Genomic DNA, 71,698 nt, shown 5'->3' with positions numbered 1-71,698 from the left:
CTGCGTTCAAACCTTTCCATTTATTGCTCATTTATGTCACATTTTGCACGATGAACATAGAGACATGGTGCTATATAAACACAGTTTCAGAGCCCTAGTTAAAAAAAAAAAAAATTGTTTAAAAAACAATGGCCGATTCTGGAGAAGGTTCTAGCAAAAATAAACTTGTAGTGCGATCATAGAGGTATCAACGGAAGCAAGTGTTGTACTTTGAAGTAAAAAATATGGCTAAGGCATACGCCAAATTTAGGTATGACATTAGGAATTTGGTGCGAAAGGATTGTTCTGCTGAGTTTGAGTCTTGGTAAAAGGTCCCTAAGGAGTTGAAGAAGTCCATGTTGGGAGAGTTATCAGTAAGTTTGTGGTAAATAATGAACATTTATTTTTGTTAAAACGTAATATTTTTTAAATTACTAATTTATTGTTATTGGTATTAATGTAGGTTCATTGGGATGTTGATGAAATCGATGAGAAGCAACGGATTTAGGTCGATGGGCTTTTCAAGCAAAGTTTCCGGCAATGGAAGTTTGATTTGTTGCGGGTGAGGGAGGATTGAAGTTGATGAGGGTTGTTTTTTTTTTTTTTTTAAATAAGATTTTGTGGACTTTATATTTAATTTAATTAATAAATATATGTTATCTGGATGAGTATTAATATTTAATTAATTATAATTTCTATTTGGGATGGTAAATTAGTTTTGTTAATTAATTTAATGTTTAATTAGGTTTGAGTTTTTTATTTATAATAAAGTAAAAATTGACAATACATTCAAATAAAACAAAAAAACATAAAAAAAAAATTTAAAATATGCATAGCTTGACGATACATCTTTTCGTCGCACAATTTGTTGAAAAGAATAAATTGTAAAGTAAAGGTAATAAAATAAGACGAATGTTTATTTTTTTCTTGCGCAAATGCATTTGCGCAACGAAGACCATCTTAGTCGCTCAAAGGGTATTTGCGCGACGAAGACCTTCTTCGTCATCAATATCATTCGTCCAAAAGTGAACTTTTTAATTTGGATTCAGCCATGTGCAGAGGCAAACTGCAAAAAAAATTGTATGTTGTGGCTCTACACTCATCCCTTCGATTTTTCTCAATCCAGCATCCGTCATTTCCATTTTCTCTCAATTTCATCATCTAATACTCCCTCCAACTTCTTCTCTAGGTTGATCGAGCTATCTTAGTGTGTCTGGTAAGTGTTTTTAGTCGTTAAGGTAAAAGTATTAATGTAAATTCATACTAACGCCATTAATTTCATTGTCTATAGGGATATTGTGTGTGATTAGCCATTGGTGGAGAACGATTGAGAAGTCATTTTCTTCATTTTATTTTTTTAAAATATAAAATTAATTAAATTATGTTGAACTTAGTTTGTTAAGTTTATGTTGTGTTGTGAAATCATATTTATATTATGATGTTAAATTTGTACGTGACATACAAATATGTGTTGTGATGTACGGAGTTAATTGAAATTAACTTCGTACTTGTTTTTTATTTTTAGTAAAACTTAGTTTCCCGTTCGAGGATTAGTTGGATTTCGCATGACTGTGGTCCAATTAATTCTTGAATTGTCCCATTATTTGGACAGTTTGGGAATGCACAGTTATGACGCGTTGTTTATGGTTGAAGGTTTAGGTTTCGATTGTGGAGATTTTGGTGTCATCTCTGCAGATTCTTCGGGTGGTAGCTTTATTATGATTCCAAGAATTATGGACAAAACGTGGATACAGAACCCGAATAGATGCACAAACGAATACCTTGGATAGAATCGAGGATTTTATTGACTTTGCACATACACACAACCCGGGTGCAACTAGAATCAGGTGTCCTTGTAGGAGGTGTAACAACACGTTAAGGGAGACAATTGAAAATGTTCAATTTCATTTAGTAAGGAATGGATGATTGAGACATATAATACTTGGAACCATCATAGGGAACAATTAGATAATGCTTTGTCTTCAAACGGCACAAGAGTTGACAATGTTAAACCTATTGTGGATCCTAATGAACAAGTCATGGATATAATAAATGATGCTTTTCCATTTGCATTGACAAACACCAATCAGGAAGGGGAAGATGACATGCCTACACCAATGGACAGTGCAGAGTTCGAAAAATATGAAAAACTATTAAAAAATGCCAACCAAGAATTATACCTGGGGTGCGAGAGCTTTTCCATTCTCATGGCCATTGTGGAACTAATGCACGGAAAATTAAAGTATAGAATGTCAAACCAGTGTTTCAATTATTTTTTGGGGGTTTTCAAGAGAATGCTTCCAAAGGACAATTGTTTGCCGAAAGAACATAGACATGCGCAAAAGGTGTTGAATGGTCTTGGATTGGGTTATGAAAAAAATCACGCATGCAAAAACAATTGCATTTTATTCTATAAAGAGAATAAAGCATTAGATAAATGCCCTATATGCAATGAGTCGAGGTTCAAAATGATATCTCAGAATAGAATGACTAAGATCCCACAAAAAGTCATGCGTTATCTGCCCTTGAAACCTAGGTTGCAGCGATTGTATATGTCAACGCATACTGCCACAGACATAAGATGGTATAAGGAAAAACAGGTAGACGACGATATGATGAGGCATCCTGCAAATGGGGAGGCATGGAAAGAGTTTGATTGAACATTCCCCGAGTTTGCTGCTGATCCCCAGAATGTTAGATTGGGACTTGCCACTGACGGATTCAATTCGTTCGGGGTTCTAAACTAACACAACAGCACTTGGCCGATTTTTTTATTCCCATATAATTTGTTGCCTTGGAAATGCATGAAAAAAGAATATATGATGATGACTCTTTTGATAACTGAGGATCCTGATATGTCAATCGATGTTTACTTAAAGCCGTTGGTTAATGTGCTAAAGGATTTATGGACAAATGGTGTGTGCACGTACGATAAGTCCACTAGGAAGATGTTCACTTTGCGAGCAGCAGTTATGTGGATTGTGAATGATTTTCCTATATATGCAATGGTTTATGGGTGGAGCACTAAGGGTTATATGGCATGCCCTATATGCAAGGATGATGTAACATCTAGTTGGCACGCCAGAAAAGTTTGTTACCTTGGTCATCGAAGATGGTTGTCATGGGACCATGAGTGGCGGGAAAAGGATAAAGGGTTCAACGGGAACACAAAGCATCGCCTTAGACCTAAAGAATGGTCCAATGATCAGATTTTGGAACAGCTTAACCGTTTGGATTTTGCTTCATTCGGGAAAACAGTGAGTCGAACCAGACTTTCTACATATATGAACTGGATGCACAAGCCTATATTTTTTGAGCTCCCGCATTGGTCGAAACTAAAATTGAGACACAACCTCGACTTTATGTATGTTGAGAAAAATGTCTTTAACACATTGGTGGGCACCATTCTAGATATCGAGGGCAAGACAAGGGACACAATCAAAGCACGTTTTGATTTGGAAAGAATGGGCATATGAAAGGGTTTATGGATAGATAAGGACAGTGATAAAGCCAGAAGAGATCTTGCGTTTTTTTTCCATGAAACTGAATGACAAAAAAGAGTTTTTAAAGTTTGTATCGTCTATAAAGATTCCCGATAAGTATGCTTCTAATATCGCCCGTTGCGTGAATGTTGACAGGGGTAAATTTGCTAGACTAAAGAGCCATAACTACCATGTGTTTATGCAACGCCTACTTCCTGTGGGTATTCGACACCTATTGCCGGAAGATGTATTAAAGCCAATCATGTTATTGTCCAGATTTTTTTTTCCCAACTGATGGCAAAAACGTTGCGAAAAACGGACATTAATCAGTTGTGCCTTGACATTGTCCAAGTCCTATACAAGTTTGAGATGATATTCCCCCCTCCCCCCCCCCCAAGCTTTCTTCACAAGTATGATCCACGTGATGGTTCACATGCCCAAATAGGCATTGCTTGCTGATCTTGTCAACTATCATTGGATGTATCCAATAGAAACATATAATCCTCATAATTTATTTATGCATCATTAGCCCATACTTACTAATTTGTATCGTATTGTTTTATTTTGGCAGGCTTCTCGAGGAGCTGAAAAAAAGTGTACGCAATAGGGCGAAGCCCAAATGATCAATTATAAAGGCTTGGGTTCAATATGAGTCACTTACTTTCTGTGGAATGTATTTAAAAGATGTGGAGACGGCTTACAATCGTCCTCATCACAATAATGACAGGGGTGTGAGAAAGGAGAACTTTCTGTTTTTGCCCAAAGCGCACGACCCTTTGGAGATCATGAACGAAGAGAGTCGTTTTCCATAAATGACATAGAGGTAGCGCATTGGTTCGTATTGAACAATTGTGATGAGATAATGGCATACTTAGATGAGCATGAAGAGATGATGAAGCGAGAACATCCATCACATTTGTATGCCAAGAAACACCGAGAATTGTTTCCACAATGGTTTCTCGAATATGTAAGTTATAAGTGTTTTGTCTTTGACATATATATTATAGTATTTAATTTTCTCAAACTAACATATGTATGTTTTTGTATAATATTAGGTGAATAAATTGAAAGCATTGAATTGCCCCACTTACAGTGAAGAGTTATATAACTTGGCGTTCGGCCCGATTCGCGCTAAATTGTTCTCGGGTTGCCATGTTAATGGCGTCAAGTTTTTGGGGACTACACGAAATGACAAGTTGTATACGCAAAACAGCGGTGTCCATGTCCCAGGTGGAGGCGAAAGTACGGACATTGATTTCTATGGTTCCACATAAGAGATCTTGGAGGTAGTCAATCATTGGAATTAAGTCTAGGTCCAAGGGTACAACTTACAAATCCCTCTCTTTGTTCTTCAATATGTTTCTTTGATGCTTCAACTATGAACCTATGCTTCTTAAACGGGATTTCCATAACTATTAATTGTTTTACTTCCGTTGCTTATGTACATAAATTCTGAATTGTATATGCATGCAAGTCATTGGAAATTCCATAGAAATCTCTATAGTTCCCTTCATTATATATATAGGAAGCCCTTAAGGGAAGGGGATCCTCATTTTTATAATTTTTTATAAAAATGAGGATTAGTTATGGGGTCCACACCACATCAAACTTTTACGATCCGAACTGTCTATTTTTTAAGTTGCACCTCATAGATCATTCTTGCAAAATATTAGCCAAATCAGAAATATTTAAGACATCTAATTGGGTTCAGAAAAATTAACGAATACTTTGTTATATAAGAAACAATGAAATTTTATCTTGATAATTAAATAGGCAACTACTTTCTGATTGACTTGAATTTTTGTAAGGATGATCTATGAATCGAGACTTACAAACTAGACAGTTCATACCGTTAAAATTTGATGTGGAGTGGGTGCCACACCTAATCTTCATTTTTTGAAAAAAAAATGGAGATCCCTTTGCATAAAGGGCCATATATATATGAAATCTCCAACATACTGGACTACAGAAAGTGATAATTAGTCATTAACCTCCAACTATCATAAATAATTTATAGAAATTTATTCTGATGTAGAAAATAAAAACTGCTCGTGCTAAGACAAGCCTAAATTCTTTGTATCGTATTCTTAAATTTGGGACCTTCGAGAGCAAAAAGAAAATAATTTACCCCTTCCATAACGAGATTGATGAATATGGAATCTCCTAATTTTGTAAAAAACGTAAATAATTTACCTCATATGGTAATTTTACATACAATGATGCACTAGTTAATGAATTTACTGATTGTATCCACTTACATATTTTATTTTTTATTTGAGGAAAAAAATAAAAAATAAGAAAGAAGAGTGTTAGACTACGTGACCATCAAATGATAAAATGATAGGATGCTTTGACTTAAAGAAATTACATTTTTAGGATGCTCTGACTTAATTTATAAATTTTTGTCAATAAATTGTGTCCTTGAAAAAAGCCTTAGTGGTTAAAAGCTCATTACATTGCTCCTTAGGTAATAAAATAAAATAAAATTCAAGGGCAATTGACCGGACAACCTATTAGTCCCGGTAAAATATCCCCCTTGTCCAATCACAACTCACAGACGCGTGTTATGACCGGCATCTCTAGGTTTCTTGTTTACAACGCCGGTTCGCCACTTGGACTCAACCCCTATTGGCTCTAGCTATAAATTCACTTGACTAGACTCCTACCCTTTCAACGGACACAGATAAAAAAATATAAAACAAGTTACAGAGAGAACAAGAGAGAGAAAGACAGAGGTAGAGAGGTAGAGAGAAGAGAGATAGAGATAGCAAAAGCAGTGACAGAAATGGAACGTATGGGTGGTGGGCTCCCATCAAGGCATGCAAAATCGTGGAACCCTGGTAAAAGTCTCTCTTAGCAAAGGGCATATTGCTTTGCTCTTTTATTTATTGATATATTTTTCATATTACTTGTTTTAATTTCTTCTTGATGATTTTATATATGTGTGCGCGCGCATATATAAAATAAGAGTTAGTTTTCTAATTTTTTTTTTTTTTCGTTTTCTTATTTGTTTATGGAATTTTATTGCATGCATGTCTATTTCTCTTGAAAATTTAGTGACCCAAATTTATTCTCTTCATCTCTCCCATTTTTCCCAAATATAGTTCTTTCCAAGGCCGATCTCAAAGTTTTTGCATTCGATCCTGCATTTGGTGGTCTTTTGCATTTATTTGTGTTTGTCTCAGCTCCTTATGTGCTGAATTGCTGATATCACAGACATATCTTTGATCTTTTTAGGGTTTTCATTGTTTTGTCAAGATTTTAACATAATTTTTTTCGTGGACGATTTACCCTGCTTGATACAGTTTATGTGTGTTCGTATTTTTTTTTTTTATTTGTGTGTTCGATTTTTGGAGGAAATCAAATGTATTTCTTCCCTGTAAGAATAAAATAAAATTTTATGTTATTTTTTTGCTATATTTTTTACATTATTTTCCTCTATTGCTAACAATTTTTTTTACCCAGATCTAAATGCCCCTTTTATTTATTAGTTTTTGACCAAATTTTTGTTACAGCTCGTCTAGCTAGTTCGTTTCAAAGTAACGCTTGCTCAAATATAGGTTGTATTTTTATGTAACCACTCATGGATATCTGGTTCTACACTTGCAGTGGCACTGTCATGATCTGTAATACACACACACACACACACATATATATACACCTACTAGCTTAATTTTTGTCTGATTATAATTGTTTCTTAATATGAAAAACATTATTAGCTCTGCCTTTACTTTGATTATTAGAAATTAGACGGGTTTCAGTCACTCAAAAATTTGTATTTTTCTTTACATATATAGAGGAAAATATTCAAATCTGATATTTTACAGAAGAATTTGAGTAGCTATAAGGCAATATACCATCACGTGAAAAACCTTGAGGAGCTGATAGGGTTTCGAGCTGGGAAACAAGTTTTGAACTGTGGTAGAGGGATTAGGTAGGACCCAGAAGGGGGGTCGCTTCGTGTATGGGACCCAATTTTCCAGGTTCTTAAAAGAGCCGTTTACACAGTCACGGTGATATGTGGACATGCAAGCGCGTGAGGTGTCAATTTATTCTTTAATTTTTGAGCTTAGGTGGCGTAGCGAACAGACAAAAACAGTGTGATAAGGAGTAACCGTTACTATGAAAACATAATCACAGGGGGGTGAGCTCGTGAAGCTTACGCGCATGTTAAGGGTTTATGGTCTGCACATTGTTCTCTGGTCAATCACTATTCACCCCGATTATTTAGATTATCAATAGTCTATATATATGGGAAAAGAAAACAAATGTCAAAGTCTAACGGTCCATGCAATTTTATGGATGGTCAATCATTCGTATTTACGTAAGTGGTTGATATTCGTTGATAGTTGCTAATTTTATAGTAAATTTCAAGTAAGTTAATTATTCATTGAATTCGATATTTCTCACAAACATACGGTGAATGAATTTTTAGATTCAAGGGTGGACACGTCCATAGTTGTGTATTAAGTGTTCCTAGTGGTAAGTTTACAAACCAAATAGGATTAGGAGTTAGACTACGAGATAAGAATTAAAATAGAATAGATTCAACGTTATTGTGGCATCCCATGTTACTAATAGAAGAATATGTGAGGCATTCTCAGCATGACCTGTCATTATATTGGTATACAGTTTATTGTAAGTAGTGGCAAAAACCTCTTTGATTGGCCATGCCATTTACAATATCTGCACATACACACAGACAATTAATGATTCAAACCCCATTAATATACACCCTCACCCTGATTAATATAACCATAAACCATGTCTTCCTTTCCCATTAATTAACAGACCACAAATTGTTACCTTCAACGTTTCTCGTGTAAGTTTTGCATGGCCCTCGTTTCCACAAATAACTTTTTCTTTTTCCTTTTTCTCTTTTCTCTTTTTTTTCGAATTTAAGTTACTCATTTATGAGCGTATCTGTACAGTGAATAATTTGACTTACATTAATTGTTTTCCTCCCACCTTGCACGCAGCCAACGCCAACAGTTCCGACGGCGGCAATGCCATCGCAAACACCAGCAACCCTGCCAACTCCGCCGGCAATAGCGACAACAACACTGAACAGAGGGCCCCGCAGTGCCTCGTTCGCGAGCAGGATCGATACATGCCGATAGCCAACGTGATACGCATAATGCGGAGGATATTACCCCTGCATGCAAAAATATCTGACGACGCCAAGGAGACTATGCAGGAGTGTGTGTCCGAGTACATCGCCTTCATAACCGGTGAGGCCAACGAGCGCTGCCAGCGCGAGCAGCGCAAGACTGTCACTGCTGAGGATGTCCTCTGGGCCATGGGAAAGCTCGGGTTTGACAACTACGTCGAACCCCTCACCATTTACCTCCAACGCTACCGGGAGTCTGAGAGTTCCGACCGTTCTCGGTTTGTGAAGAGGGAGGAGCGCCAGCCAACGGACTATTGCCCTCCTGGGCATGCTGTGCCCCAGGTTGCAATGATGTCTCCCCCGCCACCATCTTATGGGCCGGGATATTATTTCGGGCCCCAGCATGGTCCTCCCATGTGTGACCCCTCGATGATGGGAATGTTTAGGGATGGTTCCTCCTCTGGTGCTGGTGGAGGCGGGTCATCGTCGGCTTCTGGGGCGCAGGGTGAGAACTCGTTGGGGCGATTTGACCCGTTTGGTCACTTCAAGTGATCACCACAGTTTAGAGAAAGGTCTCAGCTGTTTAATTAACAGACATAATGAATAAATAATTGCATTAGTTTGCAATTAATTAGTTATAAGTTATTGTGGTTGTTGTAGTTTATCTCTATGTTTTAGCATGGTTGCAAAGTGGGTTTGCTTCCTTTGAGTTCAAGGACAAGTTGGTTTAGTAATGTAATGAATAACTTCATCCCTGGATGTTCGTTCCTTGTATTACATGTTCAATCGTTAACTTCATCCTCTGGATGTTCATTCCGTGTATGACATGTTCAATCGTTAATGGAGCTTTTCTGTTTTGGATACAAGGAGCAAATAGCTGGCTAAAACAAAATGAAAGCTTAATCTACAAACATAGATAGTAGCTTGGCAACTTTAAGTGTGGCTCGAACTGATACAAATTGAAAATTTTGAGTAAATAAAAACGTTGATGGGTTAAATAGTTAGTTGTTAAGGGAGAGGAGAATCTATGGAGATGAAAATTAAAAATAGCTATTTAAGCATGTATACACTACCAGAAATTTGGCCTTGCCCTACGAACTTTTGCTTGATGAACCATATTTCGTCGGGTAAGGGTGTTTTATCTGACAAATTTGCAGTTTGTCAGGCATCACTAGTCAATATTTAGGGTTTTACCCAAAATCTTTATGCGACGTGAAGTTTTTGTAGAGCAATGTGAAAATTGTTGGATAAATATTTAGCGCCAAAAGGGAAAAAGTGGCGAGTAATTTGAAAGGTTTCTCTGACGAAACAAAGGTTTGTCGACTTGAAGACATGTGCCCGACAACCATGTTCGTCGGGCCAATTTTTCATGTCGTTAGACAAAAGCACACAATGACCTGTGAAAAATCTACTAACAAAAACTTTACATGACATCATCCTTATGCTTGCCCGACGAAATGTTCCATCGGGCAAACTCTTATTCATTTAAAAGGTTGTGCCTTCTTCTTTTTCCCCTCTTCTTCTTTTCTTCTCCCCCTCCCTCCCCATTGGCTGCTGCTTAAATTTGCATCTCTCACTCTCTCTCTCCCTCTCTCTCATTCACACCCTCTCATCCATCTCTCCCTCTCCCAATTGATTTAAGGTTAGTTTTTTTTTTTTTATTTGCTAAATATTTTTTATTTAATTGTGTGACTAATTAATTTTGTTGTTGTAGATTTGTGATTGGATTGAAAAAAATTAAAGGAAAGATATGTATTTGTCGCTTAATTATAAATTAAGGTAAATTACATTTTACCTCCCCTCCCCCGGTTCTTTGTAGGTTAAAAAATCTATTAATTAACCGTTACGTGATGATGCAGTAGATACATGGTCCACATTTTTAATGACGTGGAAGCAACTTTTCAGCTTGTGAATAAAAAAACAAGGGTAAATATCAGTTTACTACCCTCAAGTTTCGTGGTTTTCAACATTTGGTACATGAAGTTTTTTTCGTCCCAGAGTCGTACCTAAATTGTTAATTTTGGGATAGTCTCATACATCCGTTAGTCAAACTGTTAACTTTGCCATTAACTGATGATGTGGCGCCTATGTGGGCAATGACTGGACGCCACGTGTCATTAAGGGGTCCACGTGGAAATTAAAAATTCAAAAAAATAATTATTTAAAGAAAAGTTAAAAATTTAAAAATTAAAAAGCAAAACCTAGATCGTCTTCCCCAAATCCCTCCATGCCCACCCTCCCACCCACACCTAGATCGTCTTCCCCAAATCCCCCCGTGCCCACCCTCCCACCCACACCCAGATCTTCCCGTCAACCTATGTCCCCCCCCCCCCAATCCAAACCTTCCTTCACCACCCCACTCTCGCGGTCGTAGGTGACACAGAGGGTCGGGACTCCCTCTCTCTCTCTCTCCTGTCGATTCTTGATCTCCTCCCTCTCGAATCGGGGAGCGTGACCGCTCGACATCCCCCTCCTCGCCTTGATATCTCCATCAACGGCGGAGAAGTAACGGTCATCAAGGAAGTTAACAGTGAATTTGATAGCGGGGACAGAATCGGTGGCCGAGTTCACCGAGTCGTAGAAGGGTGTGACCAGGACTCGCTCGTGGCGTCGGCTAAGACGGTTGACGGAGTGGATGTCGCAGGTGATGCAGAGGGTCGGGACTCCCCCTCTCTCTCTCCCCCACAGTCTCTCTCTCTCTCTCTTTTTTGGTTTTTTAGTTTTGTTTTGTTTTTTTTAATTTTTTTTAATATTTAGTTTTTTTTTTAATTTTGAATTTTGAATTTCCACGTGGACCCCTTAATGACACATGATGTCTAGTCATTATCCACATAGGCACCACATCATCAGTTAACAGCAGAGTTAACGGTTTGGCTAACGTATGAGACTGTCCCAAAATTATGACTATGAGACGAAAAAAACTTCATGTAAACTGATATTTACCCAAAAAACAAATAAAAAAGTTTAATTACAGACATAGGGATAAATAACACCATATGATTCATGTAATTCGATGTTGAGGAACAGCAACAGGTTTGCGGCAAGCTCAGGCATGTTGAAGGTCGTGCTTGCACGGGGTGGCGAAGTGTTGTGCAGCGCAGTGTTCATTTGATGCGGGAACAGATTTGGGTTGGGTTGCAAGCGGCGGGTCAGGAGTAGTGCAATCGTGGGGTTTAATCATTTCTGGGAATCCAAGAGCCTGGAAAGCCCAAAGTCCCCGACTTTAATCCACATATCTTTCTCGAAAAAGATATTCGATGACCTGAATAAACCTGTTTCTCACCGTACTTCTCGAAGTACGGCTTGTTTACAGCGGAGCTGAAGTGGAGAGTGGCTTTGTAAATAAGAGAGGAGAAGTGCTTAGTCAAATTTAGCACCACGAAATCGAAGTTCAACCCCATTGCACTGAAATCCAATTCGACTTATCATGGAGATTCACCATTACATCGGCAACATATTCCGGGAGTGAGACACTTAGGCATGAACTCTCTTCATATGGCCGTGTTGATGACGACCAAGTGATGGACATATTGAATGATATTTTCCGTAATGCTTCGATCAATATGGATGAAGAGCCATCCACACACTCTGATAAGTACGATAAATTGTTGATGGAAGCTCAGTGAGAATTGTACCCTGGTTGTCAAGATGTAGAGTGTAATATGACCAATCAAAACTACGATATGATGATGGGAATGGTTAAACGTATGTTTCCGAAACCAAATGTCGTTGCTTGTAAATCATTCTAGTTCGAAGAAGATGCTGAAAGATTTCAGGTTGGGATATGACAAGATCCATGCATGCTTATTTATTATTTTGCAGTGAATTCGAGAAGGGATCCCTGTTTTTGGTACCCAAAAATCCCAGACAAGTTCCTCTCTTTCGATCAACCCATCTTAAACTTGAATACAACAATTCGTCCTACCCAATAGTCTAAACGTAAACTCACCAACAAGAAACAAACATATGCCGGCCGGTCGACCCACATACGGGTTTAGTAGAAGGGCTACACAAGCAGAGATAGAGAAACCTGCAATGCCCACATCATTAGAAACATATAGAGACTATACCATCAAACTCTTGACATGAACCGCAAATAATCTCCATAACGCAAATAGCTCTGCAACTGGAAATGCCATGAATTTGATTATGCAGTTTAGAAAGGAGTAAATACACAATTTCCAGTGTTACAAAAAACAACCATAAATTAAGGGACTACCAATCTCTCGCAATCAAAGACTCTCAAAGAGTCGCATGTGGTCTTCAAATGTCTTTGCATGCCGGACCTTGGCCACAGACCCATCTTCTTGAACGTGAAAACATTGTAAAAACTCTTAGAAATAAGTTTCTGGAAACGAGCATTGATATTCATGTTGAGGCGTAAAGATTGTTTTTTGTAGCAATTCCATACCCAATATTCTGGAGGATGCATTTTAAGATTGTAAGTTAAAGCCATACTCATGCAGTAAGCGCCTGCGTCATGAACAACCAGACCAGATCCCTGAAACGGGTAACTCTAGGTCAGCAATCAAGCACCAAAAATCCTTAAGGGAAACCTCCAGAACAGAATAACTGCGAAGATCGTCATTTGATCTCCTAGTCATAGAAGACGTCAAATGATTATAGCTCTGACCGTCCATCAAATGATTATAGTTCAATATTAATTATGAAGCAGCTACCAATGGTATTTTGATTAATTATTGAGCAGCTACCAATAATATCTTGCCTGCAATTCTCGCAGCGGAAACAATGTTTTCCAAGTCGAATTCCCTATCGATATTGATAAGAACACCTTCTTGGGCAGCCAAAACCATGTCCTCTAACAATTTTCCATTCCCATTAAAAATGCACCTGCCCTCACACAAATAGTTGTACAAACATGAATTTAAATATTCACTCACAATTCACACCTTCTTGGGTCGGGTCACGTAAAATTTACCTAGTAGGCAGTTCATAGAACTAAAATTTGACGGTAACTTTCAGCAGATGAAAAACGTTGAGTTTCATTCTAATTTTTTTACAATGCTAACCAAAATCTGACGTAAAAATACTACAATATCCTTTTTAACTAAAATAATTTATAAAACTGTATCTTCTCCAAACCTTTTGAGTAGAAAGGGGAGTGGTTAAACCTAAACAGGTTAATTATATCATAATTGGTATAATGGTAAGAATAACCCTAGTTGAATAATAATTCAAATAAACCCTAACCACATTCACAGCGTGTATCGACGGCAACGATGAAAATTAAACACCGTAATAAGAATAGAACAGATGAAACAAGGAAGAAGAAGGTGGGTAGAGTGGGGGACCTGGTGAAGCTGATGTTTGTAAGGTTGGAGACTGAAGGCCAGCTCTGTATGCTGAGCTCTTCTCCTTCTTCTCCTTCCATTTTTTTATTGTATTTTTTCCAATTTTCAGAGATAAAATATAATGGTTGTTTTTGAGAGATTTTTACAGAAGAGAGTGAAGTGAAGTGAAGAGAAGAGAAAAGAAAAAGGAACCTGGAAACACAAGAAGGCAAGAATCGGAAGAAGATTAGGAATCGCATATCATGTCCAAAACTTGACTGCACAATGGATGGAGAAGATTTAGTTTGTAATTATTTGAGTTAAGAAAGGGTATTGCAGTATTTTCACATCAAATTTTGTATAATGGTTAGTTAAAATTCTACTCATGGTTCAAATTTTGGTTATATTTCCAAATATCCCCTCTTGTTTTGCTATTAAAAATTTTGTTTTGCTTTTGCAAAACAGTTTTTCGTTTTGTAGACACAAAAAATGGGTGAAAATGCATTTAATAGATTTTTTTTTCTTTGTTTTTTTTTTTGAAAATAAACTCAATGACCAAAAACACAGAAAAATATTTAGCTTAAATTCTGTAGAACATCAAATTGATGTTTCCTCTATTTTTCAAGAATAGTTTTGTTAGTGGAACTGGGTCATTTGGATCTGTTTGATACATCCCTTTTCTTATGAGTCAAACAGATCTATTTTCAATCATATATGTTGTAGAACAAGACAACAATATAAAAGAATCTCTTTGAGGGTGTTTGTTTGACCTTCTTAGTGGAACTGGACTAGACTACACTAATTGCTAGTGTAGTCTGATGTTTGGTATGCACAAGGATTAGGTTTAATGGGATTAGAACGTACTCACTAGGATTAAACCCCTTGCTAGGAGTTCTTAGCGAGGCATCCCAAAAACCCCTCGACTCATAAGACCTCATGCGCTCCTGCAAGAGAGAACCTAGCTCATCCTATGAGAGAGTGTCATCGGCACCCTGCTCCCTCATCGTCGTCCTCCTCATCCTTATCTCAGCTGCATCCTGCTCGCCCTCATCTGCTCCTCTTCTCTAGTAAACTTCAAATCCGACATTATTTCTTCGATTTGTTTTGCAGATCGTGATATTATTGGGCTTTATTTGATTTAGGTGTTTTGGGTTTAAGAAATTTTCAATAATAAACCTCTGCACTTGAACAAATTAGGGTTTTGATTTTTAGGGTCAAATTGAAATTAGAATTTGGGGTTTTCACATTTTATGCCATTTTCATATTTCTTTGATTTGTAATTGTTGTTGTAAAGGGATGTTGCAGTAGCATCGCAACTGAATCTAATCGTTGTTTATAGCTTGCTTGTGGATCAAACAGTCATCCTGTTACTGAATCCTGCAGTGTTCTCCCAGAGCATGTATTCCCCAAGTAGTCTTCTTTTGGTCGGGCAGTGTGAACTTAGTTAAAGTCTCGTCACTTGATACTGATGGCTCATGCAATTCCAGCCGTCCATATTTCATGGAACCTAAAAAATGAAGACGAGCATGTACACTCCGAGGACCATGTCCCTCTTCACTCCAAAGTCATCGGTCCCAGCTCTTCAATCTTCAATTCTTCACCCAACCATCACAAACTACTTCTTTTACTCCTCAATAACAATGTGACCCCATCACTAGCTTCAGATTGAACATGAGAAGTGAGTTGCATTTGTATTATTCATCTTTATGCTAAATTACTCAATTGTGATTGTGATGGCATTATGTTTGGTAATGGCTGCAGACAGGAAAATGAAAGTGGCTAAAGCTGCTTTCGATGTCAGTGTTGATGGTGGAATAACCTTCTTTGATACTGCTGAGGTGTACGGCTCCAGGGTGAGAAAAGTGTCTTATAGTTCTTTCCATAAAATTTGTTGCAGTAAAAACAAATTCATCGTTATCTACTCTTGCAGGCTTCTTTTGGTGCTGTAAATTCTGAAACTCTACTAGGAAGGTACATTGTAGGAATTTTTTGTGCTGCATCATTCTTGTTTCAAATCAACAGAGTACAGCTAATTGTCGTCGGTTTCTGTATTTTGAGGACATTAGTAGACTACTCTGAATTTCGCATAGATTTATCAAGGAAAGGAAACAGAAGGATCCAGGCGTAGAGGTTGTTGTCACAACCACATTCGCAGCTTTGCCTTGGAGGCTGGGCAGTCAAAGTGTCATAGCTGCCCTCAAGGACTCCCTCAATCGCCTGGATCTTTCTTCTGTGGAACTGTATCAACTCCATTGGTATGTCCCTTATGAGCCTTTGCTTTTTGTATAAATAATTGTTTCTGCTAAGGTAACTGCAAAATCTTATCAAGTGTCTGTGTTATTTTTCAGGCCTGGAATATGGGGAAATGAAGGTTGTTCATAACTTCATATGTAACACCATTTTTTCATTGAATAAATTTGTCCATCTAATATAATTAGGAGGTCACATTATTTACATTTTGTTTCTGAAGAGGTGTATTTGGGAAGTCAATTTTCAGGGTATCTTGATGGTCTTGGAGATGCTGTTGAGCAGGGCCTTGTGAAGGCTGTTGGTGTTTCCAACTACAGCGGTATAATTCGATCTTTTATCTGTTTGTTGTTGGTTAAAATTAGTAGTTCAAATCATGGAAAAAAAAATTCAATCATAGATGCTCCTAAACAGAACATGACGATAAAGTTTGTTATTTCAGAAAAGCGATTGCGTGAGGCACACGCAAAACTTCAAAAGAGAGGTATCCCACTAGCATCAAATCAAGTGAATTACAGCCTCATATACAGGGCACCAAAGGAGAATGGAGTGAAGTCTACCTGTGATGAACTAGGGATCACTTTGATTGCCTATTCGCCTATTGCTCAAGGTGAAGTTGGAACCTCGTGTTTTCTTACCATATTCTCATCATCACTCGATATGTTAGCTTAAAAGATATAATGTCTTCTTATTTTACAGTATTTAAAACCTCTCCATGCGATCTTAAACATTGCCATTAGGACTTGGGAGAAAGCATGCTTGCTCACTTTTCTCAGTCAGCCTTTTAATGTGAAATTTCGAATTTTCGAGCAATCCTTGTCAAGAAGTTCTTAACTTCAACTTGATGATCTTGTTTATTTTATGTTTCATGATAGTTATGGACTTTAGTTGTGCACATAAAGACTCACCTTTCAGGCTATAACCTTCCAACTAAATGCCTAAATGAAACAGTGAAGAAAATAAAATTCTGTACATCTTGTGCATTCATGTGCTTTATCTTTTCAGCGTCTTGCTTGTATTTTTCTTTTGTTGAATTCAACTACCGCTTGGTAGTTGGCGAATGGTGATCTTGCATGGTAAAGCTTTAATGTGAATTCAAACTGTCGCTGGATAATTGGCGAATGGCTGTAATACCTTACAAAAAATTCCAAACATCTGGTTTTCGGGTAAAATATTTAGTTTTTAACAAAACAAAGGGGATGTAGTTATTCTAAAACATTAAAAAAAAGGATTCTTGATAAAAGATGTATGTTTGGATCTTATGTTATTACTTGAATCTTTGCACAACCCTGCTTAGAACGGTTACGGCCTTTAATTTTACTAGATTGGTTACCAGAGTAGTCAACTTTGCCTGTCTGATCCAGGGTGAAGGAGATTAAGAAGATTGACATTCTACTATTTATGCATATGCAGGTGCTCTTACAGGAAAGTACACACCTGAAAATCCCCCAACTGGCCCTCGAAGACAGATTTATACTGAATTTCTTTCAAAGGTAAATCATAGTCAGTACTTTGAAAGCCTGCTAAACATTAAATTCCAAATTGTTTTGCTAAAATATTGTTGTTATCTGCAGCTCCAATCTCTGCTGAACTGGATCAAGGAAATAGGAGAAACGTACATTAAAACAAACACACAGGTTTGTTGATGCTCTTTTAACCTTAACTAGCTTTTATCTTTTCCATATTAGAAGCCCTAAAGTTTTCATTTATGTGGAAGCATGGCTGAAAATATCCCCAAAAGTACAATATTTTAGTAGTTAATCCATTTTGGACCCTTTACGAGTATGAAACGCTTCATAGATACCGTTGCAACTTCCAGCTCATGCTGAAAGAAACTCTTTGTTTCACCATCTTTTATACATGTAGTCCAACTCTTGGTAGTTTCATGTTTTCCGTTTAAGATCATTAAACTACATATTGATATATCAAGCAAGAATTCTGAAATGCAGAAATAATTGTTGGGGTATTAAAATGTGTAAATATATAGGTTGTTCTCTTTGCTGGGTTTTAATGCGAGTTAGGTTACTGTTAACAGGTAGTCCTAAACTGGTTGATAGCCCAGGACAACGTTGTGCCAATCCCGGGATCCAAAAACGAAGAACAGGCTGCAAAATTTGCAGGTGCACTTGGATGGCGGCTCAACAGTGAAGAAGTAGCCGAATTGCGCGTTTTGGCTACAGAGATAAAACCTGTTACTGGTTTCCCTGTTGAAAAATTTTAATTTCTTACACGAGCATCAAGGCTGTAAATTCTTCTATACAAAAATATGTACACACTTCACATCTAATGCAAATTTGACATATCTAATTTTAGAGAGATTGCAGGCTGACCATTGATGTAGCAAATTTGACATATTTCAAATCTATAGCCACACTATAACTAGCAAGCGCAGTCACACACTGTCACTGCGGTCTTAGAACAAGTTAATAAGCATTTCTTCATATGGAAACGATCCAGTCGGGGAACTAACATCAAACTGGTGACAGTACTATTTTCATTATCCTGCTTTTTAGTCTAACACTACACCAAACGCTTTACTAAGCTAGTCCAGCTTAATCTAGTCTAAGCCAATCCAGCTTAGTCCCTGAAGCTAGTCCAGTCTGAAACAGTCTCGTGCAAAAAACGCACTATATGTTTTCATTATGAAAGAATTACATCTGATCTATCAAAGTCGTCAATGCATAACAATCATGGTTAAACTTTTAAATAAATATGGAATTATGAATCATGGGCTTCGTTGTGGACCACTAATCAAATGACAAGTGCTAAGCCAACCCTTCAACGATACGAGTCAGGTTACCCGCACATAAGAAATATGAACTTGATTTTGAACTTGTTTTTATACAAATCGGTTCCAACTCAGACAATTTTGAAAACTAAAGATAAGAACTTTATTGCTTTACATCCAGCCCAGTAATAGGGTCTAAATTCACGAGTCCAAAAATCTGTATGTTCACCCCTACCTCCTACTTCACTCCCCTACGTTAAGGTCTATTTTGTAATTTTGGAACAGGAGAAAAAGTTAATAATAATTTGTTCGAAAAAATAAGTGTGTCCAGAGATGAATACTGGCTGTAAATAGGGTCACTCATAGACAATAAGCTGCGGTGCAAGGTATTAAAAGTGTCTATGCCGCATGGACTACCACAAACGTCAATTTTCTTAGACGGCTGCGCTCATTCTACCAAGGGTTGAACAGTATCTAAATTTTTGTATTTTAGTGGTATTTTTTTTTTATTTATAAATGAGAGATTTTAAATTTAAATCTTGAAAGTGAAGAGTTTCAAAAAGCAAATTTAAATCTAAGGGTGCGTGGTAGCAAGGTTCTCTGAACTTTACCCAATATTTAGTTTTTGTCCCTAAACTATTTAGTTTCTCTCGTCCTCCACCTTAACTCTATATTGCTTTAATGGTCCTTCCGTCAAATTGCCTTCTTTTCTGTCAAATTTAAGAGTATAGTGGTCTTTTCATACATAAAAAATTTAATTTACTAAAAAATATGAGAAGCGCTTGGCTCCTTCAGGTTAAGTCCCTCCTCAAAACACTTCGTGGCCTATTCACAGAATTTCATGTTTGTGATCGGAAACAATCATAATATAAATCACTATGTAAAGATCATCTTTGTAAATAAATCAATTAAAACTAAGATCATTTAGTCAATTCTTAAGTAATTTTTATCATAAGCACGAAGTTTCGTGAATAAGTCACGATCTATTTTAAGGAATTTTAAGGAGGAGTTCTTCCTCAATCCTTGGATCCAAGTCTTTCGCTTTAAAAAATTTATTTTCTTATTTTTGATGAAATTCCTATTTTATCTTTCAACTTAACGAAAATATTGATAAAGTTAATGAAAAAGACTATTAATGCAACAAATGACATAATTCAAGGATGCGAGAAACTATTAATAGAGTTATGGACAAAAATTAAACTCGTGATGTAAATCAGGAACTCTCTACAATTTAGCCCAAATCTAGTTATCTATATTTTCAAATACCGTTATTCAGTTGCCACTTCACACCCCGACTGAAGTAACGTAATAGGACTGTCTCACAGAGCAAGAAAGTACTATTAGAACGCGTAAAAAGCCAGTGTGGTAGTGGTACTGCTCTGCTGCTCCTCCAAAAACATGCATGGCCTTCATTGATGCAACATTACATTGACGTCGACCTATTGCTATTGCTCTAGGGCTACCATGATGCCTATACCCTCGCCTGCATGTGCAACCAATTAATATTCCAGAATCTTGACAGAGAGAGAGGATGGACAAATATCCCATCCACCATCTCTAAAGAAAATCTGATATCTCTCTCAGATTCCATCACTCATTTATGTGAAAGTCTCGGGTTCGCTATGCTACTTATACCTATTCCATGCTTACGAGAGATTTTTCAATGTGATCATCACACGAGCTAGTACATCACGCGTCTTTATAGAAATAGTAGGTTATATGTGTTAAAAAGTTAATAACTTAAAAATTAAAATTTTCCACCACTTATATAAAAATACATAGTGTACCATCTGTATTCCCGTTACAACTAAAAATTTCTCCATGCTTACACCAAATTTTAAAAAAAAAATATTGGGAAACTAAAACCGGCTGATGGGGTTGGAGGTAAAAAGGAAGAGTAATGATATTCTTACCACAATTTTATATCATATTTTTTTACCATCTTAGGTGGCAGATGAATTGGACAAGCTACATCATTTAATTTCAATTTTTTATTAATTAAAACGCTTAAATAATCTTATATAGAAGAAGGAGACTCCTCGTATACCACAATCATCATTTAATTGACAATCTTTTTATTAATTATTGATTAATATTTTGAAATTAAATGCTAATTAATTTAGATGATGTGTCTGTCCACATCAGATGTGACAGCCCATCCCAGATTTTTCATACCGTAGGGGTGAAATGACGGTTTTGCCCCTAATGGATAATGGTTGTTTGTGTGGTTGCTTTGAGTACTTGGTTGGCTGCATCTCAGCCACACATCCATCATCATTCTCATCACCCTCTCCTGTTAACCCTCTTTATCCCGTATCCCTATCTCTCTCTCTCTCCCTCTCTCTTATTCATCAGTTTGTACGGACAAGAACCAAAGTGTTCGAAAACGTGGTAGATCGAGGAAGAAAACCATACATCCGTGCTCGTGAGGTTCTTAGGAGTTCAACCATACCTATTTTAGGTAAGGGAACCTTCGTTTTCACATCGAACCCGAGATGCTCAATTCGGGGTACTATTCATGCACACGTAAATTCATGTGTTTTTGGGAATTTCAGGCTTGTAGGAAGCTTGGTGAGGTCCTTAGGTGTCTCGGGGTGGTTCGTTTGAAGGTTTTGGACGTCGGGATCGTGAGTTGCAGGTTTGGCCGGAGTTGGTGGAGTTTTTCCGGCGAGATTCCATTGGTTTTAGTGCTTAAAAGTGGTAAGGATTTGTTCATCTAGCTGTAAGCTTCATTTTGGTACCAATTTCGTGGAATTTGAGTTAAAAACGAGTGAGATATTAAGTTTAGAATTTTTCCCGGTTTTCCGGCAATAGCGACGGCGCCAGAGGTTGGCCGGAGAAGATGACGGAATATTCCGTCAGTTTGGATGGACTATTCCTAACGTTAGGTTAACTTTAACGGAATCTGTCAAAGTTAACGGAATATTCCTGACGGCGTTAACTGACGCCGTCAATGTGCCAGGCATGTGCCTGCGCGTGGGCGGCGCGTGTGGCCGTGCCTTGGCCGGCGCGTGGGGGCGCATGAGGCATCGGAAAATTATTTTAAAAATATGGAGATGTTCGTGAGGTTGAGTAGATCACGTTGGTGTATTTATACACCTCATTTGAGCATTGTATGAGAAGTTATTACCTAGTTTGTGTTATGTGCTTTAAATTAACGTTTTTATAGTTGTTTCGCATATAGGTGAGACCTATCCTGAGGACGAGCGCAGTCACTCGAGGCAAGGGGGTTACAACCCTTCTGCATATCAGTGAGTGGACTTTTGGTTTTCTGTATATACCTATATACTTGTGTTTTTGCCAGAAAGTGAAATGAAGCGTTTATATGCTTTATATTCCATGCTTTGCGTTTGCCTAATTAATTATGCATTAGTAGTTGCGTGTGTGTGTGTATATATATATATATATATATATATATATATATATATATATATATGTTTGGTGCTACGAACGCACAGGTAAGTGCCAGGTAAGTTGTGGTTTATGTTTATGTTTAGTAGTGAATTGAGATGCATAGAGAGCTCATAACCTGCACCCCCGGTGTTAGTGCTCCCGCCCAAAGTAGGGCACAGTCCTTCACATGATGTTCACCTCCCGCACCACACGCTCATCTTGGATCCAAGTTAGGTGCACAGTCCTGTCATACAGACCACTTTAGGTGGTTCCGACTCGTAGGTGACCCGCGATTATTCGCCCAATCTTCACGTGATCGTAGCACTTGAGCGTATTTATTTACACCCAGTCCTGTCGTACAGACCACTTTAGGTGGTTCCGACTCGTGTGCAAGTAGAGTTAGTGAGTTGGTGATTTGAGCTCTAGATTCAGCCGTACAAGTTACGTTAGGTGACTCCAGCTGACAGATTATATGGCACTGATTTGGTATTACCTGAGTACTTGCATTTTATTTAGAGGCACTCGACATGGCATATTTCTGAGCATGAGTTATATACATGTGCATATTCTATTTTCTAGGAAACTATACAAGTTTTTACGGTGAGGGGTTAGTACTTTTGATATTGAAATGATTTTGAAAAGCTTTGTTTTTGCTCACTCACACTTTCTGTTTTGCACCCTTCCAGGTTCTAGTTTGGATAGCTCTGTTGGTGGCTCTCGAGGGATTCACGACATATCTGACAGATTATCACCAATGTAGGACCACCTCTGGGTGTGTTTATTTTAGCGTTTGTTCCACGGACTGTACTAGGTCTTCCATGCTTTGAATATTGTTTTTCACACTTACGCTTGCACTTGTATGTTATCTACTTAGTGTATAGCTTGGTTTTTATTTATTCGTACTTTTATTATTCTTAGCTTCCGCACTATGCACATGGTTACGTCACTCTCACGTGATGGCCAGCATGCCCTGACTTCAGTCGAGGTGTGTCAGTTTGGTATCAGAGCATAGGTTTGGCAGTCCTGTACTTTTGTGTGTATTCTAATTGTTTTGGTGTCTTCTGTCAGAACTATGCCGCCTCGTAAAGAACCACGTCACTCTGCTGAGCCAAGTTTCCCCGATTTAGCTCAACTGGGGGAAGCTATCGCCACCACTATTCAGTCGGCGCTCCACCCTCCCCAGAGGACTCTTCTGAAGACTATGTACAATCTGAAGCTGGATAAGTTCAAGGGCCATGAGGGTTTTGAGGGAGCGGAGCGGTGGCTAGAACATATTGAGAAGACCTTTCGTGTTCTGCATAATCAGGGGAATCTCCCTGTTGAGAAGTAGGTTGAGATGACATCTTGGTTTTTGGGTAAGGATTCGGCATCCTGCTGGGAGCAGGAGGTCTGTCGTTTGTCCCCAAAGGAGAAGACTGATTGGGAGGTATTCAGAGAGCTGTTCAGGAGAAGGTTTGTGCCTCCTGAGTATATAGACCGCAAAAAGCAGGAATTCACGGAGTTGAGGCAGGGGAAGTTGAAGGCAAACGAGTATTACCGGAGGTTTACTGATTTGTCCCGTTATCATCCGGATGTTGCTGGCAATCCGGCAGAGATACTTTGTCGTTTCAGTTTGGGTACTAAGAAGAAGTGGCGTTCTATGGCGACCACTACCCCTTGTGACACATACTAGGAGTTCTATGAGATTATGTTGAGGATTGAGGAATTCGAGAACATGCCCAGCGAGAGTGAGGAGGAATAAAAAGATGGTAACCAGAGGAAAGATGACAAGGGCAAGGGTCAGGCATTGCTCGGACCTCGTAAGACCCAGAGCTTCAAGCGGGGTAGAACCAGTTCTAGTTCTTCTAGCGATGGTTTTAGTGTCACTGGTCAACGTTGTGGTGGTAGATTTGCTGGGGGTGCTAGAGGCCAAAGGCAGGGTGATACTGGTAAAGGAAGAGCTCCGATTTGCCGCAGATGTAATAATCGACATTTTGGAGAGTGCAGGAGAGGCAGCGATGGTTGCTTCACTTGTGGGCAGATGGGACATCGGGCTGCAAATTATCCCCAGAGTCAGCAGAGGCCCCAGCAGACTTTCTTGCCACCACCTGCACCGATCCAGCAGGTTCCTAGTCCTGGTAGTTACGGGCAGACGAGTCGTTGTGGTGTCTATTACTATCAAGGCGATGTTGTTCCTTATGCCCTAGGACAGTATCCATATCCCTAGGATCCATATTCTCAGAGTGGTTATCCTCAGTATTCTGGTGGTTATATGTCGTATCCTCCAGTTCCAGCAGGTAGGTCTTAGTGGTACCAGGGAGGACATCCTCAACAGGGGGAGGTTGCTGCGAGTAGTGCGGGATCTTCGAGGCAGTCTGGTCAGCCTAGTCAGGGGCGTAGTGCACAGAGTCGTGGTGGCCAAACGAGTAGAGGTCGTGGTGGACGGCAGCAAACCCAGTGGCGTATTCATAATATCTCTCTGCAGGATGCTCAAAATAATCCAGACTTGATCATGGGTATGTTAAATATCCTTGGTTATTTTGCTAGAGTATTAATTGACTGTGGTGTTACACATTCTGTGATTTCTCATACCTTTGCTCAAGTGACGCAACCTCACCTTACACCTCTAGGGTATGATTTAGAGTTTGCTATGCCTAGAGGGGAGAGATGTATTATTGATCATGTATACCCAAGATGTCCAGTGATGGTGGAGAATGTTATTATGCCAACTGATCTTATCCCGTTGGATATTGTTAACTTTGATGTGATTTTGGGCACAGATTGGTTGCATTTCAATCGTGCCAATATTGATTATTACGGGAAAATAGTTACCTTCCATCGTCCTGGATTACATGTGGTTACTTTTGGAGGTGAGCAGAGTGGGGTGAGACATGGGGTTATTTCTGCTATGCGAGCGAAAAGGTTATTATCGAAAGGTTGCCAGGGATACTTAGCTCATGTGGTGTTGAACGATGCTGCTCCTAGTAGTGTGGAGGATGTAAGGGTAATCAGGCATTTTCCTGATGTTTTCCCTGAGGAATTACCTGGTTTGCCACCAGACAGAGACGTGGAGTTCACCATTATTTTGGTTCCAGGTACTAATCCTATATCTTTGACTATTTACCGTATGGCTCCTGCTGAGTTGAGGGAATTGAAAGTTCAGTTGTAGGAATTAGTGGATAAGGGTTTTATTCAACCTAGTACTTCACCTTGGGGAGCTCCAGTGTTGTTTGTGAGGAAGAAAGACGGAACTTTGAGGCTATGTATTGATTACCGGCAATTGAATCGGGTAACGATTAAAAACCGTTATCCATTGTCACGTATTGATGATTTGTTTGATCAGCTTTGAGGTGCTTGTGTATTCTCTAAGATTGACTTGAGGTCTGGATATTATCAGCTGAAGATTAGTAGGGAGGATGTCCCTAAGACAGCTTTCAGGACTCGTTATGGTCATTACGAGTTTCTGGTTATGCCATTTGGATTGACGAATGCTCCAGCTGCTTTTATGGATTTGATGAACCGAGTATTCCAGCCATATTTGGATAGATTTGTTATTGTCTTCATTGATGATATTCTAGTGTACTCTAAGTCTAAATCAGAGCATGTTCGACATCTTACTTTGGTGTTGAAAAGGTTGAGGGAACACCAATTGTATGCTAAGTTTAGCAAGTGTTAGTTCTGGTTAGATCAAGTAGCATTTTTGGGGCACGTTATTTCAGCTCAAGGTATCTTGGTGGATCCTTAAAAGGTGGCGGCTGTGGAGAAGTGGGAGCAACCACGAACCGTCACTAAGGTGAGGAGTTTCCTTGGTTTGGCAGGGTATTATCGACGGTTTGTGAAGGATTTTTCTATGATTGCTTTACCACTGACGAGGCTAACGAGGAAAGATGTTAAATTTGAGTGGGATGATAATTGTGAGTAGAGTTTCCAGCAGTTGAAGTATTGTCTCACTCATGCACCTGTTTTGGCACTCCCGGACGATAGTGGTGATTTCGAGGTTTATAGTGATGCTTCCTTGAATGGTCTGGGATGTGTGTTGATGCAGCATGGTGGGGTAATTGCTTATGTTTCACGACAATTGAAACCTCATGAGTTGAATTACCCTACGCATGTTTTAGAGCTAGCGGTCATCATCTTTGCATTGAAGCTGTGGAGACATTATCTTTATGGAGAAAAATGCAAGATCTTTACTTATCATAAGAGTCTTCAGTATCTTTTCACGCAGAAGGATCTTAATCTTCATCAGCGGAGGTGGTTGGAACTGTTTAGTGATTATGATTGCACGATTGATTATCACCCTGGTCGTGCAAATATGGTAGCTGATGCACTTAGCAAGAAGTCTCAGGGTCGTATCAATGCGTTGTTCGCTAGCCGTGTTCCTCTTCTAGCAGACTTAAGATCCACTGGAGTGAGGTTAAAGGCAGAAGATCGAGAGGTGGCTTTACTTGCTAATTTTCAAGTTAGGCCAATTTTAGTTGTTTGTGTGCTTGAAGCCCAGGTAGCTAATGAAGAAACTCAAGAAATAATCCAAGCAAGGAATCAAGGGAAGAGGAAAAACCTCAGAGTTCGTTAATCGGATGGCATGCTTATGCAGGAGGGTAGGATGTTTGTGCCTAATAATTTGGATTTAAAGAAAGCAATTCTCGATGAAGCACATATCTCAGCTTATGCTATGCATCCAGGAGCTACTAAAATGTATCATACCATTCGACCATTTTATTATTGGCCGGGTATGAAGAGGGAGATAGCTGAGTATGTGAGTAGGTGTGCTATTTGCCAGCAAGTTAAAGCTGAAAGAAAGAAGCCGTTTGGGTTGTTGCAGCCGCTTCCCGTTCCAGAGTGGAAATGGGAAAACATTACTATAGATTTTGTGTACAAGCTTCCGCATACACATAATGGTTTTGATGGCATTTGGGTGATTGTTGATCGGCTTACTAAGTCAACACATTTCATTCCAGTAAGGAATTAGGCCAATTAGTTGAGTTGTTCATCTCAAAGATCGTGAAGTACCATGGTGTTCCTGTGAGTATTGTCTCGGATCGTGACCCAAGATTTACTTCTAAATTTTGGGTGGCTTTTCAGGAAGCTTTGGGTACGAAGTTACTTTATAGTACGGCATATCATCCTCAGACAGACGGACAGTCGGAGAGAACCATTCAGACGTTGGAGGATATGCTGAGATCTTCGGTATTATAGTTTGGTGATGCTTGGCACAAGCGGTTGGATTTAATGGAATTTGTCTACAACAACAACTTTCATTCGAGTATCAGCATGGCACCATTCGAGGCATTGTATGGTAGATCTTGTCGTACACCCTTGTGTTGGTCAGAGGTCGGAGAAAGAGTTTTGGTGGGCCCGGAGATTGTTGAGGAGACTACTCAAAATGTTCAGGTAATCAAGTCTAACCTGAAGGCGGCCTAGGATCAACAAAAGAGCTAGGCGGATCGGCATACTACTGACAGAGTGTTTAAGGTTGGCAATTGGGTGTTTCTGAAGCTTTCACCGTGGAAAGGTGTTGTACGGTTTGGAAAGAAAGGTAAACTGAGTCCCAGGTATATCGGACCGTACATGATCACTGAGCGAGTTGGTGAGGTAGCTTACAAGCTTGAGTTGCCTTCTGAGCTGGCAAAAGTGCATAATGTTTTCCACGTGTCTATGCTTCGACATTATGTTACGGATCCGTTTCATGTGATACTTCCTCAACCCTTGGAAATTAATCCGGATTTGACTTATGATGAGGAACCAGTGACGATTCTGGATTGGAAGGAAAAGGTTATGAGGAACAAGACAGTGAATTTGGTGAAAGTTTTGTGGAGGAATCATTCAATGGAGGAGGCTACTTGGGAAACTGAAGATCGGATGAGAGATTTGTATCCTCGTTTGTTCTTTGATCGCTAGTGGTTGTTATGAATTTCGAGACGAAATTTTTTTAAGGTGGGTAGGTTGTAACAGCCCACCCTGGATTTTTCATACCGTAAGGGTGAAATGACAGTTTTGCCCTTAATGGATAATGGTTGTTTGTGTGGTTGCTTTGAGTACTTGGTTGGCTGCATCTCAGCCATACATCCATCATCATTCTCATCACCCTCTCATGTTGACCCTCTCTATTCCATATCTCTGTCTCTCTTTCTCTCCCTCTCTCTTCTTCATCAGTTTGTACGGACAAAAACCAAAGTGTTCGAAAACGTGGTAGATCGAGGAAGAAAACCATACATTCGTGCTCGTGAGGTTCTTAGGAGTTCAACCATACCTATTTCAGGTAAGGGAACCTTCGTTTTCACGTCGAACCCGAGATGCTCAATTTGGGGTACTGTTCATGCACACGTAAATTCATGTGTTTTTGGGAATTTTAGGCTTGTAGGAAGCTTGGTGAGGTCCTTAGGAGTCTCGGGGTGGTTCGTTTGAAGGTTTTGGACATCGAGATCGTGAGTTGTAGGTATGGCCAGAGTTGGTGGAGTTTTTCCGGTGAGATTCCGTTGGTTTTAGGGCTTGAAAATGGTAAGGATTTGTTCCTCTAGTTGTAAGCTTCATTTTGGTACCAATTTCGTGGAATTTGGGTGAAAAGCGAGTGAGATATTAAGTTTAGAATTTTTCCCGATTTTCGGGCAACAGCGACGACGCAGGAGGTTGGTCGGAGAAGATGACGGAATATTCCGTCAGTTTGGACGGAATATTCCTAACGGCATTAGGTTAACTTTAACGGAATCTGTCAAAGTTAATGGAATATTCCTGACGGCGTTAACTGGCGCCGTCAGTGTGCCAGGCATGTGCCTGCGCATGTGGCCATGCCTTGGCCGGCACGTGGGGGCACATGAGGAGTCGAAAAAATATTTTAAAAATATGGAGATGTTCGTGAGGTTGAGTAGATCACGTTGGTGTATTCATACACCCTGTTTGAGCATTGTATGAGAAGTTATTACCTAATTTGGGTTATGTGCTTTAAATTAACGTTTTTATAGTTGTTTAGCATATAAGTGAGACCTATCCCGAGGACGAGCACAGTCACTCTAGGCAACGGGGTTACGACCCTTCTACATACCAGTGGGTGGGCTTTTGGTTTTCCGTATATACCTATATACTTATGTTTTTCCTAGAAAGTGAAATGAAGCGTTTATATGCTTTATATTCCATGCTTTGTGTTTGCCTAATTAATTATGCATTAGTAGTTGCGGTAGTTGCATATATATATATATATATATATATATATATATATGTTTGGTGCTGCAGATGCATAGGTAAGTGCCAGGTAAGTTGTGGTTTATGTTTATGTTTAGTAGTGAATTGAGATGCATAGAGAGCTCATAACCTGCACCCCCGGTGTTAGTGCTCCCACCCAGAGTAGGGCACAGTCCTTCATGTGATGTTCACCTCCCACACCACACGCTCATCTTGGATCCAAGTTAGGTGCACAGTCCTCTCATACAGACCACTTTAGGTGGTTCCGACTCGTAGGTGACCCGCAATTATTCTTTCAATCTTCACGTGATCGTAGCACTTGAGCGTATTTATTTACACCCAGTCCTATCGTACAGACCACTTTAGGTGGTTCTGACTCGTGTGCAGGTAGAGTTAGTGAGTTGGTGATTTGAGCTCTAGATTCAACCGTACAGGTCACGTTAGGTGACTCCAGCTGACAGATTATATGGCATTGATTTGGCATTACCTGAGTACTTGCATTTTATTTAGAGGCATTCGACATGGCATATTTCTGAGCATGAGTTATATATATGTGCATATTCTATTTTCTGGGAAACTATACAGGTTTTTATAGCGAGGGGTTAGTACTTTTGATATTGAAATGATTTTGAAAATCTTTGTTTTTGCTCACTCACACTTTCTGTTTTGCGCCCCTCTAGGTTCTAGTTTGGATAGCTCTATTGGTGGCTCTCGAGGGATTCACGGCATATCTGACAGATTATCACCAGTGTAGGACCACCTATGGGCGTGTTTATTTTAGCGTTTGTTCCTCGGACTGCACTAGGTCTTCCGTGCTCTAAATATTGTTTTTCACACTTACGCTTGCACTTGTATGTTATCTACTTAGTGTATAGCTTGATTTTTATTTATTCGTACTTTTATTATTCTTAGCTTCCGCACTGTGCACATGGTTACGTCACTCTCACGTGACGGCCAGCATGCCCTAACTTCGGTCGGGGTATGTCATCAAATACCACTTAAGGTGGTATACAATTGTGGTACAAAAATATGGTAAGAATAACATTATTGAAAAAGGAATTATACTTGTCTGACGTGGCAAAGCATTCTTCATTCCCCCTCTTCCTGTCGTCTTCTCCGTTCACTCTCTCTTCAACTCCTCCTTCCCTCTTTAGTCTTTGTGATTATGAGCTCCACCCACCGTTCACTACAAACTCACACACGTATCTGCAACTCGTGAAATGCACCAGATCCCAGGACTCACCTTTTTCAAAACCCTCACCCGGCCCCGCATCAACATCTGCACGTACCCTCACCCGCACGACCATCTGCTTGGAGTACTCTTTCGAAACCGCACCCACTCGTATCTGCATCCCTCTGATCTGACACCACCATACCCGTGCCGAATCCTACCAATCAGATTTGTCACAACCGGTATCGAGTCCCATTCTGCAATTTGACTTTGCTTTGGTGTTTGATCAAAACAGAGTTGCATAAGCAGAAAATGAAGAAATATACCGACAGTAAACATTGAGAAAGAAGTGGAAATATCACTGTATTGCTTGTATTGAATGACTGAATGAGTTAGTTACAACACGGTGCATCTACTATTTATAGTAAACGTAGTAGATTACTGACTAAGCTAACTCTCTAACAACCAACTACACAAGATCATGACACTCATTAATACAAGATGATGCCAACTATCTAATACTTAATATCCCCCTCAGTCACAACTGGGGAACCTAGTTTGAGATTCGTACAAAGATACAGAAACACAGGTCCATGAAGGCCTTTTGTAAGAATATCAGCACCTGATCTGCAGAAGAAATATTCTCCACTTGTAAATCCCCTTTTTGAACTCTCTCCCGCACAAAATGAAAATCCTTTATAAATATTTGATCTTTGTATGAAAATTGGATTACAACACAGAGCAATAGTAGAAACATTATCACAATGCAGTAGTGGAGGAGAAGGCAAAAATACTTTCAAATCTTTAAGAATCAATCGAATCTAAACAACATTTGCAGGTACATTGGATAGAGCTTTATACTCAGCCTTTGTTGAACTTCTTGATACACTTCCTAGCTTTTTAGATTGCCAAGACACTGGATTTTGACCCAAAAACACCACATAGCCTGTTGTTGATCTTCTGGTATTGATATCAGGATGCCCAATTCGCATCACTAAAAGCAACCATATCCATATTATCAGTAGATAAATAGGTAACACCACAATCAACAGTCCCTTGTAAATATCTCAGAATTCTCTAGACCAAACTAAAATGAATATCAGTAGGTTTGACATGAATTGACATGCATGGTTGACAACAAATGCAATGTTAAGCTTAAAGGTGGGATATTTCAATGCACCCACTAAGCTTCTAAACAAAGTTGGATCAGTGAGGGGTGTACCTTCATTTCTCATTATTTGTGTATGGGGTTTGCAAGGAGTAGAAGAAGGCTTGCAAGTATTCTCACAAATGCCAATTTTCTCAAATTTGCCTTCTTTTCCATCAAATGTAAGAGTTTAGTGGTCTTATCATATAAAAGGAAAAAAATCTAATTTATTTAAATACTATGTGACCTATTCACAAAATTTCGTGTTTGTGATCGGAAATGTTCATATTATAAATCACTATGTAAAGATCATCTCTACAAAAAATCAATTAAAACTAAGATCGTTTAGTCAATCCTTAAGGAGTTCCGATTATAAGCACGAAGTTATGTGAACAAGTCACAGTGTATTTTAAGGAGGAGTTCCCCCTCAATCCAAGTCTTTCTCTTATTTTTGGATGAAATTCTTATTTCATCTCTTAATGTAATTGAAAAATTGGCGAAGTTAACGAAAATGACTACTAGTGCAACAAATGACATAATTCAAGGACGAGAGAAACTATTAATAAAGTTCAGGAATGAAAATTAAACTCGTAGTATAAATCAAAAACTTTTGCTACAATTTTCCCTAAATCTAGCTATCCAAATTTTCAAACACCTCTATTCAAACACCACTTCACAGTAGGGATGGGCAAAATCCCCATGGGTATGGGTAACCGTAGTTACCCGTTAAAATTCACGGTTACTGTTATGGGTAACAGTTAAGATAAATAAACGGTTTTGAATATAACTGTTTACCCGTGAAATTTAAATGGGTGTCATGGATATTACCCGAGATTATAACGGGTATCCATTTATCCGTTTATTTTAATATATGTAAAATTAAAAAAAAAATCGAAGGCATTAGAGTGTTCGAAAGTCTAGTTTTGGAATATTTTGGAGTTTTGAATCATCTAGTATTCAAGATAATGACTACCTTGAGTTTCAAAAGTTTTACGATTATTGCAATGGTATGCGGGCTTAATAGATTAAAATACAAAAATGCATGCTAAATATACCTATAACAGTGTTTAATTGTTAGAAAAATAAATTTTTGACAAATTTTTCTTTTTAATTTTCAAATTGTTAAAAAAAATGTAAACGGGTGAAAAAATGGGTAATTGGGTAAAAAAAAAACAAAAGGGATAAACGGGTTAAGTGATAGGATTTTTATCACCTGCAAAAGTAGGAATAAAAATACTTTTAAGAATACAAGGTTGTCGTAGTATAGCAACTCAAGTAAGGTCGTTTTTCACAGGGATTGACTAAATAATTTATGTAAAATCAAATCTTAATTAATTATTTGAACAAAGATTTAGAAAATGTTGATTTTGTGACTTAAGATAATAAAAACGAATTTAATAAAAAAAAACAAATTAAGAAATCAACTAGAAAATAATTTAAAGAAAATCAATTTAAAGAGACAATATTTGTAAAAGCACTAGGGTTCCGCTGTCATCTTAACAATCATACGTAGTTCTTTCAATTACTTATGAATTACCCATGCATATTTTGAAGGATAGGTTTTCCTAACGTATGTCCTACTTCAAACCAAGGTTCTAAAAGACATTAGGCGCTAATTGGGCAACGGACTAGCGCCTAGCGCCTAGGCGGATTACATAAATTTACACTATATATTATAAAATATGAACAAAACAAAATATAGATGAAAAAGAAAACAAATAATTAAAAAAAAAAAAAAAAAACACAAAGTGGAGATAGACACGCCTGGGCTTATTTTGGAATTCATCATGGACACACCTGGAAAAACCTTTTGGGTTGAACCCAACCCCAAACTCAGGTCCAATGGCATACAAAAACCAATGGGATGGATTGTAGCAGGATGCAGCTCCCCATGTCTCAACCCTAAAAATGCCCTCTCTTTTCTTTATTCCCTCGAGCCCAGAGCTGAACGACTCTCTATCTTGCCATATCTCTCCCATTTCTCTCATTTATGATTGTGTTAAGAATCCCTAGGCCACTCTCTCTAGAATATTATAAATGTTTCATTTCTCTTAGCCTTTTTTCTCAAACAACACACATCCTCGCCTTCACTCTTAGCTACTCCTCCACCATCTCTATTTCTCAGACAACACACATCCTCGCTTCCTCTCTCTCTTTCTCTCTCTTTCTCTCTCTCTCTCTCTCTCTCTCTCTCTTCAACAGATCCCCTTCTCTTTCTATAGTAAAACCCAGATCCCCTTTTCTTTCTGCAGTAAAACCCAACGGATGGATTATGTGTATTGTTCATCCTTGTATATTCTCAATCTACTTGGGTTCATCGATTAATGTTGGGTGCAAGAGCGTAGGTTTGAAGATTTGGGTTGTGGGTGGTGGATCGTGCGGATGCGAGGGCAGATTTGCAGAGAGAATCAGTTGCATCAACCAATACCTAGATTGCCGCCTAGCACCGCCTAAATCATTCCCATCTTACCTGAATGATTTAGCCCAAATCGAATCGGGACTCCACCGCTGAGCGCCTAGGCGGCCGCCTAAATCCTTCTCGTCTTACCTGAATGATTTAGCCCAAATCGAATCGGGACTCCACTGCCGAGCGCCTAGGCGGCAGCCTAGGCCGATTTTTAGAACACTGCTTGGAACCTCCAACATAGAACGTATATTAACATGCAACCCGTTCGGACATTCGAATCAAATATGAACATGAAAGACTCATTAAGTTTTATGAAAACCCTTTGAAAAACTATGCAACCCTTAAGACGTGGTGTTCATCCTAAGTGAAATTACAATTATTAACTACAACAAGCCAGCGCCAATTTCAAGGAACCTTTCGACCAAAATTGCATTAAATTACTTTTCTAAATATCCTAATGGTCGCGAATCAGTAAGACACTTAGATAATTCAAAACGGTGATTAATAATTCAAAACATGCATGCATAATATTATAAGTAAATTGAAAAGAAACTACATATTCTTGCTAAGGCTCAAGGCTTCGCCCTAGCAAAAGAAATTAGTTACGAACAATTATAAAACATAATATTATTAAGAACATGGAAAGAAAACAACTTGAAAATAAGCTTCAAAAGCTCTCTAAAGTAGTGCGCGTGTTCTCCTCCCCTTTCCTTCTCAAACCCAAATGGCTAAATATCTTTATTTATACTACTACGAAATAAAACCCTAAAAGGTCTTAGAATAAAACTAGGAAACATAATAAAATAATAAAACAGAAAATAAAAGGTTTCCTATTTGAACTAAAATTCGGACTTCTAAAAAAAATCAAACTTTTGACCAACCAAATCAACTCCAATTTGGTCCCAAAATGTTCCTTTTAAAAGCTGAAGACGTTCCCTACAAATCCTCAGAAATAATTTTCCTCAAAATATGCCATCTTGGGCACCAAAATACCCAAGATGTCCAAAAACGTTAAACTAGAAAAGTTGCGCGCTAGGCCTTTATTTCATTGCTACGGCCAAACGGCTTGGTAGAAAACTCTAAAACTTTGATAAAATCATCTTGAAAGACGGACGAACATCCTTAAATTAGAATCGCTCCAAAATTCGTCCGTTTGATTACTTTATGATCAAGAGGAAGTTGAATGTCCTACATTAGAAATATAACTCAAAGTATCAAAATCTTATCAAAATAATCAATAAATTATTATGAATATTAAGGTAAAATATATAGTAAAATACTGACTCATGATTAAGAAACGGGTAAACATGTAAACGGTTATGATTAAATGGGTACGTAATTATGGAAATGATTAACAATTTATAAAAGGTTATAAATATGAGTATAACTGTTTAGGCAATTACCCAATAGATAGACGATTATACGGATATAAACATAAATAATTATAAATAATAACCGCAGTTATTCCTCTATCATAACCGTTGTCCATCCCCACTTCACACCCCAACTAAAGTAACGTAATAGGCCACCCTCACTCACAGAGCCAGGAAGTGCTATTAGAACGCGTAAAAAGCCTGTGTGGTAGTGGTACTGCTGCTCCTCCTCCAAAAACATGCATGGTCTTGATTGATACAACATTACATTGATTACATTGACGTTGACCTATAGCTATTGCTCTGGGTTATCTTGATGCCCATTCCCTCGCCTGCATGTGCAACCAATTAATACTCCAGAATCTTAAGAGAGAGAGTCCATCCACCATCTCTAAAGAGAATCTGATCTCTCTCGTAAATTCCTCACTCATTTACGTGACAGTCTCGGGATTCGCTACGCTACTTATACCTATGCCGTGCTTACACCAAGTTAAAATAAATATTGGAAAATTAAAACCAGTTGATAAGGTTGGAGGTAAAAAAGAATTCATGTGTCTCGCGGGGCGATGCAGCCTTCGAGCTAGTTTGGTATTACTATGATTTAAAAAAAAAAAAAAAAAAACACTATTTTTGTTGTATTATGAAAAAAAACAGTTGTAAAATAAAGTTGTTGAGTGTCTGATTAGAATTCATTATAGCTTTTAAATGGCTAGTTTTGATGTGCTTTTAGCCTTTTAAAATGACTAAAAGTGCTTTTAGAGAAAATGTTGTTGGGTTCCAAAAACACTTAAAGTGTTTTCTGTAAGAAACACCAATTATGTGCTTCTTCCATGAAGCACTTTCAGTGTTCCAGGATTTATTTACATCTTTACTAAAGATTGGTTTTAAAAACATTATGACTAAAAGCGCTTTCAGTCATTTTAAAAGGACATCCAAACGAGTTAGAAGACTTTTCTACAGTTGAGGATCAACGGTTCAGGAACAATAAAACATGGGCGTTGCTGCTGCTCTTATTTTGGCTTTGAAATGAACGCTCAATATTCATTCTAGTCATGGTTTTTTTAAGAAAAATTTTGGTATCAAAATTTAAAATTTTTTTGGTCGAAATGATCACAAAAATATTTTATGACAATGTAATGTGAAATTAATTATAAAAAAAGTTAACACAAACAAAAAATTGCACTCAATCAAATTATTGCATAAAATCATAAAAACTTCAAATTTAGGGATTCTACAATAAAGACTTACCTGTTGGAGGTACTATTCCTATAAATACCAAATTATCTAACCAAAACTTATCACAACTTCATCATCTATACACAGTTCACTCGTACTCAATTCACTCATTCTAGTAATGTTTTTGTGAAGAAAAACAAAATTAGCGGCAGAATTTGATTTTTTTTTTTTTGTTAAAATGTTCATAAAAAATATATTACGAGAATGTAACATTAACATAAACAAAAAATGTGCACCTAATCAAATTATCACATAAAATTGTAAAAACCTCAAAGTTAGGAATTCTACTATAAGGACCCTCCCATTAGAGACAGTATTCCTTTTAGAGACACAAAAACTTCCTTTAATTAAATAAGTGCTTAAAGATGATGATAGGAGTCTTTAAATAGAGACTCTCATTGAAGATGCTCTTATCCGGCTTCTAACTTGGTAGGGCTGAACATCTGTAGTCTACGCCAACTCAACTCAAGTGGGTGCGCTCAAAAGGTGTGGTGCTGTTCCACTTTCATTGCACAGTACAATACACGCATGCAAGTCTTATTAGGACCATCTTCTTTCTTCGTTTCTCTCAACTTATATACTTCTCAAAAATTATTTTTCCTTTCAAGTTTAGTCCACTTTGTTAGTCATGATTTTGGTTTTGAAAAAACATTCACCTAAATTGAAATAATGAAAGGGAATATAGCAAGAGATAGTGGCAATATTGCAAACATTGACCTTAAAATCCATTGACTTTATGTTTGTGGATCCAAAATTACAGTATTAATGGAAAAAAAAAAAAAAAAAAAAAAAAAAACAGAGAAGATAGCTGGTGTCTAGCGTGTCACTAGCATTCCTCTTGACTTAGACAAATCATTTTTCAAAAAATGCTATTCGCAACAAAAATATTAAGTACGAATAATTATCCAACCTTTATGAGTGATTATAAATTGGTCCAATATTTCATAACAAAAAACACTCTAGCTATTTTTCCTGGTTGTTACGGTTTTCTTTTTCAATTAACTGCCTCTCGGGTTCAAACTTCTCTCACTATTCTTAGTGTAGTTTAGAATAGGGATATAATTTATATTCTTCCTGGTGATTATATTCTTCTTTAATTTACTGCCTCTTGAGTTTAAACTTTTACCCGATTTTATATCTCCCAACTTGAAATTTTCAGACTTTCTCTTTCTTGTTGTTGTTGACGTCCAATTTTAATCTAAAACCTAACTCTTACCTGTCTTTCCTTTCTCTAATTCATGACTTGGTGAGCAAGACAACGACTTTCTGTTAAATTTAATATTCTAGACAATTCTATTGACCAAGCATGGGTGATGAGTCACAAGTGGAATATTCTAGGCAATTCTGTTGACCGACCCCCATATTTGAGTACAATGTTTTCCAAAATAGACATTTTATAAGTTGAGGAACCTAAAACGGAGAAAAAGCCAATATTAAAGCCTAGATACAATTAAGCTACTCTTATAAATATGTTAAAAGTTAGAGAGATAATTTGTACTAATGATAGGAGCGAGACAGATGTAAAATATCACATTGTAATAATAACTCAAGTGAACGACAAATAAAAATGGGAGGAATGGATAATGTTATTGATCTTTCTTTCTTTCGTTTGCTGTATGTTTTTCTCTATGTTTTCTCTGTATTGAAAGCATACGGAGTGCTTTATTTATAGAGCAACTCCAAACTGATGCATTAACTGCACATTGAAGTTTACAACACTTACTTTGACAATACAACCTCCATGCATTTCCAAATTCAATTTCACTTTTCATGGGCATTGAAAACTCTCCCAAGGCACTGTGGGCATTCACTACCCATCAGTATTTTCAACAGCTACAATTTTCTTCTATATATTAGCTATACATTTTTTTATTCAGGAAAAGGAAAAGTATTTATACAATTAACTATATTTCGCACCTTTCATGTTGATTTTTAAAATGGGTCATGAGATTTCAATTTTCTCATATTGCCCTTTAAGGTTTGAAATGGAATCAATTTACGTTTTTTGTCTTTATTAAATTGATGACATGGTGAGCATGAACTCCATAACTCGATTGACATGTAAACCACATTTGCATCACATCATCTAAAAAACTCATCAATTTAATAGATAATTAGACATTCAAATGTACAAAAAATGTAAATTGACAATTTCAACATTTTATGGGGCACTGTGAGAAAATTAAAACCTCATGATCCAATTTAAAAAGGGAATTGTTATTGGCACTCCAAAATTCTCATTCTACACTCCAAACTTTCTATATTTAGAAAGAAAAATACACTTGTGAGGAGTGTAGAATGAGATTTTTGGAGTGCTAATAACACTTCCCTTTAAAAATCACATCAAATCTTGAAGGTGTAAAATGTAACTAGCCCTACACATTTCGATTTGGTGAATAGAATCTTTGAAGATTCCAAAATTCTCACAATTTTCCACACTTATTGATGAAGTTGTGTTTCTCCCAAAAAGAAGCAAGAATGAAGTTGTGATAACATGATGTTGACATTAAAATAAACATCTTAAAAAAGCAAAACAAGAAAAGAAAAAAAATTTAGTTTTGGCTCCAACCATCTTCTATTATGACATTTGATGTATCGGTCGTGTGGCCGACACTAAAATGGGTCACGATGTTTCAATTTTCTCATATTGCCCTTAAAGGTTTGAAATGGAATCAATTTACATTTTTTATCTTTATTAAATGATGACATGGGGAGCATGCGGTTGATATATAAACCACATTTGCATCAAATCATCTAAAAAACTCATCAAATTAATAGATAATTAGAATTTCAAATATACACTTACATAATTTCAACATTTTAAGGAGCAACGTCAAAAATTAAAACCTCATGACCTAATTTAAAAATCACATCAAATCTTGAAGGTGTAAAATGTAATTAGCCCTACACTTTTCAATTTGGTGAATAGAATCTTTGAAGATTCTCACAGCTTTCCACACTTATTGATGAAGTTGTGTTTCGCAAAAAATAAAATATGAATGAAGTTGTTATAACATGGTGTTCACATTAAAATAAACATGGTAAAAAAGCAAAAGAAGAAAAATAATTATTCGTTTCAGTTTTGACTCCAACCATCTCCTATGTTGATACTCAAAATTTTGAGTCCATTGTTTTATTCTCTAATGCAAAGACTCAAACTTTTAGACTCATATTTTTTAAAGAAAAAACCAAAACACATAAATTTTTCATATTTTAGACCCAAATATAAACATAGGAGATGCTCTTAGAAGCACAAATTGAGGAAATTTTTTTCAGTGTGTCAGAAACACTACTCAGTACACAAAGTATTATAATATAAATGATTGGAAATTGTTTTTTTTTCCTTCTAATTTCCAACAAATTGTATTATAACATTTGATGTACCGATCATGTGGCCGACACCTAAAAATCTCTTCAAATCGTGAGCGTAAAAATCCTTATACTAAACCTTAATTATGACACTAGCATAGTAAAGGAGCACAAAACTAAACCGTTCCAAACCTATGTGTGGGGACAAACAAGGGTGGGAAATTGGGAATCACATATAAGACGTTATAATTTCAAAATTTTAAAAAGTCAGGGCACTATATAAACGACAAGCACCCAACCCACGGAAGAACCAACATTCTGGCGCACAACTCACAAACAAAACTCTCTCCGCGGTTTCGCCGACCTCCCCTTCCTTCCTCACAAACCCTAATTTTTCTTCCTTATCCCCGCTCAGAAATTCGATTTGTATCAGCTTTTCCCTTTTTCTTCTCAGCACACCCTGCTTTGTCCTCCACTCACCCGCCCGCTCTCGTCGTCTTCCTCGCCGATTAAAGGTACTTTTTGCACTCACGCCCATGTGTTTGTAATTTTGTTTTGTTCTTGTTCGTGGTTAGAGAGGATGAATTTTAGGTCAACTGTACTTCAATCACTTGGAACTTCGAATTTCTTTGGTGTATGATTTTTTTTTCAATTCAATTTTATCTTTTATGTTCCATTTTTTCTTTTTCCCTTGATTTTGATTGGATAAATCATAAATTGTACTACTTCAAATTTTTTTAGTTTGTAACTTTGTGTTGTTATTTATCGATGTTCCTTGTGTTTGATGGATTGATTGCGCGCATATGACGTATGAATTTTGATTGTTTTTGCTTTTTTAGTTTACTTTTTTTGTTGCTAAATTATTTGTCTTTACGCTCTGGAATGCATACATACAAAAACATATTCATTTACATGTCTTTATGTTGTAAGTATACGTGCACACGCATATGTACGTACATGGGTAAAATTTACTACTTCAAGAAGACAGCGGATATCTTATGATTCAACGTTGTCTTGGAAACCAGAGTGTTGGACTCAAATTATTAATGTATTTGTTACTTATTTTTTTGTAACTTAGGTTTGATGGACTTAGACAATTCGAGTGGTGGAGTGGATGTTGAAGTGATGGATAATCTGAAGGAGCCTCTGTTGAAGCCTTTGGATATTGATAACAAAGATAAAAGAATTAGAACAGTGAAGTTTAAAATAGGGGATATCGAGTGTGCATCTTGTGCAACTACCATTGAATCTGTGTTGGGAAAGCTTGATGGGATCAAGAGTGCAACAGTGTCGCCCATTCAAGGCCAAGCTGCAGTCAGTTATATACCAGAGCTCATTAATGTGAGTCAAGTTTAAGGACCTCTCTAAGATGCTATTTTTTCGCCTTTCTTCAAAAAACTCATCTTTTAAAAAAATTTCAATAACATTTGTTAGACACGATTACCAAACCAAAGTTTTTCAGTAGTGTATTGGTGTGCCTTGTGGGTACTTAGCATATGATGTCTTTTTATGTTAGGCAAGAAAAATTAAGGAAGCTGTAGAAGATGCTGGTTTCCCTGTTTCTGAATTTCCAGAACAAGACGTAGCAGTATGCCGACTGAGGATAAAAGGAATGGCGTGCACCAGCTGCTCCGAGTCTGTTGAGTGCGCTCTTCGAATGGTCGATGGAGTCAAAAATGCAGTTGTTGGTCTAGCCCTTGAAGAAGCAAAGGTTCACTTTGATCCCAACCTCACTGATACTAGTTGCATTATTCAAGCAATTGAAGATGCTGGCTTTGGGGTTGAACTGGTTAGTTCTGGGAATGATGTCAGCAAACTTCATCTAAAACTTGAAGGAGTTGATTCTCCAGAGGATATGACTATTGTCCAATCCTCTGTTGAATCAGTTGAAGGAGTAAGTAATGTTGAAGTCGACTTGGCAGAGAAGAAGGTGACTATTACCTATGATTCAGACTTCACAGGTCCAAGATCTCTTATACGATGTATTGAAGAAGCTGGCCATGAATCCAAGGTGTACCAGGTAAGCTTGTATGTTCCTCCAAGACCAAGAGAAGCTGAGCGGAAACATGAGATTCAGATGTACAGGAACCAGTTTTTCCTTAGCTGCCTATTTTCCGTTCCTATATTTTTATTCTCAATGGTGCTTCCGATGCTTCCTCCTTATGGAAACTGGTTAGACTACAAGGTTCACAATGTGCTCACTGTAGGGATGCTTTTAAGATGGATTCTTTGCACACCAGTGCAGTTCATTGTTGGCCGGAGGTATTTAATTTGTATATTTCTATTCTTGTTCTTGTCATGAGTTTTGTAGCAACAACTTGTGAATCAATTACTTAAAGGGGCAAATACTAAATATTGATTTTGGATTTCCTGTCAGGTTCTATGTTGGATCATATCATGCGTTGAGACGTAGATCAGCTAATATGGATGTTCTTGTTGCACTGGGCACCAATGTTGCTTATTTTTACTCTGTCTATATTGCAATAAAAGCATTTGCTTTGGATAAATTTGAAGGGCAAGATTTCTTTGAAACTAGCTCTATGTTGATATCCTTTATACTCTTGGGAAAGTACTTAGAAGTTCTGGCTAAAGGGAAGACATCTGATGCTTTGGCGAAGCTGACAGACCTTGCTCCTGATACGGCTTTTCTGTTGTCATTAGATGACGATGACAATGTTATCTCAGAGATCGAAATCAGCACTCAACTTATTCAAAAAAATGATATACTTAAGGTTGCTCCGGGGGCAAAAGTTCCTGTTGATGGGATTGTAGTTCGTGGTCACAGCTATGTGAATGAGAGTATGATCACAGGAGAGGCAACACCCATTTCTAAAAAACTTGGTGACAAGGTAGTACATCTTTGACTCTTCTTGGTTCTGCAGCATCTAAAGAAAAATTCTAAGTTCCATTTTTCTTTCGTTTTCATGCATAGGTAATTGGTGGCACTATGAATGAGAATGGATGCTTACTGGTGAAGGCAACTCATGTTGGTTCGGAGACTGCACTTTCCCAAATAGTTCAACTTGTTGAAGCTGCACAGCTTGCCAGAGCACCTGTTCAGAAACTAGCTGACCAGATTTCAAAGTTTTTTGTTCCAACGGTGAGTTTTTTCCTTTAATCCTCAAACTTTCCATGTTGCATTACTGCTTCATATATGGTAAATTACTGAGTACTTTGTTTAGCTATATTTACCTGCTTTTCTAAAATTTGTAATTTCATCAGGTGAAGTTTTATGTGCTTGTTTCCCATCATACTTTTACCAAAAAGCAAATTAAAACTGAAAATTGGATATGGAAAAGTATTCAAGGCACGTAGCTGCATCTGACTGTCAGCAGGATGCTTGTTCTTAATGAAAATGCCGTTATTAATTTAAAAGATCAGTAGCCTATATTCTTTTAAGGTTTCTTGTCATTTCATTTCCTTTATATGTCTTTGGCTTCTTTCCTTTTCTTTTGGCCAGTTTTCTGCTTTTGAGCTTTTTATCCAATAACTTTCTAGTTTTTTTTTTTCTGCCTCAAAAATCATATTTTGTTTAAAGTTGAATTTTGTTGCTTGACAAATTGGGTAATTGGTAGCTGGAGGCAAAGTACACCATGTATTATGACAATTTTTCAATTGCATGATTGATTCTTTTTTCTTTCCTACATCAGGTTGTCATTGTAGCATTCTTGACATGGCTTGGATGGTTCATCCCTGGAGAATTTGGTCTTTTCCCAGAAAACTGGATACCAAAAGGCATGGATAAATTTGAGCTGGCATTACAATTTGGTATCTCAGTATTAGTGGTTGCTTGCCCTTGTGCCTTGGGACTAGCAACCCCTACGGCAGTAATGGTTGCAACAGGGAAGGGTGCTTCGCAAGGTGTTCTTATCAAGGGTGGAAATGCACTCGAAAAGGCTCATAAGGTAAGACCACCTTATCCTGGGAAACAAATTGCTTTTCAATTCAGAATCTGGGTTTTCAACTTTTCATGCGTTATATTTTCATGTTTTTTTGCTGGTGTAGCTTCATTATACTTGTTCCTACTTACTTTTCCTTCCGAGGACATCGAAAACCTGTTTGTTTTGGTATTAGGAAAAGAAAGTTACTGATTAGATACTATCTATATGTCTGAGGGTGCAAGTGTAGTCCGTTTTCTCGTCTTTCCTTCGTTATGAAGTTGCTCTCCTCGTATTGGTCTGGTCATTTTGTATTATGACCTATGCTACCAACATGGTTTATGTTGATGTTCCATAATATAACAAGTTATGCACTTCATTTCTGACCAGTGAAACACTCTGCCTCTGTTCTGTCAATGTTTAGGCTCTTGACATAAAACTAAATGCAATCTATGTCATTGGGTATGAAGGATGTTCTTTCTGTATGTATTGGGATTGAACATGCAACTATCATTTCATAGTTGGTATCTCTCATATGACTCTTTGGTTCTGGACGATTGGTGGCTGTATGCACCTTGTCCATGTCAGCAAGCCATACTCGCCAAGTTTTAGAACCCCGTTTCTTGTAGATAACAGCTCTCACTGAGGGAGAGTTCTCCTCAACTCCTTTTCTGATAACAAGGCTAATAATTGTTTCGTTCTTTTTTTTTTTTTTTTTTTTTTTTTCGTTTTCCTTTCTAAAATTAAAAGTTGAACAAATGGTACCTAAGTCATGAAGGTTGATACAGTTGTTACCATTTGACACTTTATTGATGTCTGGACGTTTACTGGCATGTGTTTGATCCCTGCAGGTGAAAACAGTTGTCTTTGATAAAACAGGGACTCTGACAGTTGGGAAACCCGTGGTAGTCAATGCAGTGCTCTTCTCCAGGTACTCAATGGAGGAGTTCTGTGCTGTCTCTATTGCCACAGAGGTTGGTGCTTATATTTCAAATTTGTACATTAAAAGCTTCATTTGCGTAGTTGCATTAAAAATGTTAATGTTTGTAGAGTAGTTAGGATGAGATAAGTCACCGTATATGCTATCATAAAATTGATTTATCAATCATGCTAACATTCCTCTATCTGAGAAATCTGTAGGCAAATAGTGAACACCCAATAGCGAAATCGGTGGTGGAGCATGCTAAGAGGCTGCTAAAGACGTTTGGATCAACTGAACATGTGATGGAGGCTAAGGATTTTGAGGTGCACACAGGAGCTGGTGTTAGTGGAAGAGTTGGTGACAAAATGGTTTTGGTTGGGAACAAGAGACTCATGCGGCATAATAATGTCCAGGTTGGTTCTGAGGTTGAGAAATATGTTTCGGAACACGAGAATCTGGCTCGAACATGTGTGTTGGTTGCCGTTGATGGAAAGATTGCCGGGTCGTTTGCTGTAACTGATCCAGTGAAGCCAGAGGCTGCGCGGGTCATCTCTTATCTTCACTCGATGAACATTACTAGCATCATGGTTACTGGTGATAACTGGGCTACAGCAGCAGCCATCGCAAAGGAGGTTGGCATTGATAAGGTGTACGCTGAGACGGATCCACTGGGAAAAGCTGATAGAATCAAAGAATTGCAGGTACAATTATGAAATAGTTACGAGGGTGGTGTGAATAAATTACAATACCCAGCTACACACGCTGTTTTATTCTGGTTTTGATGCAGATTCAAATGACTTATCTAAATTAAACTGATATTTTAAAGAAATTTTCGAACATTATTTCTATATTAAGTTTGTTTAGCCATTTCTAACAGTTAACTGAAATTGGCTGCAGATGAAAGGAATGGCGGTGGCAATGGTGGGAGATGGAATCAATGACTCTCCAGCTTTGGTTGCAGCAGATGTTGGCATGGCAATTGGTGCTGGCACCGACGTCGCTATAGAAGCCGCTGATATAGTTCTGATGAAGAGCAACTTGGAAGATGTTGTTACAGCCATAGATCTCTCCAGAAAAACTATGTCACGAATTCGATTGAATTATGTCTGGGCCCTGGGCTACAATATCCTCGGCATGCCAGTCGCAGCTGGAGTCTTGTTCCCTTTCACTGGAATTCGACTACCACCGTGGCTTGCCGGTGCATGTATGGCTGCTTCATCTCTCAGCGTGGTCTGTTCTTCTCTCTTGTTGCAGTCATATAAGAAGCCTTTGCATATTCAGAGCGTCTCCAACGGCAAGTTTGCGTGACGGTGTACGTGCGTCTTATTAGTTTTCAACCTCCGGTTGTTGCTTCCCTTCTTCGTTGTTGCAGCAATGCATTTGTACATGCGATCGTGATTAATAATTATCCGAAGAAGGTTCAACTAGAGCTTGGTTGTATGTAAACGCTGTAATAAACGCCGATTTAGTCCCCGAATAATTCAAAGTAAAAATTAGGTCGACTATTTTTGTTGAACACTTTAAAAGCTGTCAATTTCGTTTATACTTTTATATTTGAAGCAATTATATTATTATTTTTTTGTCAATTTAAGGCATACATAGGACACCCTTTAGAGGAAAAATTGTCATCTTCTCATTCATAAGCTCTTAATGTTACCTCTAGCTTGCGGATCTAACTGCCAATTTGCTACTTAGTACCACGGTCTAGTTCCCTAAATAAATTGTTGTTTTAGTTCCAAATTATTCAAAGTAAAAATTAGGTCGTTAAACTATTTTTCTTAAACACTTTAAAAGCTGCCAATTTCATCTCTACTTTTATATTTGAAGCAATTATATTAATTTTTTGTCAAGTCGTACACAAACATCCTTTAGAGAAAATATCATCATTTTCTCATCGATAAGCTCTTAATGTTACCTCTAGGTTGTGAATCTAATTGCCAATTTGCTACTTAGTACTACGGTCTAGTGGTATTCCTCTTCCCTTATAAATGAGAGACCTGAGGTTCGATTCTTGCCAAAGATGAATTTGAACCACATTATTGATAGTCCATTGTGAGGCTAAGTCCATCTCCACCCCTTCCCCTTTAGTATAGATATTGTTAAAAAAAAAAAAAAATTTAGGAAAAAAAAAATGGTCAATTTACCCTCCAAATGTAACTTCATACATTATTTTTCAAAAAGATCTTTAAACTCATTGAAAACTGACAAATCTATCCCCTAAAGTGTACCATGTGCAATTCACATGACTTCAATTGAAAGAAAATTAAAAAGAATAGCTTTGAATCTAAAAGTATAGATGAGCCACTTAGTAATACGGTCTAGTGGTATTCATTTTTACTTGTAAGTGAGAGGTCTTAGGTTCAATTCTCGCCAAAGGTGAATTTAAACCACATTATTGCTAGTCCATTGTAAGTATAAGCTTATCCCCTCCCCTTCGTGTAGATAATTAGGGACTTAATTTTCCCACGTTCAGGGATTAAATCAGCACATTCCTCTTAATTTCAACGATACTCTATTTTTAAGGAGGGTGGAGCGTGGGTTAGCTGAGTTAGCCATAATAATTAGGTATCAAATTTGTTATTCAAGTGAGTCGAACTTAAGGCATCCTACCTACAGGTGAAAAGGAAAGTTACTAGACTGTAATAAATTTTTTCGTGGATTACTTAGTTCATTGTTAAAATACAATTCCCAGAAAGAAAAAAAAAAAGAGATATTTTTACCTATTTTTTTTTAGTAGAATTTGTAGAATGAAGTGTACAAGAAAAAAGGCCAATTTTGATCTACAAGAAGATCGAAAAATACAAGATTGTGTAAAAAAAAAAAAAAAAAAAAATTATGTGCAAAATATGGAAAGGGGTTACATCACCAAGGTGCTCTTGGCTCCTCATCACTGACACTTTAGTTTGCTATCGTGTTTATATTAACTTACTGGCCATTTGATAATAATTTAGTTTGGGGTGTGATATCCATACATCTTTTTTTCTATCAAAATTTAGTTTGGGGTGTGATATCCACACATCTTTTTTTCTACTTCGCACATAACTTTTTAATTTTGGCCGTCCGATCGGATGAATTGAAGAAGATCAAATGATAGGAATTAACAAATGTGTGTGAAAAGTAAAAATTTTGGTTTTTTTTTTTTTCACTTTTTATTAAATTTGAAAATTGAAAGCATGTTTGGTAGCTACATTTTTGAGTTTCCAAAATTTAGCCTTTAGTTTTTTGGTTTCTAATTTTTTTTTTTTTTTTTTGAAAATTGAAAGCAGTTGCAAAACAAGTTTTCATGTTTTCTAAAATGAAACTGAAAAATAAAAAATAAATGATTATCAAACGACCCCTTAATTAACAAGAATATAAGAAATTTTAGTAGAGTTTGTAAGTGCATTGCATAGATCACAATTCTACGTTCTTTGTTTTGATGGAGTGTGTGAACTGAAGACCACAACTCCACATTTGCGCATCTTGTGAACAAAATGGATAGAACTCGTCTGCTAGCTGCACAAGTTACCAATACCACCACCACATGACAAAACATCATGACCACTGATTTCTCACTTGCAACTGGGTTGGCGTTACTCACGGCGTACAGCGCCTGAAGGTCGTGCCCTTGAATCCTTCTTACATCGGTCTCACTGGTGCCATCATTCCTCCTCACCTAGGGTTTCTAACAGGTAGCATACCCAGAGAAATAGGCAACTTAACAATGGTGAAGGGGACATACCTTGACTACAACAATTTCGAAGGCATACTATTTGACTTAGGTTTTGTTACTTATATATACGAGCCTCTTCTTAGCAGGGATCTTGTTTTACTTTAACAAAATTGAGATGAGAGTATTATCGTAGGGATCGTATATTTACTGTGAAAGACCCTCGTATTCTGGAGAAAAAAAAAGAGGCCCTATATAGTGAGTACATGGTCCTTATAATGTTATTCCATTTTTGCCACAGTTCAATGGCATTCGTACTAAGAAGATGCTCCTATATATGTATACATGATTTTAACTATATATACGGGTTCATTTTAAAGAACTTCCGATAGAGATAGACAGTTTAGGTCAGCTAGAGGAGTTGTTTGTGCAGAATGAGTGGCAGTCTTCCAAACAGTATATGTGAGCATCTTTCAAGTATTTGATTATTTCATTGACTCGAAGCTAGCTTGACCATCTGATTCCCTCCAAACTGTGGCAATGCAAAGAGCTTCGTCAATTCTCATTAGGGCTTTCGTTTTTATTTTTTAGTTCTATTGAAGTTACAAAGTTAATGCAAACACGCTGAAATTGTGACAGGTACAATACTGGATGAGATTAGTGATCTTCCAAAGTTAGAGACTTTGGTATTGGAGTGTAATAATCTCAATGGCGTCATCCCATCCAAACTCTTCAATAACTCCTGGATAAGAGAAGTAGGGCTTTCCTTTAATCAGCTCTTAGTCTCAGGTAGCCTCCCTGCAAACATAGGTCTTAAGGTTCCAAACCTAGAACTCCTTTATGTAGCCAGAAATAACCTCGTGGTCGGAGTACTCCGTAACCTCTCCAATCTTTCCAAGCTCACGGAGCTGGACATTGTGATGTAAAACCGAGCAATATACTAGATGATGATACGGTTGCACATGTTGTTGATTTTGGCATTGCAAGACTCATTGGCGATGGAGATTCGATGACAGAAACCAGACCCTAGCCACGATTGGGTGTATGGCTCCAGGTGATGATGGTTTCAATTTTGCATAAGCTCTTAATTATGACTTCTAATTTTCTTTTTGTCATATACAACTATGTTCACATACGAATTTTGCAGAGTTTGGGATGGAAGGAATTGTTTTGACGATAGGGGATGCGTACAGTTTTGTTATTGTACAGATGGAGACATTCACACAAAAGAAGCCAACAGATGAGATGTTTGTTGGGGTAATGAATTTAAAGCAATGGATTGCAGATTCATGGTTTCCAAATACTGCAATAGATGAAGTTGTGGATGCCGATATCCTTGGGACAGAGGACTATCGCGATTTCACGAGCATGAGGGATTGCTTTTCATCCGTTATGAGATTAGCCTTAGCTTGTTCTGCCACAAGGGAGGATTAATGTGCAAGATGTTGTGGTCACACTAAAAAAAAAATCAAGACTAGGTATTTGAAGGACTATGGACGAGTGAATTCTTAAAGCTAGTTTGGCATTGATGAAATTATTTTAAAGGCAGCTTTAAAATAATAATAATAAAAAAAAAAGGGCTAAGATTGTGTTCGGTAAATGAAAAAAGCGTTTTTTTATCAAGATCATGGGTTCAAAATAGCAGAATATAGAAGCAACTCTATCCCTGCTTTTGAAAACAACGTTTGTTTGTTTTTTTTTTTTTTTTTTTTTTTTTCTTCCACAGTACAACCACCCCAAACTAGTCCTTCGTTCTTTTTGTTGTTCTCTTTATCTTTGGATTCACTTTCTTCTTGTTGTTTTCGATCTGCAAAGACTGCATTAATTTCTAAGGGACGAATGTGACGACATTCCTAAAATCAAAATAGTGTACCTGGATTTGTCAAGGAAATAAGAACAGTTGTACCAAAATTGCAATTCCAATTATTCTTCCCATCTTTTGGTAGTAAAGCATTCAGCTTCTACTGCCAACCAAATCCGTTTCAAAAATTTACACTTACAGGTCAAGAACACCGGCCATGGGTATACAAAGTTATTTCAGTCAATATATCAGGAAGTTACAAACTTCTACACATGCCCTTGACAAAAAATTCTGGGGCATTGAGACAGTCACTTTACCAATTCTAGGCCCTTGACAAAAAATTCTAGGGCATTGATATTGTTCAGTAAAATTTACTGGTTAAGTTGGGTTTTTCAAGTGCTTCACCAATTTGCGCTCATCTTTCTAACAAAAGGAACGAAGTTATTCCAATTTTCGGCCCTAAAGATCTTATCATTCATTCTGAAATACGTAAATGATCTTACAGCTTCAGCCTGGGAATGGTAACAGTTAGCATGTATTTGCCATAAACCAACCTGCAAGAGAAAAGTAGACGCGTGAATACGCAGGACAGAATGGCCGAAAATGGGCGAAAAAAAATTAAAAAATTGGTTAACTATTAAACGATATCAGAAGATGTGTTTCTATCTAGTTATAAGACATTTGCAATATCCAAAATATTTCCAATAGAAATAAATGGTAGCTGAAATTTGCTTTTGTTCTTGAGCAAAGGATAAATTTACCCTGTCAAATCGTTCATTGGTATTTCTGCCTATCAAATGTACCCTTTTCTTTGAAACAGTCCATATCTGGTGTAAACAGAATCATGTTAGACTAATATTCGATAAACATTTAACAGAAGAAACCAATTGACTGATATAGAATTAAGATAGCAGCAAGCCACCACTACCACCACCTACTTCCATAAATGGACAGACCAGTCTACAGCAAGATACTGATATACAGTATGGTGATGCAATATCAATTGTATTCCAAATTTAAACAAAACATAAAATGATTATTGGTGAACTTGTCATATGTGTCATTTTTAATATCCGCACAAAACAACCAAATTAAAACTAAAGATTTATCTCATAATGAACCATAAAATACTAAAAGAAACCTCAAAAACTGATCGATAATGCCCAATATCTGTAATACTAAAAATGCTCATATGGCCCGTTCCAAGTCCATGTTGAACCTGCAGACCCTAGACAACCTGTCGTGCCAAGCACAGATGGATGGGCTAGTCCTACCTAACTTTAAAGCTTGAATTATACAAAATAAAATCTCTAAAGTTAAGAAAAAGTACCAACAAAGCAACAAGCTAAGGAAGCATTATTAATCAACTGGCCCCGTACCTGCTGGAGTAATCCTTCTGGGCTACAAAGATAGGATGCTGGGTTATCACCATCCGTCATTTCTAAGCAGCTGCAATAAGATATTTAGTATGTGAGCAATGTAGATTAGATACATTTGAAATCAAGTGAATGTCTAAGAAACCCTAATTATCAGGTTGGACAGAACAAAATTCCAGTCAGAACCTTAAAACTTAGAATCTTACGAAACATGCAAAGCAGCTCCATGACGAGACAAAATTGAAGCAACAGGATCATAACCATCTCTAAGAGCAGTGTTGTAGTATCCAGCTGTAAGTTCAGCAGGGTGTGATACTGTCTGGTACCACCAATATATTCCACCAATTTTTGCCGCCAATAGAATATTAGTTTGCTTGTTTTCTTGATATTTCTTCAGAAAGTTGGCTGCCTTTGCAAGAATATCATCTGCATGACGGAGCAACCTACCACTGTACCATTCCTACAACGAGTCAAGCCATTGTCAGATCTCCTAAGATCCACATTATTTTCCAATAAGTTTAATCATGTAATGCATAATTATTGCATGATAAAGAACCATAATATAATTTCCCACTTCTACATCTATAACTGTCCTTCATTTATTTACCAATAAATCCTATGACGGTATTTTTTTTCCTCTAAAAGACGAGCATCAATGCTTTTTCATGCATAATGAAACTGCATTTAACTTCGTGCAGTTTTTTAAAAACCTATTCCCTTGTCATGGCTTCATATTAAATCTTTAAAACATATCTACTTTTTAATCATGTTGCGTACGAGTATTTAAGAAAATAGTTACAAGAAAAGTTCCAGAAATGATTGAAAAGATATATTGCAGGACCATGTTGTTTACAGTGAAGTCTTGCATGGTTAAAGAAACACCATCCAATTAAGCGTTTGCATTTTATTCTACATGGTAGTTCGGTAGTTTGCTAGTTCTAGGATGAAATGTGCATGAACAGAATGATAAAAACATTTATGTCGTGCATTTTCTTTGGAAAAGATAAAGCAAGCTACTTCCATCAGTTTCATACAAGGAAAAAACACCCATAATCAGAAAGAAAGCTTTCCTCTCCCTCTTCAAAGAAAGGAACTTCAGATGGGAGACTGTTGTAACAGCCAGCATTTTGTGGTCCCCTCTCTCCCCACTGAGGCTTTCCTTCCTTGCATGCAGCCATCTTTAGGTCATCCATCCTAAAAGGAACAAGGTTGTAAATAGTAAAAATTCAGTTGCTCAAATTTTCGTCACAGGAATGAAAGGTTTTTCAACGTACATGTACTTGTCATAGCATTGGAATTCACCGATTCCAGGAAACTTCCATCTACCATCACCAAAAGGATGTGCAGGATATCTGTGTGAGCAATGTAACAATGTTCCATAAGAAATCATTGGACTGGCTTCATACTCAAGGTTCTAGTGTAACTGTAACATACCTAAGTTCACCAGAAGGACCAAGGCCAACACTAATTTCTTCTATCACAGTTCCGATAAAAGATTCAAATTTCTTAGCAAAATTTGACATGAAATCTTCATAACATTGGAGGGCAGTCCGGCCACAAAAGAGAGGAACATGATCAACTCCGAGTGTAAGATAATCATCATTGGAAAACCCTTTTTGATCTCGATAATATATATGCTTATTCTGATCACCGATCTGGGAGGAAAAAAGAAGGGGTTCAACTTCTTTATCTAAATTCATGATTCAAACTGATAGGTGTGTAATTAGACCAAACTATAGTTTTTATTTCACATCCCTTTGCATTGATAAACCTTTTATGCGCATCAAAGATAAAATCAAGTATGCTAATGGGGAACACAGTACCATAGCACGTTGCAGAGCAGGAAACTGAAGACACGTTGATATTGTCTCTAGTCATCCAAATCGGTTGTGTTTCTTATGTTGTCACAACAAAAAGTATGACCGGGTAATTTAAACGTTCCAATACAGCCATGTGCATTTTACCAGACTAATAACTTCAACAATCTAAGAAAACTACTAGGCCAAACAGTCAAATGGGATTTCAAAATAGCATAGAAAACAAACCTCTACGATCCACAGCGGAAGACTTACACCTCCTTTTCTGCTAGAAGAAGAGTTAACATTTGAATGAAAAGACAAGGCAACATGCAACTTCAAACCTGACTCAGAAATCAGTTTGAAAAGCTCTTCGTATAGAGACCAATCATATGCAAGAGGAGAGAAACGCTCTACGATTCCCCACCAAACCTCAACTGCAATTCCGTGGACACCAGCCAACTTGAGTGCTTTAAGAGCTACAGTTAAGGCCTTGATTCTGAAACAACAATAAATCGAGCAACATATAAAGAGTTTCTGTCTCACCAATAAAACAAATTTAGAAACAATTTGAAACACACATATAATCCCTACATAACTTCAATTGGGAAGAGATCAAAATAGTTAGCTGCAACCTTCTAGCTAATCATACTCCGTCGTTTAAATGAGTATAACAATTAATTCAAGAATGAGAATGCACCATAACCTCATCAACAGAAAGTCATAATAAAACTTACTTCCTAATCCTCGGACGCCCCGAACCATCAATGCAGAAAGCATCAACAGGCATCATCACATATATGGGAATTCTCTTATCTCGGGATGATGGCAATATTGAGGACCTCGGATTCTCGCGTGCATCCATACTACAAGCAATAAATCATCTAATTATACACAGCTGTAACATGACACACACATTTATACAATCCAATTTGAACATTCAAAAGCAACAAACCAGCTCGAATCGATAAATTAAGCTTTCGGTTCTAAATTTCGTCGTTCTGAATTTATCAGAAACCAAACCGAACCTGGTCAAGTATTCAGTAAACCCTACACTACACAAGCTCAAACGTTTTAATTTTCTTATTGATTTTCCTGCGTTTTCTCGGGAACCAAACAGACCGTGCAACTGAAAAAGAAAACGGAAAAACCCATAATTGTGTGAGAAAAAAACCTGAGAATGCTGTTTCCGGCGACGGATGGGCTGCAGCGAGTGAAGATGCCGTTTTTAAAGACGGGAACGGCCGAAACGTTACGGAGGTGGTTTCGGCGGTTGGGCTTGTCATCGAAGCTGACTTCTCTGAAGCAGAAGAAGCTCCTCCTCGCTGCCGTGCATTTGCAGACCACACGCCCATTGTCCGCCATTGCCATCGATCACAGAGAATCTCAGAGAGATAGCAAATTCTAATGTTTCTAATTTATTTGCAACTGAAATGTAAGACCGAACGGCTGAGATTACTTGATCCGAGGGTGCGCGTGGGAAGGATCCGTAGAGGGTCCGGTCCTTTTTCTTTGTGGCCCAAATGTAAGATACCGTATTTAGCTTTTCATATTTTTTATTTTTTATTTTTATTTTTCAATGTGTGACGAGCATTGAGAGTGAGTAGTTAAAATTTAACAAAATTTATCTCTGTATTTTTTTTTTTTTTTAATTTGAGATATTACACTCTTCAGTTTGGTTTAAGATTTAGAAGTTTGAAAATGTGTTTGAAATTGCATTCTTGTCTCTTTAGAATAAGGTAGGAGTTTCAATTTAATTCATAAACTGGACATTTGAATTTTTAGATATTAACTCGCTATTTCTATTGAGACGCTGCTGAACATTTCAACCGAAGGTCCTGCTTACATTCAATTCCGGGTAGACACGTGTCTCAATTTTGATTATTTAATCAAAACTGGGACTTGAGTCTATTTGGAATTGGGTGTAAGCAAGACCCCTGCTGAAATGTTGAGCACCCAAGTTTTATTCTTTCTATTGTGACGTTATTTCCTGTCCGCATCAAAATAATAATCAGCGGAAGGGAAGAAATAAAACATAATAAAGAAAGCGTTGCCTTCTTACAACTTAAGCTTAATATCAACTTGTTTGGTTTCTTAAAAGAGCAAAACAACTTTAAGACTTGGAATTTGATAACTTTTCTTGTATCCTTACTTGTTGATAGCAACAAAAATCCTAACAACTCTCTCCCTCTTTGGACGCAAAGACATGCGCAATATTCTTGATGTGTCTGTATTGTTGGCATCCAAAAATCATACATATTTGGTAAACGGTAAGCCTAACGCCCTTGTGTTTTAGCATGCTAGAGTACAACTTTCTCATCGGCTGCCTAATCTAACATGTAATCTAACAAATTTATCGTTTGACAAAAAAATGAAGCCTTTGAGATGTATTGCTGCAGTTAAGCCCCTATACAAAACCAAACCATTTATGGTGCCTTGATGTTGGCTGCCAAGGACAAAAAAGGTGGAGTAGGTATATGTAACCGCATCAAACATCCCAAGAAGTTTTGAACTCATTTCAGCCGAATTTGCCTAACCACATAGCAAAGTTTATTGAAAACGAGATCGAAATTACCAAATCCAATTATCATATTATGGAGAGGTTCATGTGAAAGCAAAGGAATGAAGAGAAAAGGTAGGGCACAAAGATCTCCTACTAATGAAATTCTGGAGACTAAGGTCATCTTCAACCGAAGAAAGATCAGAGGACTCTCTTTAACCCTATAGCCCTCAAAGAAATTATATTTTAATGACCAGTGTCAGGCCATATTTCATACCATCTCTAACCGAAAGGGCCAAATGACCATATGCCAAACATAGCTCTGTGATTAAAAAAAAAAACCCATCTCTAACCAAGGGTGTGACATCCCACATCGCCCAGGGGAGTGATCTTTAAATGTATATTATCATTCCTACCTAGCACGAGGCCTTTTGGGAGCTCACTGGCTTCGGGTTCCATGGGAACTCCGAAGTTAAGCGAGTAGCGCTCGAGAGCACTCCCAAGATGGGTGACCCATTGGGATGTTCTCATGTGAGTTCCCAAAAACAAAAACCGTGAGGGCGTGGTCGGGGTCCAAAGCGGACAATATCGTGCTACGGTGGTGTAGTGGCCCCGAGTTGTGGTGGGGGCCCGGGCCAGGATGTGACAATTTGGTATCCAAGCCTAACCCTGGTCGTGGTGTGTCGACAAGGACGTCGGGCCCCTAAGGGGGGTGGATTGTGACATCCCACATCGCCCAAGAGAGTGATCCTTAAATGTATATTCTCATCCCTACCTAGCACGAGGCCTTTTGGGAGCTTACTGGCTTCAGGTTCCATGGGAACTCTGAAGTTAAGCGAGTAGCGCTCGAGAGCACTCCCAAGATGGGTGACCCATTGGGATGTTCTCGTGTGAGTTCCCAAAAACAAAAACCGTGAGGGCGTGGTCGGGGCCCAAAGCGGACAATATCGTGCTACGGTGGTGGAATGGGCTCGAGTTGTGGTGGGGGTCCGGGCCAGGATGTGACAATTTGGTATCCAAGCCTAACCCTGGTCGTGGTGTGTCGACGAGGACGTCAGGCCCCTAAGGGGGGTGGATTGTGACATCCCACATCGCCCAGGGGAGTGATCCTTAAATGTATATTCTCATCCCTACCTAGCACGAGGCCTTTTGGGAGCTTACTGGCTTCGAGTTCCATGGGAACTCCGAAGTTAAGCGAGTAACGCTCGAGAGCACTCCCAAGATGGGTGACCCATTGGGATGTTCTCGTGTGAGTTCCCAAAAACAAAAACCGTGAGGGCGTGGTCGGCGCCCAAAGCGGACAATATCGTGATACGGTGGTGGAGCGGGCCCGGGTTGTGGTGGGGGCCCAGGCCAGGATGTGACAAAGGGGGCCAAAAAGTCATAATTTATTATTTTAATTGAATTAATATAGTTAATTAAATTAAACTACCATATTAAAATAAGATTTTTGAACATATTGAAAGATTATTGAAAAAATTAAACGAAAGATCATTGGAAGATAATAGAATGGGAAGAATTGAAATAAAACGAGGTAAAATAATATGGAATAGTGAAAAGCATGCAAGAAATGGTGTATAAAATAAATTAGAAATTAAAAAAAAATTCATCCAAAAAAATAAAAATAAAAAGTGGGCTGGGCTCAGCAGGCTGGCTGGTTGGCCTGATTGGCTAGTTTTGACCCGGTGGGGCCCATAAGCTCTTGGCTTAGACCTCGGTTGGAGATGGTTTTCGTATCATTTCGGACTATTTTTAGCCTATAACCCTCGGGCTGGATCAGTTGGAGATGACCTAACATCCCGCACAATGACTTTAGTTGAAACAACTCTTGGATATTCCGAACTGATTTCTTGGGACAACTTGGTACTTTAAGAAGCACAGCTTCCTTGTATATCAAACACCCAGTCTTCAACGTTCAGTTCGATAGGCAAATCGTCTCGACGAGCACATGTACTACTATTAGGTTCACTCATTCATACAATCCACTATTACCACATTCAACTCCTATACTTTTAACAATAATTAAACTTGTACATTCACAATTTTGTTAGAGCTGTACAACTGCCGTTGGTTCCTCAATACTCAAAATACAAGCAGCTGCAGGAGGAGGAGTGCAAGGCAATCCCGCATTGCGCCTCGACTAGTCTTAGCAACTCCATAGTCCAGGGGACTCCCAGAATTTAACATAACAGCGGGTGTGCATTGCAAAGCAAGCAAAATCTTGAAGAAAAACAAATTTAACAGCGGTGTGCAAAATAAACACACAAAATATGATTAAATTATAAATCATTCAATAGAATGATACATACAGAGTATAAAAATCATCAGTAGAGGGCAGAAAAAAAAAAAAAATTCTTAATTCTAATAAATATAACTAATCTTGGGGAGCAGGAAACCAAGTGTGTTGATTTAGAGAGCCAAAGCAACCCAGATAGACAACCCGCTCAAAACCACCCGAGCCGCATTCAAACCCGAAGCCGACGAATCCTCGCTTGATGGACCCTGCGCAGCACTATCCGGTGACAGACTCGCCGGCGCCGGGATCGGTGGGCTACCGCTTGATGGGAACATTGCCGGGGACTCTGCCGGTGTTGCTGAACTCGAAGGAATGCCTACTGGTAACGAGGGGGTCGCTGCAATCTCAGGACCCTCTGCAACTGGCGCAGCCCCCACTGGACTTTCCTTCGGCGGAGCGCTCACCGGAGTTTTGGCCGGAGAGGCAACGGTGGGCGGAGGGGACGCCGGAGATTGAACCGGAGAAGACACACTCTTGGACGGGCTCTTCGCTGGAGAAATAGGTGTGGGAGGAGACGCCGGAGAGGTGGTGGGTGGGGTCGACGCCGGAGAAATGGTGGGTGGGGTCGACGCTGGAGAGACGGTGGGTGGGGTCGAAGCCGGAGAAGTTGGCGGAGAGGTTTTGGGAGAAGGCGAAGGAGGCGACTGAGTCGGAGGGCTCGGAGGGGATGCCGGAGGAGTTGCAGGAGAAATGGTGGGAGAAAAAGCCGGAGAGTGTTGCGGCGGCGGCGGCGGCGGCTTTGTGGTGGGCGTAGAGGGTTTGGGGGAAGGAGCAGGCGCATTGCCTGCATGTACCACATTGAAATGCGGGACGACGCAGAAGAGAAGAGAGAGTACAACAAATTTATGCATCTTTGGAAATCTTTGATGAAACTTCAAATTGAATGTTGCTGTGAATGATCGTTCAGTTCTGACTGCGGAGAGATTGATGAGGAAGGAGATGAATTTATAGGGGAGAGATATTTCCGAAAATAATTAGAAATTACGACGTTGGGAGTAGAAGCGTCGGAAGTTTGTTCGGGGGACAACTCAGAAAATGTGACCGTTGGGAAGGGTGGGATGGGGTGCCACTGGCTATAATCGGTAAAGTAGCCGTTACTTGGCACGACATCACAGGCTTGTCCGGTTGGTTTGTCGTGGAATAACTGTTAAGAAATGCGGTCCTCCGCTGGGATGTAACTTTGTTGAATAAATAGTTAATGCTGGTCTAGTTTTGTTTTGTTGCGTTGCGTTGAGATTGTTTTACTCGTTGGAGAGGGAACTTTTTTCCACTCAATGACTAATGGGACTTCGATTATCTTTATCTTTTTGTGCACATGGTTTGTTGATCGAATCTCTTTTCTGGCTGTCCTTTGTACAAGAATAAAATAAATGAAGTATTCTACTCTCACTCATCACATTGTGGCGGATTCATGATTTTCTTGTAAAGGATCAAGATGTAAAAGTATTTTAAACTTGTCTCCGATGGCCATAGGAGAACGTGTGGACTTGCTCTTAAGAATGACCTTTGTTGGCACAATGAGGGGTTTTCATAACTTAATCTTTTAGAGTAATTCACTTCAAATTGTCAAGGTATTAAAGGTGTTGCGAGTAGGTCCCTTATCAAGGAAAAAATAGATTTTGTACGTGTTTATAAGAATTTGAGCTACTTCTCATATTGTGAATTGATTTTATGGTGAAACCTCAACTTTCTTCAAAATAATCATTTGGTAACCGTGTCTCCTATTAGGCAGTTGGAGGAGCATACGAAAGCTTTGCTTACTATACAATCACTAAACTTCCGTGTACCTATGCTTGCCGCCAAGCAAACGGTGTTTTTTATTATCTTGCTCGCTTTGCTCGTAGCATTGGCAACCCAAGTTTTTGGTTTATGGATCCTCCCGACTTTATTTTAGATTTACCTGTCGAGGATTGTAGTCTCTTAAACTGGCTAAGTTCCTAACTCTCTCTATCTCATTGCATTTTCTTCAACGAATCTTATTGTTTCTAGTAAAAAAAAAAAAAAAAAAACCGAAGGAAAAATATGATTTTCTTAGGTTCTATACAACACATTGTATTTGTTTGTTTGTAATTGTAACAATTTGAATTTGAATACAGTTTTATTAATTGATGATTGGAGCAACAAAAAATACCTAATTGTGGATGGGTAGAAAATTTCGTAGAGTAAGTTTGTAAACAATAGGTGCTGTAAATGTAATATATGACATTTAATTTTTTTTGTTTGTTACCCCTCAAAGTAGGGTGACATCCTCTATTAACCCGAATAGTTTAGATCATTTGAAATAAGGTGTCAAATTAAAATGTTAAATTTTATTTTCATGACTTATGTGCAAAATAACATTTCATATAAGCTTTTTTTTTTTTTTTTTTTTTCAACCGAGATGTCAAATTAAAATTCTTTTTGGTTATTTATAAAATCAAGTGGGTCAGAATTTAACAATAAAATAATCAACAAGTGAAGAAGAAAAAATTATGTGGGCCTCACATTAAAATAAAACAAAAATAATATGTTTGACATTGCCTTCAAATTTGACAGCAAAGTAGAGAATTCCAATCCATGTGGATTTGGCATCTCCCTTGGAACCTGAAAACCACTTCTTTTTTTTTTTTCTTTTTTTTGTCAAAATAATCCATTAGGATTTTTGACATCACCTTTAAAGATGCTCTCAGGAAATGTTCAATTTTAACCATAAAATTTAAGTTTTGTTCTCTACTCAGTATGTCAAATTCAAACTATTATTCTTACATTATTTACTTTTCATAATTGTAATAAAGAGTAGACCACCGATTTGCCTCCTAAACTTTCAATTAACTTTCGATTTCCCTTCTAAACTTTTTAATTAAAAAATTAAGGACTTAAACTAATTTTTTTTGCCAATTTCCCTACCGTTAGTTTTTTTTATAGATTTCATCTAAATTAACGTTAACTCTTATCATGTGCACACTATGTGACTCTCCTTAGAGGACAAAAGCGTCACTTCCCTAGACATTCAGACACAAAAGCTATAAAATCACACAAATTTGCATAGGTTTTCAATTATTTTAAAGAATGAAGTAACTGAACTACCTTCACAAGCTGTACACATACTTCCATTTAACAAAAATTTGGATGGAATAAATAAAAAATTAACAGCTAAGGGAAAATTGGCCAAAAAAATTTAATTTAAGTCCTTAATTTTCCAATTAAAAAGTTCAGGAGGAAATCGAAAGTGAACTGAAAGTTTAGACGGCAATCCACATCATGCCACATAAGAATTGCCATTTTAGTAAAATTTTGAGAAACGCTGCTAGAGATATTCGTCCTCGAAACGTACCATACTACTTCCTTTCTATAAAGCCATGTACTAAAAGGTCTTCACAATTTTCTCAATGGTCATTTCGCTCTTATGTGGGAAATTAACTCTTGCGTCAATTTTAATGTTTGTCTGTGGAAGTGATAGGATAGGTGGCTAGTTGAAGAGGTTTTGTTTACCCAGAGGTGATAAGGTTAAAACAACTATGAGTTTACTGTCCTAATACAAAACTTTCTCCTAAGTTTCCACGATTTAATTTCTTCAGCTCAGATAGTCATTGTTAATCAACCTATCAGTCGCGCTATTAATTAACGCACATACGATATTTTGATATTGTTCGTTACCCTTGACACGCTCTGATCCCGATGTCCTGGGGACATCAAGATGGTTATGTGTTGGCCGACACCCGAAGGGTGATGAAAGTCATTCAATTAATGTAAATGCCAAGAACATGTGAAACATGCACAAAATGGTGACTAGATTCTAGGATGCGACTAATCATGATTTTAGAAAAATATAAACACAATAACAATATGCAACTGACAACAATTAAATATTATGATAGTGCATGACATGTTTAGAGCATACATCTAATACAAATTACAAGCGGAAATTAGGATAGAGAAGTGCTATTACAATAGATGCCATAGCAGAGAGAATATAGCACAATGTCACTAATAGGGAAATGCCTCGTAGCTCAGGTCCCAATCCTCGTTCCTAAATCCTGAAGGGAGCGCAAAACAAACATGAATGGAGCAAGTTGATATATATATATATATATATATAATAAAACAGTTATCAACATACTAACCCCCAGGTCTTTTGAAAACTACTAGTATCATATGTAACAGGTTTTTCCGAAAACCTTTCATAAAACATATCTCGTATATAGTGTGCTAACTAGTGGTATCATAATCGTTCGAAGGCTCCAACCTACACCCACCCGAAGGCATATACAATGACAACTAGCTATGGACAAAACCATTGAATATAATCAAATACCCTACAAGAACATGGTTTTGATAGAAAAAAATATGATATTCCAAAATAAGCTCAGTATAACACGATAATCAATTTCTCATAAAACGTTCACAAAACGTATTTAGTAAATCATGTTTTTTATGTATGCATTTCTACTATTAAAACATGCATTTTAGAAGGGGTCCACTCACCATACACCGTTGGTGCAAAGCCGTACCGAATAGGAATAACGGAAACGCTGCTATTAATTGCACCTAAGCACATAAAAAGTACAATTATTAAAATTATACTCAAACGATTGAATTTGGGAAAACAGACTTCAAAAACAGGTCCAGGAAGTCGAAATTAGCTTAGGAGGGTCTCGAACGAAAACCCCAAAAAAGTCAACGGTCAACGTTGACGGTCAAAGTCAACATTGACGGGTCAACGATCAAAGTCAATGGGTTGGGTCAACCTGGGTCAAATAGTTAAACCTGGTTTAGGGTTTTGGGTTAGGGTTAAATGGGCTTAGGGTTTAGGCAATTGGGTTGGGTCCTTAAGGGTTTAGGGTTTTAAGGAAATGGGCTTAAAGCCTGGCCCCAAGGCCAAGGGCCTAAGGAGAGAGAGAGAGAGATAGCCTGAAGGCCTTAAGCCTTTAAAGGCTTAGGTCTTTGGGGCTTCAACATAAACGGCCCAAAGGGCCATTAACTTAAAACAATTAAAAATAAAACAAAAAGGAAATAAAAGGGGTTTTGGGTTTGAACAGGCCTAAGGCCCGATAGTTTTCAAGATGGCCTGAAAGGCCTATCCTGACTAGGGCTGAAAAAAAAATCCCAAACCAAACCGAAAAAATCCCGATCCCAAACCAAAATTCCTTAAATTTTCGGTATGGGATTCGGTTTTGTATCTTCATTTTTTCGGTATTCCCATATTGAACCAAAATTAAATATTATATATACATATATTACTTTTTAATTATAAGATAATTATTTCAAACCGTTCATTGTTTTGGGTTTAATCTATGCCGTTCATTTGTTTTTAGGTCGGATCTCCCATTTCACTTCCATTCCATTGATTCCATCGAACTTGAAGCGCAGCCACCGCCAGCCTTCCTTCACCACACAACCTTCCTTCATGCTAGCCTTCCTTCGAATCGTCTCTGACTCTCCAGCCTTCCTTCACGAATCACCACCCAACCACCGCCAAGCCACCGCTCTTTCTCGCAATCTCTCTCTTGGGTGATTTTCTCTCACATACAGAACTCTCGATCCAGCACCGAGTTCGAATCTCACTCTCACCCAAAATTAGGTAATTAATTTAGTGCCCAATTGACAGTAGTGATAGTTGAAGGGCTCGAGGCCGGTCACTATTGGCCTAATTTATTCATGCTGTAGGCAATTTTTTTTTTTTGGTGTGTTTATACTTGCGCATCGGTGCTTGTTGTTTATTTATGTTTTGTTGGTTGAAAGTTTATTTTGATTTGATTTTTCTCATAATCAACTTTGCATTTGGTTATGAGGCTTCATGGTGGGATTATTGTGTCGTCTCTCATGCCATTAGCACACAACCAAGAAAAGATGATTTGCCTCAAGTAAGTTCCCACTTTATTGTTTCTCGTAGAAGAACTAATTAAGCTTTTCTTATATAGATTTACTTCAATTCTCTAGTTATATTCCTAATTTTTAAACACACTGCGCTATTTTGACTTTCTTGGATGCTAGCATCTTCACATTTGATCTCATATAACTCTTTCGAGACAAAATCTATGTGTTCTTTTATATCAAAGGATTTGGATTTAGAAAAGAGAATGTGGATGAGTACTTTGCCAAATCCCAATGTCATATTGGATTTAGAAAGCCATCACTCTCTTTATGCAGTTCTAATATGCAATTTGTTTCCATGGTGTTGTAACTAAAAGGTTCAGATATTGCAAAAGTGTGATTTCTTATTATTGATGTGATCAAGATTTAAGTTGGTCTGTGTGTCAATTAGGTACTTTCCGCTGGACTTGGTAGGTTTGTGCCAAACTTGATATCAAGGAAGCATACGAATAGTGCAGCTACAGGTAAAGCTACCAATTCTTTTTGTTACTTGACCACTAAGAAATTTTACGAGAATCGGATTTTCGTATTTTTGTTTTGGCTATAGAGTCTTAGATACATGGTCTTGCTTTGATGTTTGATAGAAAATCAAGTTTTGTAATTCTGTTTTTGTTTCTCATACCATATGACTCTTTAATTTTAAACTATTGGATGGCTACATATGTATACATGTGAAATGTATACTTTCACATAATAGAAATTGAATAGGCAGATGTTATTGTGCACAAATTGGTAGATTGGCAGCCTGGCTATATGTCAAATTTTCAATATAAAAGGTTGAATTTTAGCTCAAAAGCATAATATGTCAAATTTTAGTCCAAAAGCCCAAAACCATTTCAGGATTCCCGTTTTGTCCCTAAATCCCGAAACTATTTCGAGATTCCCAAAAACTTGGTTCGGGATCGGTATTGAAAATGGGATTCCCGAAAATTTCAGTTTGGGAATCAAAACAAGGGTTTCAATATGGGATCCCATACCGAACTACCCCTAGTCCTGACGGAGGTGCATGCTGGAGCTTTCCCAGCTCCAACCAACTGCAAACATGGGTCCTGAGCCCTGATCTAAGTATAAAAACATAGGGTAAAGTGAGGGGAGCGAGTTTATACCTTGGGTTCACCATAGAACGGCCGGTGGTGAACATAAAATGGGTTGGGGTGGTTTCGCGTGTGCCGGGGTTCCTGGGCTCCATCAAACCTCGCAACGACAAGAGAAAAAGAGAGTACTGGAAATGGTGATGATGATTATGTGAGCATCGGGAAGTGAGTGGATCGCTCACGGGAAGGAGAAAGGGATAAAAAGTGAGTGAGACTAGAGTGAGATGAGAGTGATTGTAGAGAGAAAGATAAGGTCACGGTAAGGGTGGGCAAACGGGTAGAAGAACCGCGGATCGGGGTGGGTAGTGTAGGTTCGGGGCAGGTTTTATTTTTTTTGGGATCAAACGGGCCGGGCCGGGCCATTTTTATTTACGGGGCGGGCCGGTTCCTAAACCTTAGAAAAACGGGGCCCCGAACCAACCCGTTTCTAATTATAATCAACGGTCGAGATTAAATGATTACCTATCACGCAATCTGAACCGTTAATTTCTAACCTAGGTTCCAGAAGCAGTTTCAGACTTTCAGTCTCACTCTCTCACTCCTACCTCTCCAACATCCCTCGACTCCCTCGACTTGACTCCGACGACATCCTAAAGAACGCTCATCACTGCCGCTGCGACCAACACAACGGCACCACCACCACCCATCCAGCCATCATCCGACCTCGACAACATCAGTTACTTCGCCGGCTACCGTAAGTCTACTTCTCCGAATTTTATTTTTGTTGATGCGAAGGATCAGTAGCACTAGCAATTGTAGCATAAATAATAGGATTTGATTATAGACTAAATCTTTAGGTGAGAGTAATTTGATGAATGCATAAACATTTGGATGAAGGAATTGAGGATATGTTTGGATGGGAGTGGGATTTGGGATTTGGGATTTGGGATTTGGGATTTGTGTTGGGATTTGGTTATTGATTGGAATTTGGGATTAGGATTGGGATTGGGATCGAGATTTAAATTTGAGTGTTTACTGCGTTTTTCAGATTTGGGTTTTTTTTTTCTTTTCTAGTTTTTACTTACTTCCTTTTCCTCTTTAATTCCTTAATTATAAAATTCAATTGCCAACCTCTGTTTACAAAATGTCGATAAACTGTAAATTGATTTCAAGTAAAGGCTTGTATTCTTTGATTTCATGGAGATCTTACTTGATCATCTTTGATTCAAGTAGTCCCTCCCTGCGCTTTGATCTTTGTGAATGTTTGATTCCAATTGCTACAGTAAATACCTCTCATCCTTAATTATACAATGTATGCTTCAAGCCTTCAAGAGTTGTTAGACTACTAATAGGGTTTTGTTAGGTGAATGGGAAATTATGACACATAACGGATTAAATACTTCTTCGAACCCAAAACAATTTGGTTCTTCTTTATTTTTAAGTTATCTGTACAACCTCCTTAATCCAGTTTGCTGTTGTACTTAAACAGTTTGTAGGGATTGTTGATTGCAATCATTTGTCTATATCGTAAATGGTTTGTGATTGATTTCTTTAGTTTTTGTTGTGTTTGTCTTTTTGAGATGTCCCTTCCCTCGTTTTGTTTTGCTACAGCTCTTACCTCCATTTTTGTTGTACTTATTTGTCTTAATTTGGTCGTTTGTTTTATGTTGAAGTGCTTGCTTGTTTTGTGATGTTTACGCTACATTGAATGGCATTGACAGGGGATTTGCGAGATTTGTGAACATAAGAGATGGAGGTGGTGCAACCCCATTGCATATAGTTACCCGCCAAAGACGGCCATAGTGCGTTCATGTTTTTTTAGACAATGGGGCTCTTGTTTGTGCTTCAGCTGGTGGATATGGGTAATTATCTATATTAATTATTACTCTTGTTATAGATTTATAGTAATACTTTGACAGTCAGATTGATTGTAGTACCATATATGTGCAGCTACCCTGGAAGTACACAGCTTCACTTAGCTGCTTGTGGTGGATCCTTAGATTGTGTTAGAGAGTTGCTTGCTTGGGGAGCGGATTGGCTTCAAAAAGACTCTTCTAGGTAACTTTCTTTAATCTATGAATTTGGACGATGTGTTGTTATTTTGGACGATGTATTGTTATTTTGGACTCTCGGAATTTGGATGTGTTGTTATTTTGGACGTTGGTAATGCTGTAGTGGTTGAATGATAGAATCTGTGCAAATTTTAGCTTTTTTTTTTTTCTTTTTTTTTTTTAACCCAAAAAAAAAAAAAACAAAGACCCGTGGACCCTGCCCAAACCGACCAGTTTCAACCGGGCCGGGTAAGGTCCGGTTCCTATATTGAAAACTGAAATGCTCGACCTCGCCCGACCCGTCTCATTTGAACCAAGGTCTGATCCGGTCTCTTCAAATTTTGGCCTGGCTCGGCCCGTGCCCACCCCTAGGTCACAGGGTAGGAGAAAAAGGGAAAAGCAGGGGGAGTTAGGGTGCTACCAAGTGGCAACTAGAGAGTGGAAGAACAATTAAAAATTATAAATTTGAAAAGGGTAAATAATTAGGGACCAAAATGAACTTTTTAATCATTTTCTTGGGACATTATGAAATTTCACATTAAATAAGGAGTGGGGTTTCATAACCCTGAAATTGTGAACCGGTGTTCTGGCGTAAGGGTATCACTCCCAGATACAAGTACTTATGTCCGGTATTAGAAATCATACCGCCTAAATACTGGTTGACAGTGCTTGGATATCGGATAGTATCGTCAATTAGTAGCGCCATATTAGGCTGATTACAAGTTAGAGCCCGCTCGGGTAGATGGTTTCAGATGATTGGTATGGAACTGGTCATGTGAGGTGGTTTCATTAATTCTAGGGAAAATACTTACTACTTCAGGGATTTCTACTGACCACAGGTATAACAACTCGTACACCTGTACCTATGCTCATCGAAATGACGAGTACATCGCTGAAAGAAATTCGGGAAACTAGTATTGTTTGGAATATTCTAATGCCGGAAAAAGGAATTTGCTAATAACCTACTTCAGAATAGGTTTAATGAGATTCAATCTTCCTCCTAAAGATCCAGAATTATAACTAGCTCGTTTGAGAAGATTAGTGCTATCGGGAACCAAAAGTGAATGTCCCCCAGATGCTCTTCTGTCGAGTGCCGCTATTTTAGCACCACGTTGTCACTCAAGACATTTCTGGAATCTCAACGAAAGTAAACTTCGTAGGAATTCTGATAGATGATATGCTAACGGATACTGCCAAGGAATTAAAAACTATTCTTGGTTTCTTAACTCAAAAGGGTTGGTAAAGATGACGAGATAATAATAGTGGGATTGATGAGTAAAGTCTTCCGACACAATAGCCCTGCTTCAGGGCCACAAACTCGTCTCCAAATCGGGATTTTCCTTGGTAGTAAGGTTCTTTGTATAAAGTCATCATAGGATAGTCCAACAAACTCACAAAACACCTTAACCATTGGTTTTGGTTTATTTTATAACAAACGATATTATATACATTAAGGGAAGGGGTAGATGCTAAATCTCACAATAGGCTAGTAATAATATGATTCAAATTTGTCTTTGGCGATAATCAAATTTAAAATGTTTCACTTACAAGTGAAAAAAATATCACTAAATCGTAATACTAAATGGTATTGGTTTTGATTTTCTTTTAACAACAACAAAGGAAAGGGCTTGTACCATATTTTGGCTGTAATTTTTATTATTAGTACTAGCCTCTCTGCACGCACTAACGTGCGTGCGAGAGACATTTTTGCATCACGGGCGCTACGCGCCCCTAAAGGTGTATTGTGTTAGTTTTTCCCATTGTAATTGTCAAGATATACTTTAAATGTGGTCGCCAAAAAGCAATCTAAAATACCAAAATCAGTGACAAACTACAAAGCCAACATAAAAAAAAAAAAAACGAAAACTTACGGAAGAGATTCGACTTTGTAGTCTCAATCCTTTTCACGAATCTGCAAGGAAAAAAGAAAATGAAAAGAGTGAAAAATCAAAACTGGACTTGGGGATTTTCCGTGGCTCTGTAGATGCCCAATCTCTTTTAAAACACACAATCTCACCCATTGAGTAAGGTAGTCACTATTCCCAAACTAACTGACAGAAAAAAAGAAAAAAAAACCCAGAAAAATACCCTAGTTTTTTAAATTGGAAAGTTGGGTACCTTCGAATGGCACTGAAGGCGACGGGGAGTAGGTGGAGGAGAGAGAATTGCTAATATCACTTCTTGTTTTGGGTAGCAATATCACAAAAACATCAAATTTTGCATCCAAAATATAATCTCCGGGAAGAAAACTGATTCTTTTCCTCCGGGAAGAACGGGTGTGGTTCTTTTCCTCCGGGTGTGGTCCTTGTGTGGGACGACGACGGTTTCTTTTGCTTCCATCACGCGGATTCTTCTCGCAAGATAGTGGGAAGAAAACTGCTTCTAATGTTTTGTTAATTTAATTTTTTTATGACAAAATTATCCCTGCTATTTATTTTCAGTTAGTTTTGGATGTTTTTTGTTTGAAGGGCCTTATAGTCCAATTCTTTTAGATGTGGTCTCCGAAATGTTCTTTTAGAATGTCGATAAGTCATATAAAATGCCCAAAACTTAGGAAAAGTTAACACATTTTTCGTATTCGACGAGGTGGCAAGATTCGACACTTATGTTCAAGAACCAAGAATGCTTACATCATGTGTGTGATGAAGGCAATACTACCCAAACTTATGCTCTGATACCAAATTGACACACCCCGACTTGGACTGTCCACCTAGACTCCGAATCGAGCTGTGTTGGCCTACATCAGAAGGGTGACGAAGCCATAAAGTGTAATGATGTGGAGAATGTGAATAAATTTAAACCTGAAAGTGCCCAAATATAAGAGTGCGCTTGTGAGCAGGAATGAACCCATTTCACACGTGATGTCAGAGCATAAGTAAAGTACAGTAAGGTAAGATGAGAATCATATCATTGAAGGTAACCACATATACCAAGATTTGCCCATAATTCTTGTCGGCACGAAAGCTTAACATTAAAACCTGGAGAGGCGAAAAACAAGGGTGAGTGGGCGTAAAAATAAAGTTTTATATAAACCTTTTTGAAAACATTATAACCCCTTGCCGTAAAACAAGTATAGTTTCCAAAATATACATACTGTGTATAGTATGAAAATACTTACCGTAACTTGCAATATCTCAAGAATTCAATACGTCACAAAATTTGTAAATAGGCATATCACTTCTAGTAATCACAATATCTCACAGAAATAAACATATCTCATTGAGTGCTCATTGACATATGCCGACACACGAATTCATGCAAAGGTATTCTAACATGAACAAGACTGGGTGTAATAATTATTCACGCTTTAATACAATCACGTCACATACGAGTCCTAATTGCCTATAGCAATCTAGGACATGACTGACACCTACAATAGATCCAAAGTGAGCTTATGGTGTGATGTGAACATACACGTGAAAGACTGGCCTTAGCCCGGGCGAGTATAAACACCAGTGTAGCACACGATGAGTAGATATCGTATATATAATCATGCAATGATAAACGATAATTCTAATCAACATAATACTATTCATGTCCATAAATCTAATTAAGGCATCACCTTATAGTAAACTTACCTATGCATCCCGTAGAATTATTTTAGAATTTCCCAACAGTACGACATTTCTTATAAACATTATTTAATCATGGCATCACGTAGAAAATTCATTATTAAGTATATATGGAAACTAAATAAATATATGTATACTATATAAAATAAAAGACCTACTCACAGATATTTACGAGGTCATAACTGTTCAAACTAGGAAAGTCGAAGTCTCCGATAGTAATCGCACCTAAGCATAATATCGAGACCCGTTAGTAAAACTCTACTGAAGCGATTAAATTTGAAGAAACCAATGATGGATTTGGAATCAGGACATCAAAATACGCTACGGAAGGTCCCGGGCAAATTTTGTAAAGAGTCAACGAAAAATCAACGATCAACCCTAAAAAGTCAACCGAGCTGCCGAGGTAGTCAATTATGTTAGAACTTTGGAATTTCACTAAATAGATGCCAAAAATGGACTTGGGGTGTTGAAATTGGCCTGTGAGGGTTTTTGAGAAAATTTCGAAAAAGTCAACTAACTGTCAACAACTAACTGTCAACAACTAACTTTAATAGAATATTCTATCCTCAAATGGAATATTCTGTTAAAGTTAACTGAAAATTTAATGGAATATTCCCTTGGACTCTTCCTTCCAAATCCCTAAATGGGTCCGGGTTGGCTGGTTCGGATCTGGTTTAGATCTGGGTTTGGACTTGGGCCTTTTTTTTTCTTCTGAAATTGGGCCGGGTCAACCAGGTTGCAGGTCACCAGATTCGGCCGGAATCTGGGCAGCGAACTAGAGCTCTGTTAGAGCTCAAAACTCAACCATTTGCAATGAAATAAAAATCAAAATGAATTGAAGTAAGGGTTTGAAATATACCAATGAAGGACGGAGTCGTGGTCGGAGTTGGCCGGAGAAATCTTGCAAAATCTCGAGTTCCTCACCGGAAACTAAGGAGTATT

The 71,698-nt window shown here is 38.0% G+C and overlaps 5 protein-coding genes and 1 long non-coding RNA gene across 7 annotated transcripts; 3 read left to right on the top strand and 3 right to left on the bottom strand.

Annotated features, from left to right (window-relative positions):
* The first annotated feature begins 8,556 nt into the window (after positions 1-8,556).
* On the top strand, positions 8,557-9,194 carry LOC125472850 (nuclear transcription factor Y subunit B-9-like). Its single transcript, XM_048574795.1, has one exon. The coding sequence runs from the start codon at positions 8,572-8,574 to the stop codon at positions 9,121-9,123; it is 552 nt and encodes a 183-aa protein (XP_048430752.1). The 5' UTR covers positions 8,557-8,571; the 3' UTR covers positions 9,124-9,194.
* A 6,419-nt stretch (positions 9,195-15,613) lies between these two features.
* On the top strand, positions 15,614-18,330 carry LOC103946275 (uncharacterized oxidoreductase At1g06690, chloroplastic-like). The gene is made up of 9 exons (XM_048574807.1): positions 15,614-15,715; positions 15,793-15,833; positions 15,953-16,117; positions 16,211-16,233; positions 16,360-16,431; positions 16,552-16,719; positions 17,523-17,602; positions 17,684-17,746; positions 18,145-18,330. The coding sequence occupies exons 1-9, from the start codon at positions 15,614-15,616 to the stop codon at positions 18,328-18,330; spliced, it is 900 nt and encodes a 299-aa protein (XP_048430764.1).
* Positions 18,331-40,323: 21,993 nt separating this feature from the next.
* On the top strand, positions 40,324-46,414 carry LOC103946253 (copper-transporting ATPase HMA4). Its single transcript, XM_048574815.1, has 9 exons — positions 40,324-40,543; positions 41,107-41,369; positions 41,545-42,290; positions 42,406-42,877; positions 42,961-43,128; positions 43,679-43,933; positions 44,758-44,880; positions 45,047-45,529; positions 45,726-46,414. The coding sequence occupies exons 2-9, from the start codon at positions 41,112-41,114 to the stop codon at positions 46,134-46,136; spliced, it is 2,916 nt and encodes a 971-aa protein (XP_048430772.1). The 5' UTR covers positions 40,324-40,543; positions 41,107-41,111; the 3' UTR covers positions 46,137-46,414.
* A 3,966-nt stretch (positions 46,415-50,380) lies between these two features.
* On the bottom strand, positions 50,381-54,876 carry LOC103938271 (inactive beta-amylase 4, chloroplastic-like). 2 transcript variants are annotated; one of them, XM_009348273.2, is made up of 10 exons: positions 54,625-54,874; positions 54,188-54,316; positions 53,700-53,949; positions 53,089-53,309; positions 52,929-53,006; positions 52,689-52,848; positions 51,861-52,114; positions 51,658-51,727; positions 51,040-51,105; positions 50,381-50,832 (listed from the first exon to the last, which is right to left on the bottom strand). In XM_009348273.2, the coding sequence occupies exons 1-10, from the start codon at positions 54,819-54,821 to the stop codon at positions 50,680-50,682; spliced, it is 1,578 nt and encodes a 525-aa protein (XP_009346548.2). In that variant the 5' UTR covers positions 54,822-54,874; the 3' UTR covers positions 50,381-50,679. The 2 variants fall into 2 exon arrangements, with proteins under 2 accessions (XP_009346548.2, XP_048430775.1); XM_048574818.1 differs by lacking the exons at positions 50,381-50,832; positions 51,040-51,105 and having other exon boundaries at positions 51,681-51,727; positions 51,841-52,114; positions 54,625-54,876.
* A 3,483-nt stretch (positions 54,877-58,359) lies between these two features.
* Positions 58,360-59,097, bottom strand: LOC125472853 (vegetative cell wall protein gp1-like). The gene has a single exon (XM_048574806.1). It carries the CDS (start codon positions 59,095-59,097, stop codon positions 58,360-58,362), a length of 738 nt encoding a protein of 245 aa, XP_048430763.1.
* A 2,975-nt stretch (positions 59,098-62,072) lies between these two features.
* Positions 62,073-65,432, bottom strand: LOC125472865. Its single transcript, XR_007254790.1, has 2 exons — positions 65,206-65,432; positions 62,073-62,262 (listed from the first exon to the last, which is right to left on the bottom strand). It is a non-coding gene; the product is annotated as an uncharacterized LOC125472865 (long non-coding RNA).
* Positions 65,433-71,698: the final 6,266 nt, after the last annotated feature.

The sequence above is a fragment of a genome, unplaced genomic scaffold (assembly GCF_019419815.1).
Source record: "Pyrus x bretschneideri cultivar Hongxiangsu unplaced genomic scaffold, Pyrus_bretschneideri_v1 Contig75, whole genome shotgun sequence".
NCBI lineage: Eukaryota > Viridiplantae > Streptophyta > Magnoliopsida > Rosales > Rosaceae > Pyrus > Pyrus x bretschneideri.
This window is presented reverse-complemented; position numbering and strand designations above follow the sequence as displayed.

Bases quoted from the DNA above. Each gene is read 5' to 3' on its own strand.
- LOC103946275 (XM_048574807.1), top strand. From the start codon at position 15,614: ATGGCTGCAGACAGGAAAATGAAAGTGGCTAAAGCTGCTTTCGATGTC. The intron at 16,432-16,551 runs GTATAATTCGAT...TTGTTATTTCAG, and splicing joins TGGTGTTTCCAACTACAGCG to AAAAGCGATTGCGTGAGGCA. The intron at 17,603-17,683 runs GTAAATCATAGT...TGTTATCTGCAG, and splicing joins ATACTGAATTTCTTTCAAAG to CTCCAATCTCTGCTGAACTG.
- LOC125472850 (XM_048574795.1), top strand. From the start codon at position 8,572: ATGCCGATAGCCAACGTGATACGCATAATGCGGAGGATATTACCCCTG.
- LOC103938271 (XM_009348273.2), bottom strand. From the start codon at position 54,821: ATGGCAATGGCGGACAATGGGCGTGTGGTCTGCAAATGCACGGCAGCG. The intron at 52,849-52,928 runs GTACGTTGAAAA...TGTTCCTTTTAG, and splicing joins CAATGCTATGACAAGTACAT to GATGGATGACCTAAAGATGG. The intron at 52,115-52,688 runs GTATGAAACTGA...GACTCGTTGTAG, and splicing joins ATTATGGGTGTTTTTTCCTT to GAATGGTACAGTGGTAGGTT.
- LOC125472853 (XM_048574806.1), bottom strand. From the start codon at position 59,097: ATGCATAAATTTGTTGTACTCTCTCTTCTCTTCTGCGTCGTCCCGCAT.
- LOC103946253 (XM_048574815.1), top strand. From the start codon at position 41,112: ATGGACTTAGACAATTCGAGTGGTGGAGTGGATGTTGAAGTGATGGAT. The intron at 43,934-44,757 runs GTAAGACCACCT...TGATCCCTGCAG, and splicing joins CACTCGAAAAGGCTCATAAG to GTGAAAACAGTTGTCTTTGA. The intron at 44,881-45,046 runs GTTGGTGCTTAT...AGAAATCTGTAG, and splicing joins CTGTCTCTATTGCCACAGAG to GCAAATAGTGAACACCCAAT.